We start from the raw sequence: 72,089 nt of genomic DNA, 5'->3' as shown, positions 1-72,089 counted from the left end.
TCCAAATAGTCGTCAATAGATAGCAGCAGTATAGTCAGTATTGTAGTCAGTAGTATAAGTCGTCCATTGTAGTAGTAGTAGTAGTAGTAGTAATAATAGTTGTCCGTTTAGGTAGTAGTTGTCTCTCAAAATGCCACGGTCTTCAGTGAGGCGCAAGCGGGCAGACAGTTCTCCCGTAGATCCACTCCCAGGATCCAGCTTCAGGGGTCTTGGTCCCCCCGTGATCGACCCCCTCCGTCGTCGTTCCGCCGTCGGTCCGAGGTCCAGATCCAGCCGTGGGCGCAGTCATCTTTGTCCCCCCGTGGACGATCCCCTCCCTGGATCCTGCCGTGGACGTCGTCGTTCCGCTGTCGGTCCAAGGTCCAGATCTAGCCGCGAGCGCAGTCGTGGTCCAACACCTGGACCAGGGCAACAACGACTAGACGACATGTTTCACGGTGTCGAGGCGCTCCGGCTGGAGACAGATTCTGATTTGTCCGACTCGGATGGTGAGGAGGACACGGCAGAGATCGATCCAGGACCACCAGGTCCTCGTCGCAGTACCAGAGCTGCAACCCGTCGGGAGGTCGTGGAGAGCCCGTACAACTCTGTCTCCGGTCTCAGTGGCTTGTCTTCGTCAGAGTGTGGTGGTCTCGACGATCAAGACTGGACCCCAATGAGGCCGGAAATCGACACCATTGGGCAGACATCCGGAGTTACTCCTGGTTAGTACATTTTATATATATACTGTAAGTCGCTCTGGATAAGTCGCTGCTAAAAATGCCTATATTGTAAATCAATTGTGCTCTTTTTTTTTTACATCTTTTTGATCTCGTGTGACTAAATCACATACTAGCCCTAAGTCATGGAGCAACTTGTTCCTTATTTTTTAATGGTCTCCATTTACAACCCCATACATCTACATAAACTTTCAGATTTCAAATATAAAGTGCTTACCCCACATCCACGGATGTAACAAGTTAAAACGCTCGGGTCTAAGTATCTGTATCTTCCGTATTGATCAATAAAAGCATTTTAATCCGATCGGTGGTCATTTTCTCCATATGCGTTCAACTATGCGATCCTACCGGTTGGGAGGTGTATTGTACTCTGATACATTATAACTCTGTGAGAAAATGGCCGCCGATCAGATTAAAAATGCTTTCTAATGAACAATACGGAAGATACGGATACTTAGACCCAGGCGTTCTAACTTGTTATATCTGTGGCCGTGGGGTCAGCACTTTATATTTGAAATTTAAACGTTTATGTAGATGTTTGGGTTGTAAATGGAGACCATTCAAAAAACAGGAAAAGGTTGCTTCATGACGCTTGAGCGTCAGGTGAACTCTGGCTACACATCACATACCAAACTTTATTTTTTTTTAGGCTTTTAGTCAGATGGTGAGCATGGTGAGCAACAGGCGATGTCTGGTGTCCCCATGTTACCAGATGAAGACAGTGAAGGTAAGCTTCTTATTTTTGTCTGTTTTGTTTTTTCATTTACAAAGCTAAACACAACTTTCTCACGTCTTCTCCAATTCAAGCTTGGTGTATAAAAATAATTGCTTTTGTTTACCATATTTACCATAAATATGGTATTTTTTATTACAACTCTGAGTGCACAAATGGACATTTGTGGACACATTTTGTCTGTGGCAAATTTTTGATTATTTACAATGACTATGTACATTTTAGGTTAGGTGTCACTTTTCATTACAAATGGAACCAATAATTGCTTTGCTTTTGTTTACCATATATATGGTATTTTTTTATTACAACTCTGAGAGTGCACAAATAAGACCCTATGGTCCATTTGTAGTCTGAACCTCTACTTTGTAGTCTGAACCTTTACTTTCTCCTCTTTCTTTTGAGCTATTGTGTGACATTGTAGTCATAGTACAACATATTCTGTGGATAATCAAAGATTGGCAACAATGGTCAAAATGTCTGCCAGTGGCTAAACGCAGCCACAGAAAATGCTGGCAGTGAATGAGTTAATGACTAAGTAAGGAAATCAGTATCAGTAAGGAAAATGAAACTCAAGGAAAAGAAAACTCCACTTGCTCTAAATACAGGCATCACTCAGTTCCACTGCACACCACTCTGCTCCACTGGACAACAAGGCACAGAATCTGAACTCACAATGGGGGTCCAGGGCTTGTCTACCTTCATCGAGAACAACAGTAAGATATTTAGAGATATTCGTTTCAGAAACAGTAAGCTTGTTATTGACGGCTGTAACTTGTATCATTTGCTCTATTTTAACGCTGGCTTGGAACAAAACCATGGTGGAGAGTATGATGCATTTGATGACCTTATTACAAAGTTTGTCAAGGCTCTGAGAGACTGTGGGATTGAACCTTATGTAGTACTGGATGGGGGGTCAGACCGCTCCGATAAAAAATATGACACCCTGATGAAACGAGCTGAAGACAGGATCAGGAGAGCCCAGATTGCAGCTATGGGTGGTAAGGGGAACATCCTGCCAACCCTGGTTAAGTTGGTGCTCAAACAGACACTGACCAACCTGAAGGTGCCTTTCGCACAGTGCTTTGGAGAGGCTGACAGCCAAATCGCCTCCTTGGCTAGCGAGTGGAGGTGCCCGGTATTGAGCAATGACAGTGACTTCTATGTCTTTGACCTCCCCGGGGGATTTCTGCCCATCTCGCACTTCAAGTGGGACGCGGTGTCACAGAGCGGGAGACAGAGCTATATTCCTTGCAAATACTACACCACATCCTGCTTCTGCGTCTATTTCAATATTAAACTCCAACTCCTGCCTCTCATGGGTGCACTGGCCGGCAACGACTATGTCAAGTTGCATGAAATGGGCCTGTCAATACGCTGGCCTGAATACATCCCACCGGGAAGGGAGACCACGAGCCGCTTTGATGGGATGGTGCGATGGCTGAAGGGCTTTCAGAATCCCGATGATGCTTTGAAGGCGGTGCTGGGGCTAATGGGTGGCTCGAGCAGACAAACAGATGCTGAGGTCCTGCAGGCCTTGACTCTGGGAATGAAGGAGTACCAGTTCCCTCCAACCTGCCTTCTCCAGTTCTTCAACGACGGCACAGCGCCGGATCTCGAACCAGAGGCGGTGGGCATAGTCCCAGACTGGGCTCGCCTTCCTTTGACCCAGGGCCGGTTGACCTCCGACATTCTGAACGTGCTGCTGCTCGGAAGACTGGTCCAGCCCTGCCAGGTGGACCACGCCCACCTGCCAAGCGCCAATATTACTTCTCGGCCTATCCGACAGGTTATGTACGGGCTGTTGTTGGGTAATAAGACAAGAACCGGAGTGGAGGAATGGGACAGAGAGGGCACACAGCTGTCCAAGATCATGGTCCAACCAATCGTCCATGGAGATGCTAAAAAAAATCAAATTGACTTACTGCATCAGGTAAGATATAATGTTAAATTCCAACAGTTCATGCTTTATTTAGGTATTTTTATGTTTCAATGCACGTATTATGAGCACAATGAATTGTGAGCTTTATCACAAGCTTTATTAGCGTTATAATGCAGTAGTAAGCCTAAATAAAACTAGTTTTAGTTAGGCTAAAACTAGACTAAAACTAATTTTAGTTAGGTTTGCTTGCTCAGGGGAAAAATAGAATTTTAACCATCAGTAGGCCTACCACTTGCCAACCACTCGTGTCAAACCAGACACAGGATCTACAGTAAATGTCTAAATAGAATATACAAATACAGTCATCCCAATTGTAGGCCTATAAGTTATATCGTATTAACATAGACTACCATACAGACAAAATATCATTGTAATCACACCAAAAATGATTCATATTTTATTAAATATTTTAGATGTGCCAATTGGGTGCCAGAGGTTTATTAGAATATTATGTGTTGAGTGCCAGGATTTTTAACAATTTTTGAACCTTTTTCAAGTAGTCACAAAATATTTTCAGTGATCACCGTCCTCACGGTGATCCCCTCATTACACACATAGAGGTCTCGTACAATCGGGGGAAAGAAATTAAAAACATTCGGTAATCCGTTCCATAGTTGCAGCCAGTTGAAAATAGTTAAAAATACATTGTAAAAAAAAAAAGTACACAGGAGCCGAGATACAGGTTTTTGAAGTCATAAGTTAACCAGGAAGTGGATTGGAGTCTAAATCTTCGAAAAATGATATCTCCTGGTGCTGTGAAGGAAAAAAAAAACATATTTTTAGAGGGTGTATTTGCAAAAACGTATATATACGTTTTTGGCACCCAATGCATAATAATAATTAAATATTAAAAATAGCAGATCCAAAAGCTCACAATACGCTGTGATGAGATGCGTTGTGAGCTTGTAGATCTGCTATTTTTTCTATTGTTCTGACCTTGGTAAATCTCGCCCTGACTAATCCATATACAACCTAAAACTAACACTAAAACTAATAAAAACTAAACTAAAACTAAGCCTTCAAAACTAAAAGAATAAACTAAACTAAACTAGCAAACTAGTAAAAAACTATTAAAATTAAACTGAAAAAAAAGAAGAAGAAAGAAAAACATTTAAAAAGAAGCCAAAACGGAATAAAAAAAACCCTGAATGAAAAACTACCTACTAATCTTGCTGTTTACTCCTACATTAACAGGCTGAGCAGTCCGTTCTTGAACAGGTATTTTTGGAGACGCTTGGGGTGAACCACAACACTTTGAGTGGAGTGCCACCCAACCTGCGCCTGCCAGTCGCTGTCACTTGCTACTGGTTGCAGCACAGCAGTCCTCCCCCTGATGAGAAGGTCATTCAGGCTCTGCTGCTTGGGATGGTGGCTGGAGAAATCAATAGACAACGAGGTAGGACTGTTAAGAACAGCAAGAGAACTACTGTAAATACAACTGTTGTAACTACTTGTACAAGGTAGCTTACATTTCTGTTAATCACATACAATAACTATTCCATGATAATGATATAGCACAATTTCCTTGACAAATGTTCATTAATCAGTATCATGTAAACGTTCTGTTTTTGTTGAATAACTGACTTGAAGCCCATCTTGCTTTGATTATTTCATATAATACAGCTAAAACAGCTAAGTTCAAAATGAGATGGTGGGAAAATGGTTGAATCTTTGATCTCCAAAACCTTTTGGATATCCTTTCCAAGCAGTACACCTTATATAGCATTGCCAATTCAAAATGGTTGTGTGTGTGTGTGTGTTGTAGATGTGACGGGAGAGATCAAAATGGACGTACATGAACAGCCCAAACAGGACTTTGATGTGACTCATGCCTACAACCAATGGCAGATCTGCTTTAAAGACAGCATTCACCTCAACCAGCTGCTATGTTTTCCTCTACAAGAGCCTCGAATTGCATGGTAAGGCATCCTTACAGGACTATTGTTACACTACAGTTAAATGAAAACTGAGGGGGGCGCCCGCTGGCCTAGCGGTCCAGGCCGCATATCACATACTCTGGTAATCCATCTTGATAGCGTGTCGCGGGTTCGACTTCCGATCCCGACGACCTTTGCTGTGTGTCATCTCTCTCCCCCCCATCTCTCTCCCTGTTTCCTGTCAAATAAAGGCATAAAAGCCCCAAGAATATCTTAAAAAAAAAAAAAAAAGAACACAGAGGATTTTGTTGTTAACTGTATCAACCAATGGGCCTTGTCAATCAAGTTTGAGAGGCTACCAGATTGAAGTCATGCAGTTTCATTCCTTTCCTTTATGGTGCAGAATGAGAGCATCAGTAAAATATGCTTCAGTTCATTGATTGCCAAAGTTACAAGTAACCAATAATAAGGAGTAGAGCCTAGAGCTGCATGATATTGACAAATATATGATATTGTGGGATTTTCTCTGAACATTGCAATAATATTTCAATCATATTTGGATGCCTTATTCTGTAGCACTTGAAAAGGCAGTTGTTAGTGATATTCAAACAAACATGGTGATCAACTTAATCTATTTTGCTTTTGCTGATGCTCTGATGTGTCTAACGCCTTTCATTTCTGGTGATGACCACCAGGTTGTACAAGGGAACACTGGTCCACTACCTGGTGCATAGGCTGAGGAAGGGGGTGGACCCTGAGCTGCTTTTGCAGAAGGAGACTAGCAGGCAACTCTACAAGGACTTCCTTACGGCTGTGCTCCAGTCTCAGGATGTTGTGACCACCTCGCCAACCAGGAGGAGAGGAGCAGCTCCAAAGCAGCACCAGTCAGTAAATTACCTGGCTACCCACCTGGATGCCCTACAGCTCCTGGAAGAAGACCTGGAAAAAGATGGAAGGAGGGGCGACACAGAGGAATACCCAAGCTGGGATTCAGTATCAGTGAAAACACGCTACAAGGCCAAAGACAGGGGCCAATGGTCCAAGAACCCAGAACTCACCCGAAAGCAGGGGCGTATTGATCGGGACTTCAGCAGTTAGGAATGTAGGATAGCTTCTGAAGCAACCGATTTGGACGGCCAAATCTTGGATGCTTATCATCAGCTATATTATCTATGTAAGCGGCAATCTGGGTCTTTGTAGACGTGAGCTGTGTGAAAAGAGATTATTAATACCCAGCACAGATCTAAAAAAATTATATAATATTTTCAGTATTTAGAAATATCATTGGGTATTGTTGTATAACTTGTATTTGTTTTTAAATGCATATTACTACTACTATTGATGATTCCTAGATTTCCTACCGTTGAAAATAAAGTTATTGATTTCTTTGTCTGTTTAATACTGTTTTCATAATAAAAAATAGAGCATGTTAAATGGGGTTTACAACAAGAGTAATAAACATACCAGGAGGGTAGGTGTAGAAATAAACCAAAACAGAGCCCTAACTAAAATCCTAACCAAACAAAAAAAGGGATGGGCTGGCCAGAATGCAAAAGTGGACAGTCTAGTGAGCCAAGCACTATGTGCCAGTTGTCTCACCAGACTCCCATAAACTACCAGGACAACAAAAACTAAACTAAACTAACAAGTAAAAGAAAAAAACCAAGCCCATCATAACTGAAATAGAGAAATACAAATGAGGAATCCCATAACTCAGGTGTTCTCTAAAAAAAAAGGTAAAAAAAAAAAAAAAAAAAATATATATATATATATATATATATATAGTACTCAGATCTTTGACTGAGCAAGCAGGCAGGCTCTATTAGTTCAAAAATGTAAGCACTTGCACAGTAAACCGGGTTCAAATCCGGGGTAGAAGAGGAAAGTTACATAGTGCTGCTTTAATGTCTCGGTCCAACAGAGGTGTCCAACACCACCTATGGGTTCTGTGATGCCACAAAGCGGCTGGTTGATGTTCAGGGGCTTCTGAAAGCAGCCAAGTCCCCTTCTCTGCCCGGCCTTGGGGTCTGCATGAGCAGAGATGAACTAATGCAGACCCTCAGAGCGACCAACACAGTCTCACGCCTTTTCATTACAATCCTAATTCATGTATGTTAAGTTATTACAGCCTGACATGATCATACCACAACAAAAACATTCATTTGAAAACACAGAGGTAGTGCCGCTCACTGCCAATAAGAGCTGTGTGCCAGATTTTAAAACTTGTTTAGTATTTAAGTGCATTTTAACAAATGTCTCTCAACTACTTACTTTCTCTTCACTGACAAAAGTATTTTCTTTGTCAACAGATGGGCTAGTTACTTTAATGTATTCTATATTGTTATGAAACAGAAGCATTGCTTTATTCATAAGAGAAGGTTGGAACAACAAGGCAGCCACTCTTTGTACAAACTCAAATTGTTCTTTATTGTTATTAATGCTTGAGTGTCCTTTGGATCAGAATCTGAATCAACTTTATAGTCTGGTTTACAGGTGTAAATAAGTGGTTGAATTTTTTTTTTGCGTAAGCTCCATCATTGTTGTTGTTTTCCAGAAAGGGAGAAGGAAAAAACAGTGAGGTAGAGAAGGTGTGCGTGCAAGTTCTATGGAGGGTGGTGAGGTCAGCTGAGTGCACCATAAGAGTTCTATGGCAGTGGTTCTCAAAGTGGGGTCCGTGGACCCCCAGGGGTCCTTGAGGGAGTTCCAGGGGGTCCCAGCTAAATGATGGATAGTTAGGAATGGACCCTTATGGGTCTGTAACTTAACATAGATTTTACAACATAAATTGGGGTCCCAGACATAGAAATGCCATAAAATGGGGGTCCGTAGCCTAATGCATGTCAAACTGGGGGTCCTTGAAATTAAAATGGTTGAGAATCACTGCTATGGCTCAAAAATCTTCTCTTATGGGGGTCCCTCGCATATCTTTTCAAATGGGGATCTGCGGGTTAATAAGTGTCAATTTGGGGGTCATTGACATGAAAAAGTTTGAGAACCACTATTCTATGGAGGGTATGAGGTCAGCTGAGTGCACCACAGAGTTCTATGGAGGGTATAGTGAGGTCAGCTGAGTGCACCACAGAGTTCTATGGAGGGTATAGTGAGGTCAGCTGAGTGCACCACAGAGTTCTATGGAGGGTATAGTGAGGTCAGCTGAGTGCACCACAGAGTTCTATGGAGGGTATAGTGAGGTCAGCTGAGTGCACCACAGAGAGCTCTCTCCTGTCCCTGCAGGACACGTGTGACAGCAGGTGTTTGAGTCCTTAACACCCCAGTAACGGACACTTTATGATGACACATAAACACGTGGAGGTGTCTCACAGTCCGGGAAAGTAAAGTCTCAGAAACAGAAAAGGTTGATAATCACTGGTGTAGGGTTTAATTATCTAGTAAACACAAAAACATTCATAGCGAGGGTGCAGGCCCCCTGCCCACAATAGATAAGTGTATTTGAACAGTATTTAGTTTTAACATGCACAAATGTACATAGATAAGAGGGTATATACCTTACATCATAATACATACGATACAATACAATACTATTATACTCCCCAAATTAAAAAGTAAGACTAAAATACACTTTTTGGCCAGAAAAGAAAATATTCCACTGGATGGATTTTTGTTTTAGTTACTCCACTGTGCCCCCTACAGATCTTGTCAATACAACATTACATTACATTACATTAGTAACAATACTGGCTGCATGGGGTAAGGATATACTGTAGGAGCAGAGATCAATCCTCATACTGAGACAACGAAACAAGTATTTGAAAGAGAACCTCCTATCCATAGTTATGGATTGCACAGTAAGCCACAGCATTATCAAACCCTGTATTATTATTTTCCCAGACTGTTTGTTTCAGAGTTTAATACCAGAGCTGCAAGAAATCAATAAAAAGCAAAATAGCATTTGAATTCCTGTGCCAATTTGCCATATTTCCACATACTATGGTTGTATGATGCAGTGTTGTGTAAATGAAAAAGGTCTTACCTTCAGCATTCACTAAGATCAGAGTATTTATCCATATGAAAAGAAGACAGCTTTGTTTAATCACATGCATTTTGATCTTCAATCAAAGGCACATTACCACTTTGAAAGGATTAACAAAAAGTGGATTTTACATGAAAAATTAATGATTAATGATTGACAAAAGTCTGTTCTAGTCCCTCTGCCACAGGGAATGAGGTGAAATGAGTGTGTAACCTCATTATATAATACTATGTTATACAGCCATAGCCAATTGGAATTGGATCAGAAAAAGCAGACTCATACACCTTGATCACATGAGCCCAGAGTTAATGTGTACAGATTTCTGTGAGTTTTGGACAACAACATCTGTAGGAGTAGTAGCAAAACGTGTGTTTTGAAGAAAATGCAAAATGGTGGAAAATGTAATCTGGCACAAATGGCCGGAGGGGGCCGATATGGAGAGTGAGGGATTCGAGCACTACGTTCATGATTTGAGGCATTTCGTGCAAAACGGGCCTCTCGCGCAAACTTTGGAAGCCAATTGTAGCCAATCGGAATGGCATATGAGAAATCTGAGAGATACTGTACATCTTGATCACATGACATAACTAGAGAGATATGATATACCAATTTGGGTGAGGTGTGATCGTGTGGACAACATCAATAGTATAAGCAAAAAGTGCGTTTTGCAATAAAAATATAATAACGCAACACGAAGGAAAAGCATTTTCAGGTGGAAATGGTCATGGCCTATTTGGGGATGATCCAAGGAATCCAGGGGGAAAATATGTTTTATCGTAAGACAGATGGTTCAAGAGTTATAGGCCAAAATGTGAATTGGCCTGTTATAGCACCATCATGAGACAAATGTATAGTGCCATTTCTTCCTTTGGAAGCCAATCGTATAGAGCGTCGCAGTTCCCGCCCACTTCCTGTTTTTTTTGGTGCCGGAAGAAAAAACTCAATGCATTTTTCCATTGACATTTCCAAAAATATTTATATCTATTAATTTAAGCCTCGAATCAAGCCATCACGAGATGACATGAATCATGACCATAAAACGTTTTTTTCTGTGATTTTTTTTTATTTTATATTTAATTATATGATATACTATATTTAATAAATACCCTTTGTTTTGCCGTTTTCAACAACAAAAAAATCACAGAATCAAACGTTTATGGTCATGATTCATGTCATGTCATGATGGCTTGATTCGAGGCTTAAATTAATAGATATAAATATTTTTGGAAATGTCAATGGAAAAATGCATTGAGTTTTTTCTTCCGGCACCAAAAAAAACAGGAAGTGGGCGGGAACTGCGACGCTCTATAGCCAATCAAGATGGAATCTGAAAAATCAGACAGATACGTCTTGATTACATGACTACAGAGATAATGTGTACTGATTTGCGTGAGGTTTGGACAAAATCTTTAGAAGTGAAAAATAGGCCTCCTGGTGGCGCTGTAACAGGCTAATGTGCCACTGTTCCTTGGCCTCCAGTGAGTGTGCTAGCAAAATTTCACGCCAATCGGTCCAACAGTGGCGGAGATTAGCTGCTCATAGACAAACACACGGACGGATGGCTGGACGGGGGCAAAAACATACTCTCAGGCCGTCCGGCCTGGCGGAGACAAAAAAGGAGAATAAAGGTGCATGGTGTCATTGTGAAAGGTGTGTACTGGTACACACATCCTCAACTCCCGTGGATCTGAATGAATGAATGAATGACGGAAGGACGGACGGACACAGACAGACAGAGGAGTTGACTTGAGGTAATGTATTTATCATTAATATTTCCATTTTTTCAGTTATGTAAAACATGATAGCATGTTTGTGTAAAAACTGTTGCAACATTGATTTGGATTTCCCAATCTCTTACATTGTTTATATTATTGCAGCTGACTGGTACATACACCTGCAAGTGAATGACAGCCCACAGGCCTGTGGTGCTGTTCAACAACATCCTAGATGCAAATGGTGCATTTCTATAGCGTCTTTCTCCAAATTGCTTTACAATGTGCATTACAGTACATTCACTCACACACACACACTCACCGATGATGGAGGAAACCATGCACCTGCTCATCCATAGTGGTTAGAGGTTCAGTGTCTTGCTCAAGGACACTTTTACACAGAGGAGGTGGGGATTGAACCTGTACCTAAACTTCCAGAGCCACTGTCACCTGAGCCACTGATGTGTACTGTACTCTTCCTGGCAGGGCCTGTGAAAGCTTTGGTGACTCCTCGAAGACAAGGGTTCCCAAACCTTTCAGGTTGAGAGATTTGTGGCCCCCCAAAATAATCATATTTGTACTGGGGACCCCCCACCCTGACAAGCACTTGGAATTGTAGGAGTTGAGGCATTACATTCTGTTTGACTCTGTTCCACAGATAAATATTATGCAAGGCGTTGTGAACTATTTTCACAATTTACCTCTTTATTAGGTAATAATTGTCAATCTGGCCAATGTTTGAATTTGCTTTATAGTATAGTTTGTTGGTTGCTTTTGACGTAGTAATGGTCTTAATATTCGTTTATTTTTTATTTTAGAGGTATTAAAAAAGTCTCTAAGTCCTTAAATTTTGAAATGTGCAGACACCCTGTATACACTTACTGTATACTGTACGGTTGGTTTGTTTACTGTTGAGTGAGTGAGAAAACAATGTTGCACATTAAGCTAATCATCTGGGGAACAATAGACAACTACTTTATTAGGAAAGAAAACAGGCTAAGAAGGAATAAAATAAATAAAAAATGTGAAAACATTTCACAACTCATACAGTCTTACTTCCTCCCGGTTGTGCTGATCCTTACAGATCTGACAGAGAAATGGTGTCATGTACAGTATCTGTATGACAGCACTACTTTATAAACGACTGGACATACAGTTGAGAAAGCATACTTCAAAGAGTCTAGAATGATCAGAGAAAATAACATCTGGGCACTTCAGGAGAGACTACCCAAATAAAATATACTGGAGCACTCGACTGGTCTGCACGTTTTATTGTTTTGCAGGGGTGAAATTTCTGTTCTGGTGTAGAATGATCTGCCTGCATGAGTACAATATCCATATGTGAGAAATAGTCTAATAGAAAGGTGTAGTGAGGAATGAGAGAAGAGTCTGGAACTTGTGGATGCGTTCAATGACAGCTCAGAAAGAGCCCTAACCAAATATAACCATACATATTGTTGCTGTCGGTCCTTAACCTTTACCAAATATAACCACCAATACATATTGTTGCTGTCGGGCACAAACCTTGTATCTCCAACCCATATTTCAATTTTTTTTTTTACTTTATTAAATGTTAAATGTAAATGAATGCCCTACTTTGTCGTAGAAGAGCAAAAATAGAAAATCTTCAAGCTCACATGTCTCGATGCGATGCGTTGAGAGCTTGTAGATCAGCTATATTTGTTATTTTAGACATTGAAGTGAAATTTTAAATGGTTAAGTGTGCCAGTGGGTTTTATAAATATTTAACGGATGAAAAGAGCTTGTGACTAAATAATAACTACATTGGAACAAAGGTTCTATGTGCCATTTCCTAATGAGTAAAGTTTTTGGACAAGGTTTCCGACCGAACAGCAACGATATGCATTACATACCTGCTGTAACCAACACGATATGTGTGTACATTATACAGTATAGATGGGTTCAGATCTGAGCCAAGTCTCCTGGGGAGGCGCGTCTGAAGCCTGTCCTGGACGGGAGTCTCCAGATGTAAAAACAGATTGTGATGATACAATATGCGTGTGTGTGTGTGTGTGTGTGTGTGACACACACACACACACGCATATGCACACACGCATATGCACACACGCATATACACGCAACAATGGAGGAGATAAGTGGAGCCCAGGAGCTGGTCACAGGCGATTTTCCTTTTCCTCCTCTGTAAATATAGCCATTTGTATTTGTTGATGACATGTGTTAATATTCTATGCTGTTGATTCATTGAATACATAGAACCACAATGAACGTCCCCAGGACTTTTTTTGTTTTATCCTTTAAGCCCAAGTAATGTTTTTGACTAATAAAGTATTCAATCCATTAACCGATGCAGGGTAGAACACACTTTGAAACTGAGCGTTCCTGAAAGCAACAAACAGTGTGAGTGATAGAAGAAGTACTCAAATTACTATTTGTTTTTTTCCTTCTTTTTTACTTTTACAAAAGCAGCAATGCCACAATATAAAAATACAGTAAAATAAACATTTTATATTTATTTTCAACTTTAACAACTTTTTTCAAAATAACAGATCTACAAGCTCACATCGTGGCGCGTTGAGCTTGTAGATCTGTTATGTAGAAATACTAACAATACAACGAGGGTTATTTAAAAAAAAATCATGTATTGCTTTCTATCGTTATAGTGATTTGTGATTTTTTAAATCAAATTAAATTAAAAAATTTAAATCACTGAAATCACTATAACGATAGAAAGCATTACATGATTTTTTATACACTCATCTTTTAATTGTTATCATTACAAACTAATAAAATAACCCTTGTTGTGAAAAACAAAGTTGTCCTTTAAGTTTTAAATAAAATAAAATATCTTTCATGTGGTCAAATGGCAGCTCCTCCTGGAAAAAAAAATACACAGGGAAAAGGAAAGGAATTATTCACTATTCATTATCCCAGCGTTTGGTGGATAACCTTGCAATATCCTTACAGTTGGCCGTGAAGATATTGCAAGTGAGCCCACACACAATTGGTAAAACACAAATATATCATAAAAAATTATAATAATAATAATAATGTAAAAATGTGTTTTCATGGTGATACCGATAAATAGGAACTTAAAGCATACTACGCTAGTTCCGTTGATCCAAGCCAGAACACACTTGAACATGCTTTGAAAATGCACGCGGCCCACCCACCTGACCACTTATCACAGCATGCGGCTGCCGTGTTAAGTGGTCAGATGGGTGGGCCGAGGTGTGGAAAATAATCCATTCTACAATGCATCATGATTTGGCAGTGCACAATTCTGCATCGATGCATAATGGATTATAGCCTGCACCAGTTTTTACTATACAATTGTCTTTGAATAATGTTAAGACATTCATGTCAATGAGAGTGAATAAACACACTGTAATCACAGCAGTTTCTAAATAAAAAAGTAGTTCAATGTTTCTGAATGCTTATATTAACTGATTTGACCATCTTGTGCTAATACAGATGAGATGCACAAGGTCGAATCGTTAACATCACAATGCTTTGTGAGCTTGTAGATCTGCTATTTTCACCATTTTTAAAATATGTTTTTAATGTTTGAAAATGATTAGGCTTATGTATGAAATATTACCAAAGACTAAAACTAAGGACATTTTTGCTATGATTTGAGTTAACTAATTAGTTAGTGTTTTATAAAGTATTGTTCGTTTTCTTTCAGTTAACTAAAATGTTTTGTCAATTGTATTGTCAATAGTAGTTTTCGTTATTTCATTAGTTTTAGTAAACTATAACAAACTTTATCTATTTATTGTGTTCAATACCATTCACATATTTGGCACAGTCAAAACAGAATGTATCAAATGACAATCGTTCACATGAATAAAGCTAAATTAAATCTCATGACTGAATTTTTGGGACTGAAAGTCCCAATCTGTGATTAGTTAACACATTGGGTGCCAAAACCGGTATTTACCGTGTTTTCAATGTTTAGCGCTTAGGTGCCAAAACCGGGATTTACCGTGTTATCAATGTTTTTATTTTTATAATTTTTTTTCCACAAGGGGGGGGGGGGGGGGCTAGCGCAGCTCTGGAATCACCCACGGTGACTCTGAGAAGGAAGGGACAGATGGATCACTGTGCCAAAAAAACTGGCTCCTGTCCACTCCCATTCCATCTCCTTGCAAAAAAACTCCATATTTCCTTAACTTTTTACAGTGGGGAAAACAAGTCATTTTCGATCCGCGATCACTCCGCCATGGTGACTCGTGTGAGAAATGTTATTGTTCCAGGCGTTAGCCAGGACCATCCACCATCGTGCACGCGTATATTGTTTACAATTGGGTGCTCGTCGTGGAGTCTACAGCTGTAAACAGCGTAGCGTTACAAACGGTGAAACTCTGGCACAGAAGGTGTTAAAGGACAAGGACTGACAGACACAAATATCTCCATATTCTGCCCATATCCGTCACATCGGCAGTGGCATGTAGGCGTCGAACTCTGGAGGTACGGGCCGCTGTTATCTTACATGTGTGGTGATGCACTCTCAGCAGGTGGTGGTCTCTCAGCAGGTGCTGCAGCAGGTGTTCACCCAAAACGCCAAAGATGATAGTGCAGTCATGCACCTGGACAAAGAGGAAAGGTAACAACGTGGGTTGAGAGAGAGAAATTAGACATGTTTTTGTCTTCCTAAATTCATCCTATATTAAAATTGGCTAATGGGAGGGCTGGCGGGTGGGCCTATGACTCGGACATATCTATATGGTCACTATGACCATATACAATCTTTGAACATTTGTTCAAAGATTGTTGGACAACCACACACAGAGGCTCTATACATCTACGTATAATGACAGTATGATAAGGTTGGCAAGGAATATCACTTCAAACACTAGCCATGCTTTGTATGGAGAATATAGGTTGCTGCCTTCAGGAAGGAGATACAGTGTTCCTACATACAATAAGGTCAAACTGAAGAGGTCCTTTGTCCATCAGATGACATTGAGGCTTAATCAGGAGTTATAGGCCAGGGGTAGGCTGAGAGGTGGACATTGCTCTTGTCTTTGTATGTCTTTATGTATGTATTTTGTTTGTTTTCTTGTGTCATGTCAAATGTGTGTACTAGGCCTGACCTCGACTAAGTCGACTAGTCGACTGGTTAGTCGCGGGGGGTCCGAGTCGACTGCGTGTTTCTTAGTCGACTCTAGTCGAATTATTTTTTTTTTAATAGTTTTTTGGCCAAGTCTACACCTGCAACCACACGTAACTTCCACTTTATTCTTCTTATTCCTCGTCTTTGTATTGGTATTGTTTGTGTTGGAGCGCCTCAGTGCGGCTGCAGAGTTCATGTGCAACCTCTTCCAGAGAGAGATAGAGACACTAGAAACTCTGCTGGAGACACAAAACAAACTGCGTAGACTTGGCCCTTTGAAATAAAATGTATTTTGGCCCTAAAAAAAACTATTAACAACAAATTCTTTGGATGTCATCTTTTCGTTTTTTTTTTTTAACTAGATTTTCAGGCCGCTACGCGTCCTTCAAACCTAGTCCTATGTTGCGCCGATAAGAGCAGTGGTCACCGAAGTATGGCCATTTTGAAGAGTTAAACACTGCCGCCGAGCAGCGATGCACTTGCAGCAACCAGGTCCACTGGTGCCTGTGCCTTGTGTTTGGGAGGTAGGGGTCTATGACCACCTCCTAGTAAAACCGGAACTGAACAGATCCACTTTCGGGTAGCACTCCACACCCCTCAGAGAGTGTGTGGGTGAAGTCTCAAGACAATCTCTGGTGCATGCAGTTACTTTCTTTCACACCTTCTTTAAGACCATTCATGTTTATGGAAGATGCTTCTAAACATGTATTGTAACGTTAGCTTAACCACTTCAAATACTCTTTAATCTTAAATGACATGTCCAAAATACCAGATCTACATGTACAAGCTCGCTACACGTGGCAGCTAGAGCAACATGTTGTGAGGTTGCAGATCTGCTATTTTCAAATAGTCAATGTATAGATTTTAAGTTGTAAACGGATTTTGATGCAGGGTGATCTCCCGACTTCATTCAACTGCCAGTCTGTAGTAATCCGTACCTTTACAGGTAAGATAAACGAGGAGCATGGATGTGTTCAGAGTGCTGTTATGATTCCTCTCAACCAGTTTACAATACAAGGTCAGAACTAATGGTAGTGTGGTATAATCATTAGTATTATTATATGGTTTTATTATGCAGCCATATACATACCCATATGCAATACCCCTGGTATTGGTTCTTCTCCAGGTCAAGTCTTATCGCTTTAACGCTTCCGTCAAAGCAACCGGTGTAGATCTGTGTGGGAGACAAGGTATGAGCCAAAGCTCAATTCATAATATTTTGTTGGAAATCAGGAAAATTAAGACTATACGAATCACACAAAGGTTAATACCAGTTAGGGTATACAGTAAAAAACCTTAGTGTTAACTCATTAACTGCCACGGGCGACTTTGACGACTTTTTGTTTTCTAGTGGGTTTATAAGAGATTGCGCTGTTCTCTATCACCCGAGTGATCACTTTCACTTCAGACTCACAATAGGGCATTCACCGAATAGTCGAATATTCGAATATCAAAGCCACTATTCGACGTTGTAAACCGACGTCGAATATTCGGTATTTTTTTTAATAATTTTTGGGTGGATTTTTTAATGGTTTACAGCTTGGATAGATAGGCAGTCAGAAGAATGAGTTGTCACTGCCCTCTAGTGGATGAATTTGTTAATGCTCTATACTGACGTCATGTGTCACCTGACTCACCTAACCATTGGGACAAACGCTTGACAAACAAACAGCGACAAAGAAAAACATGGAGCAGGAAAAAGAGCCGGAGAAAGAGGCAGAGAAAAATGCGACTGACACTGCTAAAAATTTAACATCAAAAGCGTGGAAATACTTTACAAGAGAAGGTAACACTGTGACCTGCAAAATATGTAAGGCCAAGCTAAAATATCACAGCAGTACCACCTGTATGCTCAACCACTTGACCACGCACCCGTCGGTGCCAAGCACAAGCAGCCGTAGCTCAGCCGACCGCAGCGGCAATGCGAGCCGAAAAGAAAAGTGTCAACAAAGGCAGACCACAATCGGAGAATTCTCCAAACATCCCATCACCGACAGCAGAAAAAAGAAAATAACAAGTCTGTTAGTCAACTTCATTGTTAAGGATACAAGACCACTGGCTGCAGTGTCTGGAAGGGGCTTTAAGGACATCATCAAATTCTTTGAACCAGGCTACGTTATCCCCTCACATGCTACAATATGGAAAACCATCAACCTCCACTATGATGAACTGCGAGCGCAATTAGAAGTTGATTTGAAAGATCCGACTGTTTCACTCACGAAAGACCTCTGGACGTCTCCCACCATGGAGCCATATATCACTGTGACAGCGCATTATCTCACCGACGACTGGGAGATGCATGCAAAGGTCCTCACTACCTGCTTAATGCCAGAGAGGCATACGGCTGTCAACATAGCCAAAAGGCTGACGGCTACAATCAAAGAGTGGGGCCTGAAGGTCTTCTGCGTTGTACACGATAATGCCAGCAGCATGAACCTAGCGATGAGTTTGTGTGCATGGAGATCCCGGAAGATCTTGGCTGCACTGGCCATACATTACAGTTGGCAGTTAAGGCAGAGTTGGATTTACCCGAAGTAGCCAGAACCATCGATGGGGCCAGGCGAGTGGTTAGTCATTTCCGCCACTCTGCTAAAGCAACATGTGCACTGAAGAAACGACAAACCCAGTTCGACGTAAAAAAGGACAGGCTCCAAAATGACTGTGCCACACGTTGGAATTCAACCTTCACAATGCTGGAGCGACTTAACGAGCAGCGCATCCCTGTCCAAGCCGTACTGGAAGACGACAGTCACCAAACCCACCGTGAGAAGAAACCTCCAAATTAGAGCCTCACAATGGGAGCTGATCCAGCAGCTACTGCCCGTGCTTAGCCCCCTTGCAAAGGCAACTACCATCATGTGTGGGGAATTGCATGTTGGACTCTAAGGATAAAGGATAAGGATAAGGATAATTCCTTTTAACAGGTCGTTCATGAAAGTCCTTGCGGTCTTGTTTCCAATGAGAACCTGTGAGCAATTGGGGTTAAGAGTCTTGCTCAGGGACAAATTTCATATCATCGGCACATATGCTGGGATAGCCTGGAATCGAACCTGGGGCAACCAGGGCCTCTGGTTCCCTAGGCGGGCTCACTAACCACTCAGCTATGGCCGCCCCTCTCATTTACTCTCATTACTCTCATTTATTTATCCTGTTATCCTCAACCTACTGGCTGATGGTCCCGATGGGGTGTTAAGAGTTGATGAGTCTGATTTAGCAGCAGCCCGCAACTTTAAGAAAACTGTGCAAACACAGCTGAGAACCAGATTCAAGTTGGACACAGAAGACTACGACTTGGTGGGCTCGATTCCTATCATCGCCTGTATACTGGATCCGAGGTTCAAAGATCTCTGCTTCCTCCCAGAGAACACCAGACTGCGGGTTAAACGCAGCCTGATTCAACTACTGCAAGATGAGGAGTCGGACCAGACTGCAGATACAGCAGGTAAATGTATTTTATTGTATTTATTATGAATGCAAAATTGGATGTATAAACTTTCATTCACTGAAACGTGGAACATACACTCAATCGGTATTCTGACTTATTTATTCTACAGACGCCCCTGAAGATACCGCCGTGGACAGCGAGACAGAGGAGACGGAGGAGACGGGGGAGCCAGAGGGGCAAAAAACGCGACTCGAAAGTGATTATGAGGAGCTGTTTGGGCCTCACTATGCCAGCAAAAAAGCACAGAGTGTAAACAACACTTGCACAGAGGAGGTACAGGATTATCTCCAGATCACCCGAATTCCCACAACGAGCAGCCCTCTGAAGTGGTGGGCGCGCTATGAGAAGGAGTTCCCTCGTTTGGCCAAGCTGGCCAAAACCTACCTGGCTGTCCCAGCCACCAGTACCCCGAGTGAAAGGGTGTTTTCACTCGCTGGGAACACGATTACCAGGCAGCGATCAAGCTTACACCCAGCTCACGTGGATATCCTTATCTTCTTGAATGCCAACAGTCGGGAGCACAAGTCTACGACCATAATAAACGAGGAGGACTTTGTCGACAGCGAGTAGTCTAGAAGACGATGTTACAGTAAATATGCGTATCTTTTTATTACCATATCGGCTCGACCGACCACCTACTGTGGAATAATTAGCCTATGTTCTGGACTATAGGTGGCCCGTTTCTTAGCGGTGGTGAGTAGCAGGCCTGGCCTACGTTTTGTTTACAACTGTCTTATTTGCAAAGTTAAAAAGTGTAAAAGTTAAAGTGATCATTTATATTTTTATTGTATTATTTATTTTACGTTTGTTTGCAAAAGAATGCCAGCACTCCTGTTTCTTTTCTTTGTCATACAATTGATTGATTGATGTTTTATTAGACAGAAATGTAAAACAGCACGAGTACAATAAACAAATACATTGGTAAACGTTAAGCAACCTGTGGAAATTCATATTTATTGCTGAGATTACGTTTAATAATAAGTTGATCTTGTATTTAAAACTGTCGTATCGCACGTATCACAATGCATCATAGCCTAATGACCGAAGTTGGACATAACTGCTTGTTGCTGATTATATTTGTTTGAACAGTCATTTTCTATATTATTTCATGCTAAAGTAACAATTTAAGTTCGGCCTATTTAGATTTTAGAAAAGGAAAGAGAAACACTCCCGCAAGTAACTGTTGCTTTGTTAGTGCAGTCAAACTATATACAGCTGCCAAACCATGGCGTACCAGGGGAAATCCCAATGACGCAGTTAGCACACACAAACTTGCTGTTGGCTTAGTCCAATCAGGTCGCGGCTCATTGGTAAATAGCCACTGGTATTTCACTAACCCTCGGGTTTGTCCCGCCTCCTAATTAGTTAACCGTTTACTGGCTTGTTATGTTTAGCCTCGCAACACAGCATTTCAACGAGAGGCCGAGGATTGCTCGTTTTTTATTGGATAAAAAAAAAAGATGCGTCTGCCGAATAATCGACTATTCGAATACTTTTGGGTCGAATAACTCGAATACCATAAATCACTATTCGTTAATGCCCTAACACACACACACACACACATACACACACACACACACGGCACCAAGTACTGGTTGAGGATCTCGTCCTCCGGCGGGTGGAGTTTCTGCAGCTCCATGAGGGTGGAGAACATCATGTCAAACTGGTTCCTCTCTGTGAACAGGTCCCACAGCGCCAGCAGCTACACCACATGAGGAAGGAGCAGGACCAAGAGAGATCAGTGAAGGATAGAGGAGACTGATGTGATTTAACAATTTGTTATAAGAAAGCATCAGATCTTTTTCTTAGCTCACCGATCGGACCACCTCACTGATGAACACCACGGGGGTCCTCCTATTACTGGGGGTACCAGGGATCAACCACTGGCTGTAGAGCTCCAGAAGGAACTGGGAACATGAGTGGATGTCCACACCAACACAGTGCTTCCTGTTACCATGTACAAGAAAGGACATGTTACATTACAGTCATTTAGCAGATGCTTTTATCCAAAGCGACTTACAATAAGTGCATTCAACATAGGTAGGCAAGAGAAGTACTAATCAACCGAAGTCTTAAGTGCATTCTCTTCTAAAACAAGCAACTAAGAGTATACCTAGCGCTAAGGTAAAAGTGCAATATATCAGCTACCTACTTTCTTAAACAGATGAGACGAATAGGAAAATCAAATAACAAATAAGTGTACCAAATAAACAAGAACCAATAAAACAAGAGCTTGTTAAAATAATTGACAACTAAGCTAAGAGGAAGGGTCAGGGTAGTGTTTCCTGAAGAGGTGGGTTTTCAGCCTGCGGCGAAAGATGGGCAGTGACTCTGCTGTCCTGACATCAGTGGGGAGTTCATTCCACCACTGTGGGGCCAGAACAGAAAAAAGCTGTGACTGTGTAGATCGGCCAGAAGGACAACTGAGCAACCAGTCGCCCCGAGGCGGCAGACCGAAGTGGTCGGTCATAGGTGTAAGGCGGAGCTGTTCCTTTCACTGCCCAGGGTCTTAAACTGGATGTGAGCCGCTACGGGGAGCCAGTGTAGAGAACGGAAAAGGGTAGTTGTGTGGGAGAACTTGGGGCGGTTGAACACCAGACTAGCTGCAGCTTTCTGAACAAGCTCCAGAGCTCTGATGGCAGACGCCGGGGCACCAGCAAGGAGGGAGTTGCAGTAGTCCAATGTGAGGATGGAAGTAGGTGTGTGTGTATTAATGCTAGGTAGTTGGGCCTAAAGGAATGTATGGCTGGTGTGTGTGTCTGTCTGAGACCTGGAATTGATAGGGGAGGTGGGAGAGGAGTGATGTTGTTGCCTAGCCACACTGAGTGAATGGATACCTGCAGATAGACAGAACATTTAGCCTTCTCCAATTCAAAGTCTATTGCCAGCATAATAACCTCTAACCTCCTTTAACCTGCAATTTCCATTTCAGTTTGATCAAGGATTATGTAAAGAAAGATAGGACAGTTCTACGCCATAGGCAAACAGGTACCGGAATAACTGGTGTCTGAACTGGTGGCCGTCCTCTAGTTTTTATATAGCTCTATAGTTCTACCCGTCTCCCTCCATATCCCACCTGTCCCAGTTTGTAGTCCATGTTGCCCATCTCTCGCTGTGTTGATTTGAAGTAGCAGCTTCTCATGACTTAGAGTATCAGAGTACCAGCTGAAACAGAAAGACACAGTATTAACCACTTAGGCCATATTTCAAACATTCAAATTTTGAACGTTTTCCAAGCATCTGGAAGCTGCACACACTAAAATGGGATTTGTTACCCTGTGTGTGTGTGTGTGTGTGTGCGTGTGTGCGTGCGTGCGTGCGTGCGTGCCAACTGTGTCTCCAGGGCCTTCAGGCTCTTGTTGCGGGGCTGCTGTTCCCGACAGCTGACAGCAGGGTTTCCAGCAGTGGGCAGGGTCATGGCACTCAGCACCAGGCTTAGTCCTCCTGGGGAAACACAAGCATTAAGCAGAAAAAGGTTAAGTAGAATGAGTGAAGGACAGAAATGCAGGGCTTAATCCACACACGGGCAACAATAGCACACACCTGCCAGCAGGTGTGTGCTGGCAGGTTACTCAAAATCAATCACAGATGTGTGACTGGCGCCTGAGCATGGCTTCTGCAACTTTGTTGAATTTGTGTATGGTCCAAGCAGTGACACTGCCCCCATGGAAAGATGTCACGTAACGTTTGTCCCTTCAGGATAAGGCAAGTGGAAGCTGGTGTTCTGTTATGCATAGTGGCAGCATTATTTGGTGTCAGCCCTGGTACCATTTATAACTTATGACCAAGTTCTGTGAGACTGGTGAAGTCAACAGGGATGACAACAACCCAAGAAGACCGGTTCCTGACCCTTGCTTCATTGAGGAACCATTTCTTCCAGAGATTTACAGGCAAGATTCGCACAACGGTACCAAAGACAGATGTCAAAGTTGCAGGACCCATGCTTAGGTGCCAGTCACACACCTGTGACTGGCACACACCTGCTTGCAAATGGTACCAGGGCTTACACCAAATAATGCGTAATCTGCGTAACGGAACACCAGCTTCACTTGCCCTATTGCACGGGCCTTATCCTGAAGGGACAAACGTGGCATCTTACTATGGGGGCAGTGTTGCTGCTTGGAGCATCCACAAACTCAACACAGTTGCAAGACCCATGTTCAGGTGCCAGTCACACACCATTGACTGGCACAAAACTCTCAGCAGGTGTGCTGGCAGGTCGCTCAAAACAAGAGCGATTACCAACAGAAGCGTATTGGGGGATTTTGGCAATTTTTTGGGAGGCGCTACCCACACGTTTAGCTGTGTTGCTCATTCTACGAATGCCCGATCCATTCCTTACAAGCTGTACCTCATTGTAAAGGTGACTAATCAACGATTACAATTATATAAAACACCAATTGGTATTATTAAAGGGGAGATTTAACCGACCGAAGTTAAGTTTCCAAACTTTTTGGTGCAGTTTATATTTGAACACGTTCTTTTTTTCCATTTCCTGAAAAGTTACGTTTTTGGACATGCAAAGTTTCCACCCGACAGCGACCATGTACAGTATATATGCATGCGCACACACCGACCAGTGGAGGTACTCGTGTATAGCTGTTGACCAGGGGCAGTCGGGATAGACTGATGACAATGTTGGTGTGAGGAAGGCAGGGATTGCACTGTTCCTATGGTGACCCAGCATCAGGACACTCTGCAGGGGATCCACCAGCTCTGCCATGATTTCACACACAGGCTGGACACACACACACACACACACACACACACACACACACACACACACACACACACACACACACACACACACACACACACACACACACACACACACACACACACACACACACACACACACACACACACACACACACACACACACACACACACACACACATCACCAAACTTTAAAATGCTGGGGGGAAAAACAGGACACAACATTCTCTCAGTAGAAATTAATGAGTCTGTTTGAGGAAGAGAAAAAAAGAAAGAAAATAAACCAGACACAGTCTCATTCATTTCTAGTGAGAGATTAATGTGTCCTGCCAACAATGAAAACACCTGACACAGCACATTTCACTGTAGTCTGTACTGTAGAAGGTGGTTCTCAAACATGCCACGGACAAATTGATATGTATTTGGCCGTGGACCCCCATCTGAAAATAATTTGTGCCAGGGACCCCCATAAGAGAAGATTTATATTGTTAAAATGTTTAGTTTTCAAAATCTTTCACAATTGTTCAAGATTTTTCAAAAATAACCAAAGTATAAAATAGGGTTACAGTTGTTACATTAGTTTTGCTGGGGATGTCCTACTCCTGAAACTCTCTCTAATACCCCTGGTCCCTGGACCCTACTTTGAGAACCACTGGTCTACAACAATGATACTGTAGAGGTACTTTCTTCTGCACTCACTGTAGAATAAATTGCTTTCTTTTGAGTTAAGTGCTTACTGTCAGCGTGTGGCGAGTCCACCTGGTCCACATCAGAGTCTCTCTCCACCTCCATCATCTTCTTCTTCTTCTTCTCGGGATGCAGCAGCTGGTCTACAGGACTCTCAGCCACTGGGGCACACAAAGTCACGCACAGAGGATTGAAGTTAAACACAGCAGTGGAGGATTACTAATGCAGCATTCCTAGTCGACCTAGTCGACTAACCACAATACATCAATACTGTATGTGTGTGTACACGCACAAATACAGTAGGGCAGTAGTTCAAGGGCTGCAAACATTGATGTAAATGGCAGCCCACTGACCTGCAGTAATGATGAGGCGCAGACAGCAGATGAGGGAGCAGGTGTGTGTGGTGTACTGCGGCATGGAGAGCTTGTTCCAGACACAGGGCCAGGCAGAGAGGGCCCACTGGATGTCCACACTGAGGGGCAACGAGTCCTGGACGCCACACCACCACCTGGGCAAGCACACAGGAGAAAACCTATGGCCAAAAAACAGATCATTTTGATTTCATTCCAGCATTTCAAGTATGTTTTAGCTTTTAGTTTTCTTGGTCCATACCGTTGTTGTACATATAATAGTGTTTCGCAACGGTAGTGAATCACTGATCTACAAGCTCAGAACGCATTACGGAGCAAATTGCGAGTGTAGTGGCGATATCCTATGTAGAGGAGAAACCTATGCAAGGGTGAAATCCTATGTAAAACTAGAGGCCTTCTCTAATGCAGGAAGCAGGATATTGAGTAAAAGTACTTATATATGAAGAGTAGATGGTGAAACAGCTACTCTGAGTTCAGCAAATATTCAGCGTCACTAGGGCAAGGGTCTGAAGTCCATTTCTGGGACAAACGCGGGACGGGAGCCATAGAAGGTCCCATAAGAGTGATAGCAAGTATACAAATCAAATGTTGTCATGAACAAGAATGTTATCAGACCAATTAACTCTTATTTCACAGAATCAATATCATGTCAGAGCGAACTCTTAAATTCTGCCCGTTTTCGGATTGGTCAAGCTTCACGTGACATCACAATATGTAATATAAATAGGTAAGACAGAATTAATCAGGAACAGTACTTTCTAGTGCGATACTATCAACATTCTTAGCGATCCCACACTGTTTCTTCAGGAACAGTACTTTCTAGTTATTATTATTATTAGCTACACAAACACATTGAGCTGACTTCAACTTTTTGCAATGACAAATGGTGAAGTGTCAATTAATCATTTGATTTTGTTTTACCATTTCTACTTTTCTTCCCTCTCCCAAAAATGTCTGCTTTCAATGGGGGAAAAACGAATACTTGCCGTCAACCTGTTCTTTTTAACCCAAGCCTTTATATTGCCCTTTATATTTTTCTCGCTTGTTGCTCCCACAGATGAACTCATGCTCGATCACGTCAAAGGCCACGTTGAGCAACACTTCAAAAGTGAAGTGAAGATCCAGCATTTACGATATAAAACAGTTCCGAAAAATGCATGGAAATTGTGGTTCATCTTCAAGAATGGTAAGTAACATAGGTTCTTAGTTGGTAAAGTGATTACTCACCACTCTTGAAGATGTGTATGAGACAATGTCTCCTCAGGCGGGGCATGTGGCGTCTCACCATTGGTCTCCTGGTTGCCGAGGGTAGCCGGGGGAGGTTCCAGGGAGGGAGGGGTTCTGCTGACGCAGGCCGTGGATGGTGTGGCAGGAGAGGAGGTGAGGGGAGAGACAGCTTGTGGACCCGGGACAGGACGATGTCCTCGTGGACTGGGAAATAGGAACCCTGAGCACGGCCAGGATGCCCGACACCCACAGCGGGACAGTCGCCACAGATAACTGGTGAAGAAGAGGTTGTTTTTTTTCTTTGTGCCAACAGACTTTTCAGCTTTTTGGCAAAATGTTCACATGTTTACCCTAACCCATGTAATAGAGACCCAAAGTTTTTTTGTAGAAACGGACCAAGTGTGTGTGTGTGTGTGTGTGTGTGTGTGTGTGTGTCTCACCATGGTGGCCGGAGGTAGTGAACATACTCTTGTGAGCAGCATGTCAACAGGCCTGAGAGAGGAGGGGGCCACGGTCTCGAACAGAGTGTTTAAAACTCCCAATGCTTCAGGAGATTCTAGGTGCATCTGTGGAGATGGAACACACATTTTCTTACAGGAAGCCGTCAAGAACAGGAACAACATTAATTCTACACAATATCTTAATGCTGCAATGAGAAATACAGAAACCGCATTGGGAACCATCATTTTAAATTAGAAATGAATGGGTATCGCATGACATAAAACCATGAAAACTCCATGCCATGCAAGAATCACAGTCTCGCATCATTAAAATATCATATACATGCCATCACCTGCTGCTTGGCAATCATGGGCAGTATAACATCAGCTATCTGTCTGGATAGTCTCTTCCACTTGTCCTCATTCTCTTTGTGACACTGCTGCAGGACTAGGGTGAAAACAATTCCCAGTATGACTATGGAGATGATGACGAGGTAGAAAGTGTGTGTGTGTTTACCTGGTGGTACTGTCTCAGTAGCATAGAGACCACCACCTCTTTCTGTGTGTCCACCTCCTTCCCTGCGTCTGCCTTGTTGCAGCCCCTCAACACAAACAGGTAGTGGACGATTGACTGCAGGGCTGGGATGGTATACAGAGGGAGACAGCAAACCATTAGGGCTGTAACTATTATTTTCTTAGGTGTTATTCTATCGATTACTTGTTTGATTAACCAAGAAGCATGTTCATATATACAGTATTTATTTAACCAGGGAAATAATTTCACATTGGCCATGGCCATCGCTGTCCCTTAGTTTGGCCGTGTGCCCCTCAAAAAGTTACATGCTCTTCACTGTGGCCACATTAGCCTTGATGACCCGCCTGCACTGTCCCAATTAATTTCACCATTTCTCCTATGCCGAGATTACACACATATAAATAACATAGGAACAACAAGAAAAACAAAATGTTGACAAACAGTTAAAAGAGTTGCATGTTGACAGCAATCAGTTAAAACAGCTGCATACAGGTAATGCACAGGGTTATTATATAAATTCCTAAAATGGCTAATAGATGCTAGGGTATTCAGTTTAAGCTCTTGTTGCAAGAGGTTCCAAGAAAAAAAGTGCCTTCCTCACAGAGGAAGGCATTTACATCTTTAAGGTCATCATCTTTCAACACCAATGATGGGCAACCCTTTGATGAATGGACATGAAGCTAGTGCTCCACCACTCCTGTCAATGCATACAGGAAAACACAAATGCATACATTTATATTTATATCTATTTGTGGAAAACGTGTGCCACTGATTCAAGCGTTACTCAAGGTAAATGTACTTATATAGTTACTATCCACTACTGCTAACCATGTAATATACAAACATATCATTCATATGACAGCTCTAAGACAGGTAGATTTACAAACAAACAGCTACGCGTTTTACTGTGTACTGTACACAGTAAAACATGATCATTTTCTCAGAGTGTGTACAAATATAAATGCATGCAACAGTGCCTCTCATCTTATTCATCCTGGCGCTGTGTATAAATTGGTCAAATATTATATGTCTTATGACGGTGTCCTGAAATTAGGCAGCTACTACTGCACAAAACCACAGCATCACATTCCACCAATGTTGAATGACTGTATGTAGCAGTAGTAGGAATGACTAGCTAATACTTTGTGATTTTGCTTAGCCACCACAAAGGCATCTTGAAACAACATCACCTTTAAAGAGCCTGCATACACTGCTGCAAACAATAATTCAACAGTACAGACATAGTACGGTTCTAAGTTTGTGTTCTCCTGTTGTGTCTGGGTGTGTTTGTAACATATAAACAGCAAGGCTATTGAATAATAACAATAATAATATGATAATACTATTAACAATAATAATAATAAACATGTCCGTGATGACGCATTCACAGGAATTCAGTCAGTTAATCCACAGATATTACATGCCACATGTTCATAAAACTATTCTAATAAGAGTATGATTTGATTGTGAATCTGATTCCATTACTGACTTTGATTCCATCTATCCTTCACCTGGCAAATACAAACACATTGTTCAGCCACTCATTTTACAAACCACACTGTCCAGCAAACAAAAGTTAATCTGATGACACACACTAACACACACACAACTAAACCTTACAACTTGTAAAATGCATGTGATGAAAACCCTAACCCTGTGCCAGGCCTGCTTATCATAATATCCCCCCAAGATTATAATTAGAAATAGCAGATCTACAAGCTCACATCATCACGCATTGTGAGAGCTGGTCAATCTGCTTTTTCAAATAGCTGATTTAAAGTGCTCATGTGGCCCATAGTCGGTTCTTTTGGGCTTGTTTTCCTATACCTGGTTGCTTGTTCCTCTCACAGAATCTGGCAACACTTGCCAAGTCTGCTAATTATAACTTCCCCCACAATATTTTATTTGACAATAGCAGATCTACAAGCTCACAACGAGCTTGTAGCTGATGTATATGTTTAAAGTGCTCATGTGGCTCATAGTCACTTCTTTTGGGCTTTTTTCCTATAGACCAGGTTGCTTGTTTCTCTCACAGAATCTGGCAACGGCGCTCGCAAGCTAATGTTATTGTTCCGAGTGTTAACACAATTACAAACACAATTACACACCCAACTACACACACACACACACACACACAAATGTCAACGAAACCTATTGACTACTTAGAACTGCATTTGGACCGAGTGTTTGAGGGGGAAGAAGGCTTTGTGGCGAATTTAACGTTAGCAGGGAGCTAATATATGCTATAGCCTATGCTCCAATTCATTTACGTAATTATTTAACATTAACACAAACTTACCACAAACGTCTTCACGGATAACAAATGTGGTTCCACTTCCAGTACAAAACACGAAAGAAGCCAGCAAAATATCTGGAGATGTTTTACTAACTATAACTATATGTTAGAACAGCTGTGTGGTGTAGCCGTAATGGCGGATCTCAGACTTCTGCTCAAAGAAAGAACTACTACCCCACAATGCATTGCGCAAAGGAAAACATACCTTCAAAATAAATGACTAAGAAATTCCTTCACAGTTTGGCTGTAGGCTATATTCTAACTTCATTTTACGATTTTTTTCTATCAAATGGTAGATAATATGATTAACTCTTGTTTCCCTAACTCCCTAATTATTTTAGTTATGTCACAAATACATTTTGTAGGTCATAATAATTATATTATTATTATTATTATTTTCCTAATATGCCTCAAGTTATTAGGCATTTTGGATTATTTTTAAAAACATTTTAAAACAGTGAAAATGGCCGATCTACATCAACAGGTTGTGAGCTTGTAAATCGGCTAGCTTCACTATTTTAAAATGTTTTTCAAAATAAAATAAAAATTGCCTAGACCTAATCAGACCTAGACCTAATTAACATTGTGGTGAAACATTTTTGAGTCATTATACAAACTACTGCTGATGGAGTTGAATTAACCTTATGACCCACACAAAGTACATCATACTTGTATAGAGCGTCGCAGTTCCCGCCCACTTCCTGTTTTTTTTGGTGCCGGAAGAAAAAACTCAATGCATTTTTCCATTGACATTTCCAAAAATATTTATATCTATTAATTTAAGCCTCGAATCAAGCCATCATGACATGACATGAATCATGACCATAAACGTTTGATTCTGTGATTATTTTTTTTTGTTGAAAACGGCAAAACAAATGGTATTTATTAAATATAGTATATCATATAATTAAATATAAAATAAAAAAAAATCACAGAAAAAAACGTTTTATGGTCATGATTCATGTCATATCGTGATGGCTTGATTCGAGGCTTAAATTAATAGATATAAATATTTTTGGAAATGTCAATGGAAAAATGCATTGAGTTTTTTCTTCCGGCACCAAAAAAAACAGGAAGTGGGCGGGAACTGCGACGCTCTATAACGGAGGCAATAAGGAAAAACCAAACTCAGAAGACACAGCCAAGGGTATAACGAAACATGTTTGTATTCAGATCAGAGAGAAAGTAGAAGGTTACAGTATATCACAGGTATGGTTCCGCATCATCGGTCGCGTCTCTCTGTAGTGTAACAGAGAAAGCAGTAGCTTTTAACAGAGTCCAGTAACATAAACATATGACATCATAGGATGTGACATCGATGAGGTTCCGGGTGAAGGTGGACTTCTCGGATTGGATGAGAGCGATGGTTACGTCGTCGTCTGATGATGGTAGATGATGGTAGATGATGATTGTGTGACAGTTTATCTCTGGACAACAGCGTCCCCATGTCTGGGTCAACAGGTTTGACATCTGACTGCTCTGACCTGTCACTGGTCAGAGGAGATTTGGTGACACTAAGGGAGACAGCTGTAGAGAAGAGCATTCTAGATACAGTGTTCTTAAAACAAAAGATTGCCGCAGAGAAAGCCTGCATGCGTTTGACCTTGGCTGGCAGACAGAGGGACTGGTAGTACAGAGTACTTTTAACATGACAGTATTACAGGCCCATGAGACCATAATTAATAGGACATTTTTAACCAGGTTAAGGACCCTAGACACATTATGATAATTAAGATAAGATAAGAGATCAAATGACTCTATCAACTGCACTCTGTTACACTAGCCTGATACTAACCTTATAAAAGGCTAATGCCAATTAAGGACAATTGTTTTCAGTTAATCTAACATGGTTAACTTCAAATGGAGTTTGAAGTTATACAATCATGGGCTTATATCATAGGCTGTATGGCTTATATACTACAGTCTGATATGATTATGAATACATTTCAAATATCTAAATATTTTAAAGAGCAACATAGAAACTGTCTGGGGTGAAATATAAAAGCCTGAGTAGAAGTTAAAATGACCCCAGAAGTGCTTAGTTTAGATCATTCATAAAGCAGACCGTGTACTGTATGTGACAATAAACATATTTAACAGATTGTCAGTCCTTGTATCGTACAATAAACCAAGCTTTCCACAGTAGCTACAGTCTGCACGTCTGCTTGTCTGCTACCTAAACTATGATTCCTGTATTCAGCTCTCAGCAGTAGCTCCCTATACAAGTTGTATCAAGTTGATTGATTGATTGATTGATTGATTGATTGATTGATTGATTGATTCATGTACTTTATTTAGTAAGACATGAGAAACAGTACATGGAAGTACAATTCAAATCATCAACACGTATCTATGTCTCTATGACCAGATAACAACACACACCAAGACATTAGGAAAAGGAAAAAGGAGAACAAAACAGAACCAGAGGACAAACTCAACAATGTGTTAATATAAATATAATATAATATAATAAATATAATATAATATAATAAATAATACATATAAATATAATGTTCATATATGTTCATGCAACAAAAAGTCACGACAAACTAGGCCTGCTGAATAAGATGGTTCAACTGAACTAGTAGGATCTAGTACACTCACTTGACTACACTAATAATGTTCTCAGAAGTAGGCCTACATAATGCAGAAATGAACAGTATTATTATACAGATCCAAGTAGTTTGAGAAAACAAATTCATTTTCATATTTCCAACCAATTTAATGTCTTTATATAACAGCTTCTCGGTGTGATACAAATACGTTAACCTCCTCGGGAAGTAGACTGGGATCAATTCACTTTGCAGGTTGCTGATCTGGTCTGGGTCTGGAAAGGATACGGAAACGGTGCGTCAATGTATTATTTGGTTGAAAGTTACCAGATACAGTAGGCGGGCTTTAGACCGGATGTGAGTACTGATCAGCAAATAGAAAACAGCTTTCACACAGAGCCATGTGTATCTCTGCAGTATATCCACTAGATGGAACCATTACTACATAAAACATTTTTGTGTGTGGAAACACATTTGTGCATTAATTGTTCCAGAAATGGATCTCATCTTCATATTGGACATACTAAATAATCACAATACACCTGAATATTAAGATTAACTTGCATCCATTATAATATAAAGTATAGCTCACCACTGATTTGCAGCTAAAACGATTTATTTGCACGTTTTAAATCTAATATTATCTGTGAAATATGTAGCTACCAGAAACCTTTAGGAAAGAAAGTAGGCTATTACAATAAAATAGTGTCCATCCAGTGTCATCCACAGGTTACAAACATGTAGAGCTCTATATCACATTAAAGAGCTATTTAACACTTTTACTGAACAAACACTTCATAGCAATGATTACTATCACACTCTAGAACTATTTAACACTGTTACTGAACAAACACTCTATAGCAATGATTACTATCACATTATAGAGCTATGTAACACTGTTACTGAACACTTTATAGCAATGATTACTTTAAAAAAAAAAACTTTTGAGTATTTACTTGAGTATTTTGTTCAGTGGTGGACATGCAGTCAAGTACTGTACTTAAGTACAATTTTGAAGTACTTTTACTTTACTGGAGTATATCTAATTTTCAATACTTTTACTTCTACTCCACTACATCTTCAGAGGCAAATATTGTACTTTTACTCCACTGCAATTATATGACAACTTTAATTACTAGTTACTTTGTAGATTTTGATTATTAGTATAAAACATACACTTCAGCCCTATAGCCTATACATTTCGGCCATCATTTGAAAATAGCCGATCTACAAGCTCACTATGCGTAGATCGGCTATTTTCAAAAGATTTTGATACATTTTATACATTTGAAAACATGTAAAATGGGAAATTCAGCAAGTACTTTGTACTTTTGGTACTTTAAGTCCATGTTGATAACAATACTTTTGTACTTTTACTTAAGTATCCTACATTTTGAATTCCGGACTTCTACTTGTAACAGAGTATTTCTACATTGCAGTATTGATACTTTTACTTAAGTAAAAAAAAAATAGTACTTTTACCCACCACTGCTTATGGGCGTGGTTACGTCATAATCTTCCCTCTTCAGCTGAGTTCAATCAGAGGTTATTCGTGTCTGCGCAGCTTTCTGTGTTTTCATACTTAATCACTTTCTTCTAATCACTTTCGTTTCGATTATAAACCATGGTGAGTGACACACTGTAACACTTTTACACTGATCACTGCATGCACGTCACGTTGGATTGATTGATTGAATACTTTATTAACAGTTTGCAAAAACAATGCAATGGTGGCACAGATTTATAGGCCTACAAAATAATGCTTAAAGGATAACCCAGATAAGCCCTCAGGGCTTGTTCCCATTAAGGTCCTATGTATTCAATTTTCTTGATTACTTGTTTTGTGTGTGGAGTTGAAAAAAAAAAGCTTGTGTAGAGACTCGATCTCTTTTGATCGTTAGGCCTACTTTACATTGATGCCAGAGAGTTATAATAAAACATCCTTTTGGCCATCATACTGTATTAAGGGGGATTTATCCTGCCTTATCATGGTTTCTGTTGTTCGCTCAGATTTGATTTAGCTCCCTGTTCAAATCGAAGGGCTAATTAAAAAAGCCAGAATTATAGGCCTACTTCGTTCGTTTGGGGGTGTGGCTCGCCGAAAAATAGCAGATCTACAAGCTCACAACGCGTTGTGTGTTTCGGTGTGGCTCGCCGAAAAACAGCAGATCTACAAGGGCATTGTGAGCTTGTAGATCTGCTGTTTTTCGGCGAGCCACACCCTACAATGGATGGATTATAAATCAGGGTATAATGGTGCTGTTTCGCAGTGATGATGTTTTTAAATGCAACTAGACAGCTGGTGGAAGAAGTACTCACATCATGTTTTACTTTAAGTAAAGGTATCAATACTGCAGTGCATAAATACTCTGTTACAAGTAAAAGTTTAGTATTGAGAATGTACTTGAGTAAAAAGTACAAAAGTATTGGCATCAAAATGTACTTAAAGTACCAAAAGTAAAAGTATCTCATTATACAGAAATCTTCAATTTCATGTTTTTTTTTTAAAACTGTTTTTCCATCACATAATTATGTGATGGATTTTATTTTATCTTTTATGTATATTTCATAGTATTTAGTTGCATTGTTAATGTGTTTATTATTATTATTATTATTATTATTATTATTATTATTATTATTATTATTATCATTATTATTGTGGTCGTCATTGTAGATATTATTCGCAGGCAGTAAGCAGTAGAATACTAGGCCAACTATCTGTATGTGAGGACGTAAGTGAACACCAGTGGTGGAAGTAAGTAACTAAGACAAGTACTACTCAAGTACTGTACTTAAATAACATTTTCAGGTACTTTTACTTTACTGGAGTATTTCCGACGTCTAAAATACACTTTTTTGCAGTGGTGTAATGGTGATGTTTTCCCCCAGTTGAAGGTATTTTAATGACGTCACATGCACGCACGAGCACGTAGCTTAATGCGCGCACGCGTGAGCACAACCGCATACGCACAGAACAGCTGATTTGAGTCAACTCATAGAAGAGTAGACCAGCATTAGACAATATCTTCTAATGACCTTAATGTAGATTGATTAATGTGATTAATATTATATTTATGTTAAGTTTTAATATTTAGGTTTATGAAATAGTTATGTTTACGGGTGTATAAATAGTAGAAACATGGTTGTATAGGAAATGACTAGTTTTTAGCATAGTGTTAGCCTTTGTAAATCCATAGTGAAGCCATAATGCTGTGTTGCGTTTGATTTATACCGTGTATGAGGACGCTCACCGCCACCGGTAAACCTGTTCTGCATAGCAGCCATTTGTCTGGTGATGGTGAACGAATCGAGGGGGAGGGGAGGGGAGGGCCGCGTTTGTGTATTTTAGACATGAGGTGGGGGGCTCCGAGTGTCCCCACTAAGAAAAGCAGGCTTTAAACATCTTAAACCGTCTTTGTTTTGGTGAGTAGTGAAAGTGAATTTGTTATTTTTGACTAAAGACAAGAGGCTGCACAGCCTGCGCTGTTCGAGCAACGGCTCTAAAGTAACATAGCGTCAAGGAGAACTTCTTCTAACGCTATGGACCAGAGCTTTCAGACATTTAATTCAACCTCTTAAAAATGGTCAATACTTAGTAAACCTGACCTTTCACTCTGTGCTTTGTCTTTTTTTTCTCTACAAATCAAAAACCGCTTTGCCAAAAATAGCCGATCTACAAGCTCACAACGCTTCGCGATGCGTTGTGAGCTTGTAGATCGGCTAAAGTTCTCAGAATAGGGATGCTGCTGGGGTCCAAGTGGTTCATGTTAAAACAAATATCCTATCACACAAATATTTGGCGGCCCCCCTGTAGTAACTCTGAGGACCCCTAGGGGTCCCGGACCCCCTGTAGCTACTATAGACGTCCTCTTCTCATCCTTTAGTCCTGCTTGCATGCATAGCTATTTGTGGAGTGGTGATTCTCAAATGTATATTTGGAGAACTCATCTGAAAATAGTCTGTGACAGGGACCCCCAGAGAAACATTTGTGTTGGTAAATGTTTCAAAAGAATATTTTAAATGTTTCACTTCACATTTTTTAAAGATCTATGTTTTTTAACTAGACGATTTACAAGCTGTATATTGGCTATTTTCAAATAGCCGATGTATTTAGGGTTAAAGTGGTTCAAATTGATGTCTATGCTATATTAACTAATTTGCTGGGGACCCCTGGCCAGTATTATTCCCCGTACATGTAATACTTGTGAACTTGCATGGCTGACAAGCAGTATACAGCCCTTGAACGTCATTTTGCTAATGGCTGTATGCTTCTAGAATTAGAATATATTCTGCAGCCTGTCCAAATATCACAAAGGATTTAAGCACCGCTCTTTGTTATTGCCAACAGTCGTCTTGACTCACTTCATTGTTCCTATTGTTCCAGACACGTTACATGGCAAATGGCTTCCCTCTGCCTGAGGGCCAGGACATCCCAAACACCCTGTTTGTAGGAGGGCTTGACTATGTGAGTTGGATCTGATGTCTGGATGGTGTTTACATTCTGAGTTATGTACTGTAGCTAAGCTTAGAGCTGAACATTTGATCTGGAACAACATAACAGAAGGGGGGGTTCAGTGCCTTGCTCAAGGGCACTTCAAAAGGACAAATGTAAGGATTATTGATCGACGATTTGATTGATTGATTGAATACTTAACAAGTTAACAGTACATGTATTACAGTCATAGGTTGTGATAAAAGGATAACGCATAAAGCCCCAGGGGGCTTGTTTCCATTGTGGTCCATTGTACTAAAAAACATCTGGCTGTTCTCTAAACCAGTGGTTCTTCAAAGTGGGTTCCAGGGACCCTCAGGGCTCCTTGAAAGGGATCCAAATGGACCCTTTCGGGTCTGTAACTCAGAGAGAGTACAAATGAAACCTTGCGGGTCCATTTGGTTCCTTTAGTATGTTCTCAGAGTCATGGGGGTCCTTGAAATTAAGAAGATTGAGAACCACTGTTCTAAACACGAGGCCTGCCGGGTTATGATATGATCATTGTACTGCACTGTGTACACATGTAGATGCAACAGTAAATATGGGAGCTTAAAACCCTATAAATGTAGTTGTTCAGACCCCCCCCCCCTTTTCCCCTCTGTAGTAAATCTCTTTGCCCGATCTACAAGCTCACAGCACGTCACAAGCTTCAAGAGCAGCTAATTTTGCCAAAAGCTGGCCCCCAGAATAGGGCTGCTAGGGTTCATGGGGTTTAGAAAGACCAGTATGACAGTTAACCTGCTTAGGGCGCGCTCCCACCGCACTTTTATTTTACCTCTGGGGCAGAATCTGCCAATGCATTGTCAATGTAAATGCGTGGATTCACGCAAGAGCAGATTTTTCCGCTTGTCGCGCAGACCTTGCGTTTATCTGCTCTCCGCGACTAAGCATAAAACTGCTTAGTCAAATTATTCATACAGCAGGCGGTGCGGGCTACGGGGACGGTCTTGAATGTGAGTGACAGGTGCGTCACAGCGTTTTTTTGAATCCGCTGGCTGCAAAAAACTGTGGCCGCGCACAACCTGCGTTTAACAGCGGCCAGCCAACTCTTGGTGGGAGCGCGCCCTTATAATGTATTTTTATTTTGTTCATTCATGGTTGTCATCAGCCGGATAAAAGTGAAATCCGCGAAATATTTGAGGAGTTCGGCCTCATAAGGAGGGTGAAGCTTATCTACCACGGAGGGAGCTTCTTAGGGTGAGCATTAAAGAATACATGGCAATCAGAATGCTGTCAGATACTGACTGTTTTGGACATGCATGCAACAGAAATAAGTAAGGAGAAAGACATATTTTTTTCAATGAACGTTACATTGAAACCATAAAATCAATTTATTTGATTTGATCAGTACTGATGTCAAATTGTTGGTATTTTGAGAACTAAGTTTTCGTCTCTTTTTCAAGATATGGCTTCATCAGCTTCGACGAAGAAGTTAACATTCAGAAGATTACTGAAGTAAGTATTACTTACCTAGCAGTGGCTCACAAACGTTTTCTCATCAAGGACCCCCAAATAGTCAATATATGTAGGGTTAAAGTGGTTAAGCTGATTTTGATTCTGTATTAACTAATTTAGCTGGGGACCCCCTGGAACTGCCCCAAGGACCCCTGGGGGGCCCAAAACCCACTTTAAGAACTACTGACTTACAGTTATCACTCTGCAGTTATTGTTTGGTTTGTTTATACATAATTATAACACCTTCTCTGTACTATCTTTACCACAGCAACATATTTATTTCAACGGGAGTAAAGTGAAGCTGGGCCCTGCCATCAGGGGAAAGAAGGCTTCCCCTCGTATGTACACTACTGATCAGCCATTTTATTTGATCCTTCCTAAACTATTTGGAGCAAAGGGAGAATTGAACACTTAAATTATGCTTTATGTTGTCATTCTATGTTTTAAATCCAGCTTTTGTCACTTGATTTTATGTTTAAGACAACAACAACATCTGTAGATTTGAACACTGGGTGTATTGTCTGTTTTCCACACTCTGTAGAAGTCTTAGGGCGTTTTAAGATGGGGAGCGATCAGCAGTCAACCAAATAAACAAACTTTTGTTTGTTTGTCCAAACGCAGGCCTACATGTGATTCGGCAGGAAGGCCATCCTCAGCATTACTGCTGAATAACGCAAATGCGTGTATATAGGCCTGTTACAATGAATAAATAATCGCCTAATCACAATTATTTTAGATAATCACAATTATGCTTCATATAGACATCAATTCCATGTTGAAAAGGTTAATACATTTTCTATATTTTCAAAACTAGTGGAAATAGATCTGCAAGCTCGCAACGCTTCCTGATTCTTTCTTTTTATTAAAAAATGATTAAATATGTCAGTCATTTCTGTATATATTTTAATTATTTTTCATATTTGCTCTGTGAAATCTTTATTTACGAAGCCTAAAAACACAAATTATATGTTCCAATGTTCAATGCTAAAAACAATTAAATCGTTAATCGCAATTATTTGTATGACAATTAAGCATCAAGTAAAATGTCATGATCATGACTTAACTACAGTATGTACTATTTGTCCTGTTTTGTCACCACCCAGGTCTGATTGGCCAGGCTCCTGCGATACGCCCATCCCAGTACATCTGCTGCCATTGCGGTTCTGTGGTCAGTAGCCATTATGGTCCGCCACCTGCCATGCACCCTGCACGCTACGCAGTAAGTAACATATTTAGTTGTTAAGCTTATGAATAATATTTGGAGAGATGAGAGGGGTGAATCTGGGCATGGCATTGTGGATGACACACTGGCAATAACTGATTGTTACAGTGGGCTAAAGGTAGCTGTAGAACAGCCGATGTGAATTTGCTATGTTACAGCTATAAGAGAATCTATCCCCACCTAAAGAATGCTTTTATCCATGTTGAGAGTCGGCATGTCCTGCGGTAAGTAAGTACTGGAAGCTGACGGTAGATCTAGCGCTCTGTGAAACGGTGATAGACTCCCGCGCTCTGGGTGATGCCGACAATAAGCCTCTCCGACCTATTGTTAGCGGCTGTTCTACCTTGCATTCCCCAGTCAAGTCCACAGATGTGTATCGGTAGGCAGAGATCTCCGATTCGCAGTGCGAGACTAGAGGACCGTTGACTGATTTCTATTGGCAGTTCAATGTTAAATGAACAATGAATTATTCCCCTCATCCTAAACCTAAATTCCTTGACAAGTTAAGACCTGCAAAATGTTCTCACTTCACAGGATTTTCCTCGTTTCTATACTTGATGAGTGGACATTTGGTCACACACACACACACACACACACACACACACACACACACACACACACACACACACACACACACACACACACACACACACACACACACTCATAGATCCTAGCCAAAGATTGTTAATATAGCATAGCCACTAGAGGTGAAATAGTACACAAATCTTACAAATGGTCTCCTAAGTAGGTTTGGTTTGCTTCTCCCCCGACCATCCCACCACCCTCCGCCTCCCCCTCCCCCTCTACTCCCCTCTCCCTGGCTGACAACGTCATGTGGATGTGCATTTGTGTATTTTCTTCATTAAAGAAAATAAATGCTTTACATGTTTGAAAGTGCACTGTTATTGGCAAAGATGCTTTTAAGAAACCCATACAATTCCCCCCAGAAACACACACGTATTATTCAGTCTTATGCTAGATGTGCTCCTGTTTCCGCTCAACATTGTAACAGGGCCTTTTATTTATAAGGTATATATTTTACCACTATAGACTATAGTGTTTAGCATGAATGTTTAGCAAAATGTCATGATTCCCAAATCAAACCCCATCAACCAAGACATTTAATAATGGAAAATGATATTGAGCATTGGAACACACATTGTATTTATTTTTTAATATGTCCATATGATTTCACATACTATATTCAGAATCTCAGTTTAGAGCATAGAGTTAAAGTCTAATATAATAATAAAATCTAATATAAGGGACAGAGCCCTCTATGTCTCGTCCGTCAGACTGCAGATGGACCGAGATGGACCCTTAAGTTCAGATATCTTCCCAAATATCGCGAGAGTCTTGCTGGGATAGAGAAAAGTTGATAACAAAGTTGATTTTCTCCTCATTTGTATCACAAATGTTAGTATTTTAGTATGAAAATCTTGTACATATTGTGTGTCTTGTGACGATCGGGTCCAATATTTATTTCAGTAACCATGGAGCTAAAGAATGGTTCAGAAGCTGTGTTCACGTTCACTCTTCCATTGGAATCAATAGACTCCAAGCTGCTTCCTGTCTCCTAAAAAGGTGTCCACCTACGTCACGCAGAAACGGGAAGTAAACCGCAGAATGCGACTCTTGCTATTTCCCTCTTGGTCCCAGCTGCTCTCCTGTGGTGGAGCACATAATGGTCTTGCACGTGAGAAAAAGGCCCTAGACCACTGGTTCTCAAAGTAGGGTCCATGGACCCACAGGGGTCATTGAGAGGGTTTCAGGGGGTCCAAAGCTAAATGATTGATAGTTAGTAACCAAATAGACCCTTCTCTTTCTTTGCTATCTTTTAGTTTTTGATACTTTAACAGTTTGCAAACAGTACAGCAAGTACAATTACACAAGCAATGATAACACAGAAAAGTCTTGTTTCCATTGTGGTTCTGTCATAATCAATTCTAATACTGAGAGAGAGATATTTGGTTCCATTTGTGCACTCTCTGAGTCATGGCGGGTCCTTGAAATTAAAACAGCACTGCCCTGGAATAGCTACATACACCTGTTCTTCCTCCCACTGCCCCCTCCCTGTGCACATATAAGCATGTATTTAATCTGTTTGACCTTTGACCCCTTCTCTCTCCCTCACAGGGCGCTGCACCTCTCTGGCCAGGAGAACCAAGGACACAACAGGTCAGTCAGGTGACTCTTCACAGTCTGTGTGTTATACTCAGTGACAGAACTTTGCACCATGGGTCATTGGGGGTGTGTCCATGCCAATTTGACTCTCTACAGGGCGCATTATGTGGGTGAAATGTGTTAGCGCCTGGTGCAACACGGCCTGAATTAGTCATGGGTAGGGATGGAGCTCGAAAACTGGGTCCGGGTCCAACCCGGTTTTATCGAGACCTGGGTATCAATAAGCTTTGGGCTTGTCGAGCCTGTTATCGGGTATAGCGGCTAGGGAAACGAGGAATAGGAATTCGATTGGCTCACTATTGGATACATCGCCATTTTTAAGGGGGCCGTAAGGGTCCATTTGGTTCCATTTGTACACTCGGGTGTTTGGGTCGTTGTTGTGGTTACATGTGTGGTGGAACAATGGTGTTACGAGTGAAAAGTTTCGCTCGTCCTCTTCTACCCAATGTATGTACGTATCTGGTGCATGCAGCCCAGCCTGGTAGCAAGTCTGCGTTGACAATATTAATAATCCAATTGATAATAATCAGTTTGGGAAACTCTCCCTGCGAGTGGCTTGTGTCGCCTAGCGTGACATATTCAATGTGCAACGTCTTCTCAGTCTATCGTTGCTGAAAATTGCAGATCTACAAGCTCACAACGTGGTGCGATCAGATGCGGTGTGAGCTTGTAGATTGGCTATGTTTGTCCGTCGTACGATGAAGTATAAATTACGCTTTTAAAGTGACGGGACACATTAACCAGTTAACAGTTTCTTCAATATTATTTTCCAAAAGTAAAAAGGTCACTTGCCTTCTGTCTGTTGAAAAGTACTGTATTTGAAGGCCCTAGTAAAATGTAATGCAAGTCATATTCTTTGGTTAAAACAAAGAAAAAATAATAAAAGAGTAAATATGCATTTTCTGTTTATAAAGAGCTGAAGAGACATGGAGATTTTATAGTAATTATTATTATTACAGTGCTATTCATAATATAAAGCCATTTAACACTTACACATTAATGACTGGTTGTTTTAACTCTTTGACTGCCAGAGTATTTTCATAATATACTCACAGTGCCAGCGAATTTCGTGTTTTATAACCTTTTCAAGCGGTCACAGAAGTTTTATGTCCATTATAATCCATCGTATGGCTGTGTGTAGAAACAAACACGATAGATGTACCAGCTCCCAAAGGGTTACGTTTTCAGAGTCGATCTATGTGAAGTAGTTTTCACCAGCTCAACCAGGCTGCAGCCACCATATCCGGGGAAAATGCTCGTATTTCAGCTCAGAAACGAGAGATGTCCAAATGCAGTGCATGGCCGTTGCTGCAGTCAGAATAACTGTAATGTCTCATGTCCAACAGACATCTGTGATATCTTGACATATCAACTTAATATTCACTTGCTGATTCTCAGTTAGGTTATTATTTATTAAAGCATGGCAATGCCAGTGCGTTCTGTCCATGCATCCTCGGAACTCCAAATGGATATAAATGTGTCTAACTACAGACATATATAAAGAATGGTACAATAAGGCTATGGATTCACCACATTCTTACGTTATGAGAGGTAGGGTATTTGAGAATATCAACTGCATGAAGAGTTAAGAGTAAGAGGAAGCTCTTTCTCTTAACTCACAGCTCTCCAAAATGTGTAGAAGTGGAGAGGCATTCTTAGGCTTCATTTATACTTGGCTGCTAGAGCTGCACCGAAAATATCAGATCTACAAGCTCACAACGCATGTGACCTGTGACGTGTTGTGAGCTTGTAGATCCCCACCAAAATCTGACTTTCAATAGAGTGAAGCCAGCTTTTTGTATGAGTCATGTATTGTTAGGTTAAAGGGATACTTCACTTTCGGGCCGGGGACACATTTAAAAAAAATGTTAAAAATAAATGAAAAAAGTTATGGAAAATTCATGGCCCCCTCACTAATGTGTGAGGGGGCCATGAATTTTCCATAACTTTTTTCATTTATTTTTAATATTTTTTTTAAATGTGTCCCCGGCCCGAAAGTGAAGTATCCCTTTAAATTAGAGTAGATAATAAGTAGGGTTTTGTTATAATTTTGTTGTTGTTTTTTTGTTTAAAAGGTACTATATAAAAAAATATATAAAGTACTATATTCTGATAGTAATCATTGCTACAGAGCGTTTGTTCTGTCACAGGGGTCCCTCCAGCTCTTTAGTAAACAGATTAATATAGTACATTTTCAGGTAGATGAAAAAATGTAAGCCAATCAGGATAGAGCACTGAAAATGCATTTTCTGTTTAATAAAGCAGTTAACTATAGCAATGAGTACTATCAGAATATAGAGCTATTTAACACTTATTTTAACAGAAGAAAACGGGTTCCACTTTATGTTGCATCCCTTTTCCCCCTAAATGGGGACGTAACAGCATGTATGTCACATATGAATTTTTGCTCTGGATATCATCAGCTGGCTTTAGTCTGCATTACTCAGGATATGGCCACTAGATGGCACTGGTTGACCATCTGCACTGTCCTTTGTGCCGCATGGAGCAGAGCATCTCAAATGGTTTGACACCAGGACCTGCATCTTGCATTAACCATGCACTCTCAGCCAGGGATTTGAAATATCACATGACACAATATTTGAGGTTATTCTTTCTCTATGACCCTGTCAGATAATTTTGCAACTCACTTTTGAGTCCCAACCCCAACAGTTGAAAAAGACTCAGCTAGAGGCAAAATATTTGAATTGCCATTGGGCTTGTTTGATTTTTATTGTTGAGCATAGTTATGAGTTTGTATGATCAACTGACTATATATTTTTTAAATCACAGTTTCTATATGTTGACACCCTCATTTTATGTTTTCTTCCAGGACTATGCAGACTATGGAGCCCAGAGTGTCCAGAGTCCATAAACCACTGACTCCTCTGCCAGGTAGAGCACCAACCCAGTCCACCATAACCATAGCACTCTGACTAAATACTGTATAAATGGGCAATTAACCGAAAATATATCAAGACTCATAATAATAATAATAATAAAACATAATAATAACAATAATAATAGAGAAGCGAGGCTTATATATATCAACGAATCGACACCACTACATTGTAATAGATTGTTTCTATTCCGACTACGATTAGCCTAATTATAATTAACCACTAAACCTTTTTACTTTGTTGTTCAATGGTGGCAAAACTAGTACAAAACTAGTGAAAATAGGCGATCTAAAAGCTCACAGCTTCACAATGTGTCGCTATTTTCGCAATTAAAAAGATTATAATCGTTATCGAGGCAAAAGTTTGAAATAATCGTGATCTTGATTTGGAGACATATTGCCCAGCCCTAATAATGATGATGTTGGTCCAATTACTGTAAGAGGCATGTGCGCCTCTATGTTGCAGGCACACACACATACACACACACACACAATGTATGCTTCATCACACGATTGTGTCGCTCGCTGAATACAAATAAATACATGTAAATACATTGCCGGGGCCGGGAATGGAACCTTTGACATCTTTTTAACTTTCTGGAAAATATTGAATTTGTTTGTAAAATGTGTACATTTTAAATACATTGATATTCAAAAGAAAATGTACTTTGTAATTTGTAAAATAAAAATAAATAAAAAAATAAGCACCTTTGAATACCTAGTGTTTTTAAAAGCAAGTACTCCAATACTTTTAACTCAAGTTCAAATTGAAGAGAGAAACTTTCACTAATCGTAGAGTAATACTGTATTTGACCAAGCGTATCTATACTTTGACTCAAGTACCGTATGTGTTCTCTCTGTCCTCGCTTGCTCCTCCAACAGGGACGGTCGTTGGCGTTCTTCGATTTCCAGAGAACCCTCTTCTCTCTTCTTTTCTCCACCTCCCAGCTGGCTTATGAGGTCGCTGATTTAATCCCGTTTGACAAGAAACATTTTACTTATTACAAAAGTTTGACATATTGTTCTTAATATTTGCAATTCTTTTTATGTTTTTTTTTTTTACTAATAGTTGTAGTTGAGATGTTCCTATGACTGTTCTTCAGAGAGCTTTGGTGTGTTGACCTCTCACTGTTAAAGTTTGTTGCACTGTTGCCAATGGAAGTTAAAATAAATAAATATTGAAGGATTCTCCCCCCCCCCCTTTTTTTTAATGAGGAATTTTCCTGTGGCTTATCTCTTGGGATTTCCAGAGACATGCTTTCTCTAACTTACTAGTCCATACCCGGGGATGTGTGTCAAAAGTATTTGCAGACTTTGATTTATACACAGTAGCCTATATGCTTAGTTAAACTATGCACACCTGGCATAGCCACACCGGTGACTAAGGACCCATGAGGGAGGGAGGGTATGGGGAGAATTAAGTGTTGTTTAAAACTGAACCAGCCTTGTACCTTGTGTGTTAAACGTTATGTTGGGTGTGAATTGCTTCGTATTGTACTGTTTGTCCCTGTATGTAAGAAAAAGAAAAAAGGCATGAGTCTTACTGTATCTGTTAAAACTACCCTACTGCTACCTATGCTGAATAAAAACCATAAACATCATTAGCTAGCTACCTCACTCATCAACAAAACAGGAGTGCCTACAGCCTTGGAAACTCAAAATCACAACAAATGTTTCTCTGGGACGTTTACCAATGGAGGTTTTGATATTTCAGAAAATATGTCATTGCAAAATAGTAGCTAGTCATTTTAACACTTCACAAAAAAAGTCTGGAGTACCTTGGATGGACATTTTTGATAGAAACATTTCTTTGGCCGATGTATTTTTTCTTATGTAATAAATATTTTTTATAATGAATGACTGTTGTCCAAAACATTGTACTTCAAATTGTGAGATGATTGCTTTTCTTTTTACTTTACATATTTTTAGTTGGCTGTCACTTTCTTATTCCTGAGGAAATGCCATATTATATATTACAGTATGCTAATCTCTTATCACAGGCTATTGTCAATGTCAACTTGACTTCAACTAAGCATAGTTACCAAGAACAGTTGCCAAGTCTATATGCAATACCTGCTAACAGTACACCGGTCTTCTCTCCTGAGAAGTTTCCAAGGGCATAGTATTGGACTGATAATCCAATACTATCTGATAATCTTAGATTAATATGGCAAAGGGATCTAGAATGTGAAATAAGCAAAGAGAAATGGTTGAATATAGTTTCCAAGGTTGGTTGGGCCACTAGGGATATCCGAAGCAAATGTACTCATTACAAGATCATACATATATTTTACTATACTCCTGTGAAGCTTTTTAGGATGGGTTTAGTAGAAGACAAAAGGTGTTGGAAGTGTAAAGGAGAAACTGGAACATTTTTACACGCCTTCTGGGAATGCCCTGTGGTATTACCTTTTTGGAAAGAAGTTCTGAGGAAACTGGGGGAGGGACTGGTTGGGACAAACACTGCCCGAATCTCCACTGTTCTGTCTCCTAGGAGACACACTTTTGCCACAAGGAGTCAGCAAAGGTCAACGTGCACTGATAACTGCAGGGCTCATTACTGCAGCTAGGCTGATATTAAGGAATTGGAAGAGCTCGTGTACACCAGGGCTGGCAGATTGGACCCAACCCGACTGAGACTGCATCTTATGAATATCTGATTGCCAGGATAAACAATGTAAAAGGGAAGTTCCATCTTTTTGTATATAAAGGGTTTGCTGCATTGATCATATATTTAAACAAATCACAATTGATATGTAATCACAACTGATAATAAAGAGGTGTAGGGGGTGTTGTCCGCTTAGCTTAGGTATGCCTGCCTGTTTTTGCTGTGTTTAAGTTTTTTGTTTTTTGTTTCTTAATTTAGTTGTACTGTTGTGTTGTTGGTTTGTGTCTGTTATGTCATGTTTATATGTTGAAAAATAAATAAATACTTTAATGACAAGTGGCTAGCAGACAAAATAAGAAATAAGAAATAAGCAGCGTTAAACAGGTTTGCATTTCCCTACTGTAACTTTGCACTTTGTGTATTTTTGTAATTTGTAATGTTGTTGTAACTTAATAATAATCTGTTATTATTATTGTGCAAGTGTGAGCCCTCTGCCACCTACAGAAGTACTTTTTTGTAAACTTTTCTTGCACAAAAGTAGTGAAAATAGCAGATCTACAAGCCGACAACGCGTCAACGTGATGTCAGCATGTAGATAGGCTATTTTCACTATTTTAGCAGATCTACAAGCCCACAACGTGTCGACGTGTTGCCAGGTTGTAGATCGGCTATTTTCACTATTTTAGATATTTTTAAATGGGCTTAGTAAAAAGGAAACGATTTTGGACATACAAGGTTTCCACCCAACAGTGACGATGTATGTTTGTTGTCACAATGTTGTACTGTATATGTAAATGCTCCCGAGTTATTTGCTGTAAATTATCCTCTGGAACAGTGTTCTCAGACTTGAGATAAATCTTGTTTGATCACTATAGGAAAGATAAGTTCAGGTGTCATAATATTCAAGATGTCTATTTATTACATCTCATACAGAGTAAGATAAAAAAATAAAGAAAAGTAGTAAAAAGTGTGTGGATTTATCATAATTGCAGCAGCATTAGTTAGAATGAAATACAAGGTACATTTTTTTCCAATCCAAGATGAAATAATAGATTAGATAGACGTATCTAGATATATAGATATATCTAATAGATAATAGATAGACTGATCTGCATTTGCGGTGGATCTCTGAAAAAGTGAAAATAATTATGTACAGTCTAACAATACATATACAATGTACAGTGAATATATACATCTATCACCAGTGAATATATGAATAGATCTACAAACAAATATAAGTCTATGAATGAAGTACAGTCTCTGAATTATGCTTAGGCATCTCTCAAAGTTTGCCAATGGCCTACATATCCTACTACTTTAATTGAAATGACCTCCAAAATGTGTCAGGGGTTGGTCACGGTGACACGAACACTCCACTTGCCCTGAAACTTGCCCCAGACTGTTGATCAGAGCTCTGGCTATAATATAGGCTTCTTTCCCCGCCTTCAATGTACTTACATATTGTACAATTAATATGAAACTACATTTCCTACTACATCTTAATATTTTAGCCACAGCAGCTTTCCTTCTTTTTGGCCACAGCATCTCTTTTATTTTGATCAGGCCTAGATGTGAGGGCCGTGAAGCAGCCCAAACCTGTCTAATGTCTAATGATAGTAAGAGCAGCAACAGCAGTATCTGCCCCCCAAAAAAGAAAGAAACAAACAAACAAACAAACAAACAAACAAAAAAAAACTTACACTGGAGCAGTGGATATTTCAGTCAAACTGGTAGCCTATTAAAACACAGCAATACAATTACTGAAACAATCACCCATTGAGCAGTACTAGAGTAACCCCTGCTAAATGTGTTTTCACTCTCTTTTCATTGAGTCTCAGCTATAATGTGTATTCCCTGTTCTGTGTCTTCTTTGAGAAGGCCTGTTGCATAGGGACAAAATGAACCCATGTCAGAGCGGACACCGGTCACCACCAGTCTCCTTCTACTATGCCTCCCCCCACAAACACATTATTTTAAGTGTTAACTGGAGAAAATCATATTTATTATTGTAGATAAGTAGTAGTAATACCATGAGGAAGAGCCAATGCTGAAACATTTTGAGGAAGAGCCAATGCTGAAACATTTTGTCCTGAAAATACCAGTATTCAAATCAACCAAACAACACAAGTCATTGTAAACTATGTTACATCAATATGTGTCAATGAATATAACCTATTGTTTATTCCATGACAGCACGATGGAAAGCAGTGGCAATTGAACCATTTGGGGAACATTATGAGTGCAGAGAATGAGTGAGAATGTTTTCTCATGCCAATAAAGCCCTTTGAATTGAATTGAATTGAGTGCATGTTTTATTTATAGGAAACCTACTGGACCCTTAAATGAACTACATGTTCATACATACCCACATTTACAGTATGTAACAGTGTTTTCCTCAGGGTGGGGGACAATTATGTTAGCGCATAGTACACACACTATGCAGCCTTCAAATCTAGTCCAATATTGCGCTGATCAGAGAAATGGTCACGTGTTATGGCCATTTAAAGTTTTAAACGCTGCTGTAACGCCCCATACGGGTGCAATGTACGGCCCCTGGCAGCAGCTGGGTTGTACAACGTGGTCCCTGGTGTGACTATTGTCCTGGCAGACCCCTGAACAGTGCTTGTGCCAAGTTTGGCACGGATCAGAGCAATTGTGTGTCTCGCAAGTCCGGATGTTACATTTCTGACGTCCACCGTCGACCCAATAGGGATTATGCCATTTTAACCCATTAAGACCGGGAACGCATCTGTGTCATTTTTAGATTTCTTTGGCTATTCAAAAATAGCAGATATACAAGCTCATAGTGCGGCACAGAGCTATGCGGCGCTATGAGCTTGTAGATCTGCTATTTTCAAAAAATAAATACAAAATAAAACGTGAAAATGTGTGCAAATCTTTGAATATGTAATATACATTTTTAACTCAAATCTTTGCTTCTGGGTGGTCCCTGGGACACAATATTTTGAGATGGGGGGGGTGGGGGGGTCCGCGGACAAATACATACACATGGGGATCCTTGACATGACAAAAGTTTGAGAACCACTGATATTATAGCAGTGATATTATATATTTATAGGATTTAGAAGACATTTGTAGAATCCCCCAGAAGCAAAGATTTGAGTTACAAATGTTTGCTTTAAAAAAAATTATATTATATAAGATTTGCACACATTTTCAAAAATAGCAGATCTACAACCTCATAGCTCTGTGCCGCGCTATGAGCTTGTAGATCTGCTATTTTTGAATAGCCAAAGAAATCTTAAAATGACAGAGATGCTTCCCCGGTCTTTAATTAATATAGGATAGTGATTGTAGGCCCTACATAGAAAATGATATTAAAATATTTCATGTATTTATTTATTTACAGGGTTCCCACACATTTTTAACAACGAATTTTAAAAACGTTTCCATAACTTTTCTAAAGTATTTTACCCCATTTCCAGGACTATAGAAATCATACAGTGCAATAGAGACTCTTAAACCAGTGTGCCATCAATGCCCCAAGACAGACTCGAGCGAAGGTGTCACGTGACAAAAAGAACAGATCTACAAGCTAACAACGTATCGAGTAACACTGCATTTTACCCATCTTTCATGTAATGTTAGACAAAAACAATGTATTTTGTTGCTGTCGGGCAGAAACCTCTTATCTCCGTAGTTTACCTTTTAGTGTTTTTTCGTAAATCATACAGCATCACACAAAAGCATCAAAAGTAGCAGATCTACAAGCTCGAAACGCGGCGCGAAGCGACGCGTTTCGAGCTTGTAGATCTGCTACTTTTGCCATTTTAGAATTTGAATCCTGGACATTTCCACCCGACAGACACGATAGCCAAAGATTTTCCAAAACATTTGATTAATTTCCAACCTTTTCCAGGCCTGGAAAACTGTTTTTATAATTTCAAAATATTTCCAGGAATTTCATGACGTGGGAACCCTGTATTTAATTTAAATGTCGAGAGACTACGCGATTATTTTTGGGCCAAAAATAGCAGATCTAAAACGTTGTAAGCTTGTAGATCGGCTATTTTTTAGATAGATATTTTGTGTAGATGGGAGAAAGAGGTCCAATTACAATTGTTAACTCAGGTCCGGTTTACTATGAGTAGGGGGTTTTATTGGATGGTAACAGGATAAGTGGGCACCAAGGAAGAGTGGGCACCTCAATGTTAAATTGGCATTTTTTTTTCAAAATGCTAAAAAAAAAAAAATTAGCAAAAATGTTTTAAAGTAAAGTAAAGTATACATGATAAGAACATGCTTAAACATTCGACAATTAAGGTCTAATATTTCTACAATTGCTACAAATTACAACAAAACCCGTATATCCAGTCATTTTGGGGCATACACAAGAAGTTGAAGGATACAATTAAGTCTGATATTGATATGCCATGCATGTTCACATAATGTATACTTTACCTTACTTAAGACCATTTTTCAAACATTTTTTTCTTTTTTACATTTTGGACAAAATAGTCCATTTTAGAGGTGGCTAGAGGTGGCCAGATGTCCATTGTCCATAGTGTCCATAGTGCCCACCTATCCTGCATTCTAGTGGTTAATAAATCAACAATGACACAGGAATTGTATTTTATTTTGATTTAAGTTCACCATTATTTCAGGGGGAGTGGTGATTTATTTTATTTTAAAATAAATAAATAAAAAGTAGGAGTAGACCTGCTGAGATTCAGAGCATGAAGTAGTTTCATCAAGTATTTTCATCGTAGCATCAAGTATTCTCTGTGGGGTCACAGTCAGGCTAGTCTAGGAGAAGAAGCTATTTTTTACAATGAATGCACTGTCCCATTGTTTGTGTGTGTGTGTGTGTGTGTGTGTGTGTGTGTGTGTGTGTGTGTGTGTGTGTGTGTGTGTGTGTGTGTGTGTGTGTGTGTGTGTGTGTGTGTGTGTGTGTGTGTGTGTGTGTTTTGGCGCGGGGGGGGGGGGGGGCTTTGTGGGTCGTCCAGCTGTTAGGCCTCTTCTCCTCCAAGAGTTGCCTTCTTCTGCCACAGCTGTAGGTGTTCCTTCACAAGGTCCTCATAGCTCAGCCCCTCTGTCTGGCTTCCTGGAATCAACAGGACAAAATAGGTTAATCACTGCCAATCAAAAACAATTAATAAGCAAATCACAGCTCAATAAAAAAGCAAGGCTTAGGCTGCCTGGAAACAAAATATTCACCATATGAACTGAAAGGACTCAGTTGCCAAAACATAATTCCTATAATTTACAGCTGATTTTAGAGCAATGAGGTAAATCTTAAAGAGAGAGGATAGTGAGAGAGGGATATAATAGAAACAGTCATTATTCAATTCAATTCAATTGCCAAAAATAGAGGATCTACAACTATTTTATGTGAATGTTTGCTCCAGAATAGAGAAGCTAGGATTAAAATAGTTTAAAAAAAAGTTACATCCTGTGATACATTGTTGTTGTCAGGCAGCAATGTATATACTGCATATGTATATGCACATATATATATATATATATATATATATATATATATATATATATATTTTTTTTTTTCCTCTAAGCACCTTAACGTCCATATGTATATCATGCACAGTATAAGTATAACATGCACAGTATACATACATTGCTGCTATGCTCAGGCACCTTAGTTTTTTATTATCTCAGGTACTTTGTAAATATGTAGATAACTTGTCTGGCCTTCTGTTGCTCTCTTGTTTTGATCTCCTTCCCACTTGCCCCCCCCTCTTCTTCTCCCCCCCCCCCCCCCCCCCCTCTTCTTTCTATGGAAATTAACGTTGCGATGGGAACGATGTACAAAAACAAATTTCACCCACTTCTTTACCTTGTAAACCTGTGATGTGACAATAAAACTGATTCTGATTCTGATTCTGATTCTGTATAGATGTTTTAAATACATGAATGCCCTACTACAGTGTCATGCAGAAGTAGCAAAAATAGCTGACCTACAAGCTTGTAGATCAGCCATTTTTGCTACTTTTGAAAACGTTGAACGTGACAGTCAGTCAGTGACAAGTCAGTCTGTGGGTTTGTATTAAGATTTAGCCAATGAAAAGTATTAAGAAGAGCCTGTGACTAAATAATAACTGTTGCGTCTACATTCTTTCAGAGACGTGGTAAACGGATAAAATAGTAGACTCTGGAGTAGAGCTAGCAGGGCTAACACTCCATAGGGCTGACAGAGTGACATGATCATCTGGTAAACTTAGTAGAGGAGGCCTGGCTGTCTATACAAACAATTCATGGTGTTCAGACGCTAGAATGATTTCCAAATCCTGTTCTCCTGATGTAGAGCAAATGGTCGTCCAATGTAGACCTTTTTACTTACCACGTGAGCTGACAGCTATCATCATTACTGCAGTGTAAGTACTGTATGTTCCCCAGTGCAGATGTTAAAAAGGCAATGGGAGAAATGTATAACATTCTTAGTCAGATACAAACGGCCCACCCTGAGGCTTTTTTATATTACTGCAGAGGACTTCAACCAGGCCAACCTGGATATTTCCATCAGCATGTCCATCAAATGTCCTACAAGAGGGGAACATACACTGGACCATCTTTATACAGGCACCAAAAAATGCATACACTGCAGCCCCCCATCCCATATTGGCAGCTCTGAGAACTTAGCTATCTGGTTGAAGTCTGCATACAGGCCCAGGGTGAGACAAGAGCCATCGGTAGTGGAGGAAATGAGAGTGTGGCCACAGGAGGCTATGACAGCTCTACAACGCACAGAGAGGAGCAACTTTAAGGATGCTGCAACAACTGGGGACTGTATACTGTACATCTAGAGGAATATGCAGAGGCTGTGTTGGGATTAAAATGTAGTAAGTGCATTGAGGATGGGACCACCAAAAAAACTGTCGAGGTGCATTCCATCAACAAGCCGTGGCTAACGGGGGAGGTTTGCTCCCTGCTGAGGCTTTGTGACGCTGCAGGCCTGCAGGCAGCACAGGTTATGAGCAATAACCCCTCCCTCACAAATAACCTGTATACAGTTGTTTCTCGTTTTTAGGTTGTGGAGATAAGAGAGCACCACACATGTCGGCACAGCCTTTTAACAACCAGACGCTGCAAGTGACTGCAGACAATGTGTAGAGAGGGTGTTCACAGATAACAACCCACAGAAAGCTGCTGGTCCAGATCATATCCCAGGCTGTGTGCTGAAGTAACCTCACTCCGTCAAATGGAAGAAGCTTGCGACACACATTTTGTTTCACAGCGTACTTGCATCTGAGACTCCGGGCGCAGAATCGATGACAGACGGAGTTTCATTTTTTCAAGCTACTAGGCAGGTGATTGGATGATCCCGCCCCTAGCAGCCGCTGATTGGTTCGTATGCACAGTGGTTCGGGCAGCTTTACTCTGTGAGCAATCCCAGACCCTCCTTCCTGAAACCAAATGCAAATGAGATTTCCGGAGGGAGGGGGTTTACCAGGCTAGTGCTGAAGTGCTGTGCTGAGCAATTGAAAGATGTCTTCACAGACATATTTAACATCTCTCTTTGCCAAGCCAGAGTGCCCACCTGTCTAAAAAGTGCCATGTAGTATGTACACCACCCCCTACCACTATTCTCAGTATCATCTTTGAACTGTGTTCAACTTGTCTTTCATCTTGCTGACATAAATGTAGTTGAGATTTGTAACACCAACAAGCAAACCAAATATCTCTCTTACTTCAGGCTAACAGTGTTTACGCATGTTGCTCAATGCTGATTAATTTCAACATTGAAATTCAATTCTACAACTGCTAGTTCAAAACGTTATCAATGTCCGGTAGGCTACTTTCCATAGAGTTATTGAAGACAGCTGACTTTATCTTGGCTGCAGCTGACAAAAAGCTGATAAAAGGTTAAACTATTCTTAACTTGTGATACAATAAGAGAGGTATTGTCCATAATGTGCTTCCTTGCCTCCTCCTCCTTCCTGTTGGCTGGACGGACGCTGTGTCTCTCTGGAAGCACTCCATCTTCACCAGGGCCTGGGATTGGACAGAATATACTTCATTGTATGATGAATAGTGAAAATAGCAGATCTACAAGCTCACAATGCATCGCGATGCGGCGCGTTATGAGCTTGTAGATCTGCTATTTTCAAATAGCCTATGTATAAAATAGGGCTTAAGTGCTTAATGCTGGTTTTATAATATAATAATTGTAATAATATTATATAATAATCTATAATAATCTGCAAAGTAATTAGTAACAAAGGTTTTCAAATAATTGTAGTGGAGTAAAAGTACAATATTTATTTCTGAGATGTAGTGGAGTAGAAGTAAGTAGTGTAAATAGTAAAAAAATACCTCAAAATGGTACTTACTTGTACTTACACTACACTTATATATCTCAGCTGTCCAGCAGCAACCAGCTAACTCCAAAATGTTCATTTTTCAGGAAATGAAAAAAACAAAACAAAAATGGAGTCAGGAGGTTTTGTTCATCATTGATTATAACAGTTAAATGGACCTCCAAGCTCACAATGAGGTTGCAGGTCAAAAGGGGGTGGAGCCTGGAGTCAGCAAAACCAGCTAACTCCACCTCCCTTTGGTGGAGTTAGCTGGTTTAGCAGAAAGTTTGAGGATCCAATGGAGTTAGCAGAAGTGCTTTTTAATGCTTTTCATTGGTTCAATATTTTTTTTACCAACACACAGACGTAAAGAGTGTTCAATGGCCCTGATTTATGGGAAGAAATGCAAAAGTGTCAAAATGGAGTTGGCTGGTTTCTGCCGGACAGCAACGATACTTTACACCACTGTTTACAGTTAGCTAGCTGTTGAGTCTTTACCAAAAAAAGCAATAAATAACAGAAACATATTTTGTGTATTTACCAAACTAACTAACTAAAACCATAGAGAAACTGTCCTTAGTTTTAGTCCTTGTCAAGAATCAATCGATGCGATGTTTTGTGAGCTTGAAGATCTGCTTTCTGACCATGTTGAATCTCACCCCTGACTAATCCATATTACACACACAAACAAAAAAACGAAAACATTAAAACTCAAGGTTCAAGTTTCAAGGTTGTACTTTATTGTTACATCTTGTGTACAGGTACATAAGAGTAAAACTTATTTTGGTTCGGCTTCCTTCAGACAATGCAGCAGCATAAGTAATAACAATAGAATAAAGAAAAACGTAAAAAGATTTAAAGAAAGAGTGCAACAAGAATGAAAAGAGCATCATCAAATCAAATGTGCATAAAAATAAAGAAAAAACACTTGGTATGTTGTATACACAGCATTCTTCTTCAGTGGCTGTCACCTAACTTTGTGTAAACAACTTCACATATTCTATATACATGCAGATAAATACAGCAGGTGCAGTTCAGGCATACTAGTGCAAAAAAAAGGATGGATGGTTGGGCAGGGGGGGGGGGGCAGGGGGGGGAGCTGAACAAAGCCACGCAGTCGTACGTGTACAGGGAGTAGAGAAGGGGGCTCAAAATGCATCCCTGAGGGGCTCCTGTGCTGAGGGTCAGGGGGGCAGAAGTCATAGTTCCCATCCTCACCAACTGACGTTGCTCAGGAAGTCGAGAATCCAGCTGCAAAGGCTTGGGTTTAGACCTAGACTCCGTAGCTTGGTGTCTAGTGTGAGGGGGATTATGGTATTGAACGCTGAGCTGTAGTTTATGCACTAATGAAAACTCAACTAAAACAAAGCCTTTAAAACATTATGGAACTAGCAAACCTGCTTTAAAAAGTTATCAAAACTAAACTGAAATTGAAAACAAAAAATCGAGGTGAAATAAAAGTAAATTACATTACATTACATTACAGTCATTTAGCAGACGCTTTTATCCAAAGCGACTTACAATAAGTGTATTCAACATAGGTAGGGAATGAAAACTACTAATCACCAGAAGTCTTTAGTGCATTTTCTGCAAAAACAAGCAACCAAGAGTATACCTAGCGCTAAGGTAAAAGTGCAATATATCAGCTACCTATTTCCTTAAACAGATGAGACAAAATAGCTAAATCAAATGAGCATGAGCTAAAACAAATAAGTGTATCGACTAAACAAGATCCAATAAACAATCCAATAATCCAATAAACAATACAGCAATAGAAAACAAGCGTTCGTACAACTAGTTAACAACAAGTAGGTCAGGCAGAGAGGAAGGGTAGTGTTTCCTGAAGAGGTGGGTTTTCAGTCTGCGGCGAAATATGGGCAGTGACTCTGCTGTCCTAACATCAGTGGGAAGTTCATTCCACCACTGTGGGGCCAGAACAGAAAAGAGTCGTGACCGTGTGGATCGGCCAGAAGGACCCTTGAGTGACGAGGCAATCAGTCGCCCCGAGGTGGCAGACCGAAGTGGTCGGGCAGGGGTGTAGGCATCGACCATAGCCCGGAGGTAGGAAGGAGCTGTTCCTTTCACTGCCCTATAGGCTAGCACCAGGGTTTTGAACTGGATGCGAGCCGCTACGGGGAGCCAGTGTAGAGAGCGGAGAAGGATGGTTGTGTGGGAGAACTTGGGGCGGTTGAACACCAGACGAGCCGCAGCTTTCTGAACAAGCTCCAGGGGTTTGATGGCGGATGCCGGAGCACCAGCAAGGAGGGAGTTGCAGTAGTCCAGGCGGGAGATGACGAGAGCCTGGATGAGCACCTGGGCTGCCTTCTCCGTGAGGAAGGGGCGAATCCTCCTGATGTTGTAGAGCAGGAATCTGCAGGACCTCGTCACTGATGCGATGTTTGCCGAGAACGTCAGTTGATCGTCCAGGGTCACACCCAGATTCTTCGCAGTCCGAGTTGAGGTCACCACAGCATTATCAATGGTGATGGCCATGTCTCGATGCGGACAGCCCTTCCCCGGGAGGAACATCAGCTCGGTCTTGTCCAGGTTGAGCTTCAGGTGGTTTGTCGACATCCACTCCGAGATGTCAGCCAGACAAGCAGCAATGGGTGTCTCCACCTGGGTATCAGAGGGGGGGAATGAGAGGATTAGTTGGGTGTCATCGGCATAGCAGTGGTAGGAAAAGCCATGGGAGTGGATGACAGCACCCAGAGATGTAGTGTAGAGAGAGAAAAGAAGAGGACCCAGAACCGAGCCTTGGGGAACCCCAGTTGTGAGCCTGTGTGGTTCTGACACAGACCCTCTCAGCATCACCTGGTATGAGCGACCCGTCAGGTAGGATGCAAACAGGGAGAGTGCAGAGCCTGAGACACCCATCCCCTCGAGGGTGGAGAGGAGGATCTGATGGTTCACCGTGTCGAACGCTGCAGACAGGTCCAGGAGTATCAGAACGGAGGAGAGAGAGTTCGCTCTAGCGGCATGGAGCGACTCCGTCACTGCCAGGAGGGCAGTCTCTGTCGAGTGACCCACTTTGAACCCAGACTGGTTGGAGTCCAGGAGGTTGTTCTGGTGGAGATAGGAGGACAGTTGTTTAAAGACAGCACGTTCGAGAGTTTTAGATAGGAAGGATAGAAGGGAAACCGGTCTGTAGTTCTTGATCTCAGAGGGGTCAAGTGTCGGTTTCTTCAGGAGGGGGGTGACTCTGGCAGTCTTGAAAGTAGAGGGAAAGTAGCCAGATGTCAGAGAGGTGTTAATAAGGTGGGTTAAGAAGGGAAGAAGTTCAGGTGCAATAGACTGCAACAGAGTGGATGGGACCGGGTCCAGAGAGCATGAGGTGGGGCGACTAGAGGTAATAAGGAGAAGGACCTCGTTAGGGGAGAGGGGAGAGAAGTGGGATAGAGAGGGGATGGGGGGGGGGAGAGGAGTAGATGAGGGTAGAGAGGGGGGGGTGGCAGGCAGACGGGTGTGAGTAGTGCGCAGGGCACCAGCCGGGGGAGGAGGGAAGGAGGATCGGATATCGTTCACCTTCTTGTCAAAGAAGTTGGCGAAATCGTCGGGGAGGAGGGACGAGGAGGGAGGAGGGGGTGGTGGTTGCAGGAGAGAGGAGAAAGTTTCAAAGAGTTTTTTAGGGTTGGAAGCAGAAGCCTGAATTTTAGTGCAGAAAAAAGCAGCTTTAGCAGCTGATAGAGAGGAGGAAAAAGTAGAAATGAGAGATTGGAAGGTGAGAAGGTCCTCCAGGAGGTTGCCATTTCTCCATTTGCGCTCAGCCGCTCTCAGGCTCCGTCTCTCAGTCCGCACTGAGTCCGACAACCAGGGGGCAGGTGGAGTTTGGCGTGCAGGCCTGGTGGTGAGGGGACAGAGATGGTCGAGAGAAGAGGATAGAGTAGAGAAAAGAAGATCTGTGGCGGTATCAGGGGATAGAAGAGCAAAGGATTCAGGGGCAGGGAGAGCAGAGAGAACAGAGGAGGAAAGAACAGTGGAGGAAAGTGAGCGAAGATTGTGACGTGAGGCAATCATGTGGGTAGGGAGGGGCTGTGAGGGGGGAGAGGAGAGAGAGAGAGAGTAGGACATGAAGTAGTGATCAGATAGTTTCTTACCCTTTTCACTGGAAAGAGGAGTGACAGACAGGTTAGCAATAGAGCAGCCTCTGGTGAAAATCAGGTCCAGTTGGTTGCCCGCCTCATGGGTAGGAGGAGATGGGCAAATAACTAGGTCAAAGGCGGCGAGAAACGAAAGTAGTGGGTCTAGCTGCTTCTCAGTCGGGAGGTTGAAGTCACCCAGAAGGATGAATCCAGAGCCATCGACAGGGAAGTGGGAGACTAGATGGTCCAGCTCCTCCAGGAAGCCACCAGCAGGGCCCGGTGGGCGATAAACAACTGCAATGGTGAGCTTGACTGGATGAGAGACAGTGACCACATGAAATTCAAATGAGGTAGGAGAGAATTGTGACAGTGAAACAGGAGAGTATTTCCATTTTCTGGAAATTAGCAGACCAGCCCCACCTCCTGTCCGCACGGCTCTGGGAGTGTGAGAGAAAGAGTACACATCTGACAGAGCCGCGGGCGTAGCAGTGTTTTCTGGTCTGATCCAGGTCTCAGTCAGAGCAAGAAAGTTAAGGGAGAGCAAGGATGCGTAGGCTGAGATGAAAGCAGATTTGCCTTCCACCACAGCCGAGTGGCAATTCCAAAGCCCTCCCGTTACCACTTGCTCGACGTGAGTGGAAAGAGTAGGATATATTAGATTAGTTGTATCGCGACATCTGGGTGTAACCCAGTGTTTTTGCGACCACCAGGAAGAGGAGAGGACAGGAATAGGAAGAAAACACATCGTAGATCACTAAACATATACACACTACTATAAATACTACTACTATCACACTACTATATATCACTAAACACTGAAGAAGCACTCAAAGTGGAAGGTCGTAAATTGACTAAGTCGGGTTTTGACAAAGTCGCCTCTTGCCTTTGTCTGCCTAGCCTTCGTTTGCTAGCCGCTTTGAAAGCTACCGCTTTCAGAGCAGGTGGTTTAAAACAACTTCAACTGATTGCTAATTGTCTTGAGACAAATCAGGAGACTCCTCCCCTAGTATGAACAAGGCAATAGGCCTGGTTCAGGTCAAACTCCCTCTGATAGGGCAATCAGGTCACACCTCACAATATACCTCTAATGCTTTAAAACAAATTACTTTTAAACACACACTAACTATATACAGCACTGATACTCTGAAGCAAGCAAAGTACAACTAAGCAACCTGAGAATACAAGAAAAGATATACTCAGACTACAGGTGAGTCAGGCAGTTACAGAGTTCCTCCAGGAGATTGAATAACACACTGGAGAGACTATGGCTGAACAGACTTTAAATACACCTTGAGAATCTGAAGACTCCTCCCCTAGTATCAACAAGGCAATAGGCCTGGTTCAGGTCAAACTCCCTCTGATAGGGCAATCAGGTCACACCTCACAATATACCTCTAATGCTTTAAAACAAATTACTTTTAAACACACACTAACTATATACAGCACTGATACTCTGAAGCAAGCAAAGTACAACTAAGCAACCTGAGAATACAAGAAAAGATATACTCAGACTACAGGTGAGTCAGGCAGTTACAGAGTTCCTCCAGGAGATTGAATAACACACTGCTATAAAATGCTATAATACACTAAAAATACTATAATAACCTCGGTGTAATGTATAATGCACAAGCACATATTTACACATTTTGTACTATGTGTGCGTGTGTGTGTGCGTGCGTGCGTGCGTGCGTGCGTGCGTGCGTGCGTGCGTGCGTGCGTTGACCTTACTGACCTGAACACTGTGGGTTGGGCCAACAGTGTTGAGGCCTTCCTCTCTCGCACACGCAGATCTCACAGTCCACCTTCACCTGCTGGTCCGGCCAGTAACGCACCCCGGCCACCTCACACACATAATCCTCTGGCAACACACACTGCTGGGTGTGGCTCATCACACAGCCCTCTGGACACCAGCACCCTGGAAACAGGAAAACAGGTGGAAACCCATTAATCATTTCAATCCGGGAACGCATCTGTGTCATTTTTAGATTTTTTTGGCTATTTTCTTTTTTTTTTATATTCCAAAAAATATGGATTGGAAAAATCGTGAAAATGTGTGCAAATCATTGAGTATTATGTATATAAAAAACATTTAAGCTACAATTTTTTACTCAAATCTTTGCTGCTGGGGGGTCCATGGAATAACATATTTTGAGATGGGTGTCCGCGGCCAAATACATATCATTTTGTGGTCCTTGACATGAAAACCAGTGATATTATAGCAACATACGTTTTCATAGGATTTTTGTTAGGATTTAGAAGACATTACTAGAATCCCCCAGAAATATTTGAGTTACAAATGTTCGTTTTAAAATATATATATTCAAAGATTTGCACAAATTGTCATGATTCTTTCCAAAAAATATCGAATTGAATATTTGAATAGCCAAAGAAATCTAAAAATGACACAGTCAGATGCGTTCAGATGACATTCCCTGGATTAAAGATCCATCATACTGTAGATTGATATACAAACATGAAAGTGATCGCTTGGCATTTATTTCCCTTTAAATCACGTTCCAAGAGGTTCAAGATGTCTTTATTGTTACATGTTTTGAAATGGTACATAGGAGTAAGGTTGTATTTGGTTATGCAAACTCCATTGTATCTGATCTCATTCAGTGTTTAAAAACAATTGCTAATTATTATTTAGTCACAAGCTCTTGTGACTAGAGACCATACATATGACTCTCTCTCTCTCTCTCTCTCTCTCTCTCTCTCTCTCTCTCTCTCTCTCTCTCTCTCTCTCTCTCTCTCTCTCTCTCTCGGTTGGTGTTTATCCAACAACCTCTCCCCTGTGTGAATGCTCATTAACTTTCGATGTGCAATTGAGTAATCTTTTCTTTTGTTTAGGGGATCCATCCGACCAGTCTTTGCCACAAACTGCACAAAAAAAAGGGCTGTATGCGTTGTCATGTCTTTTTAGATTACGAGTTGCATCAAAGCCTTTGCCACAAAATCTACAAGTAAAGGCTTTGTTATCATGTATGAGCCCTCACATGTCTTTTTATAGTCATTTGACTACAGCCTTTACCACAAACTGAAACTGTATTTTCCCCCTGTATGACTACTCAGGTGATTAGGTGAAACTTATTGTTGTAAAAAGTTAGATATAAAATGTTCTAAAATTAGATGAAAATAGAAACGTAAGGAACATTATTTTAGCCATGTGAAAACCTAAATGGTTTTAGATGAGTCATTTGACAACAGCCTTTATCACAAACTGGAACCCCCCCCTGGAACCCCCCCCCCCCCCACTGTCTGTCTGCCTGTCTCTCAATGTCTGTCTGTTTGTCTGTCTCTCTCACACTGTGTCTGTCTGTCTGTCTGTCTGTCTGTCTGTCTGTCTGTCTGTCTGTCTCTCTCACACTGTCTGTCTGTCTGTCTCTCACTGTATGTCTGTCTCTCTCACACAATCTAGGTTTACCAAAGCCTTTACCACAAAATGTACAAGTAAAGGGCTTTCCCCCTTTATGAATCACTGTGTCTCTTCAGATGTCCCTTTGAATTAAACTTTTGCCACACTCTGTACAACTAAACATTTTCTTCCATCTGTGGCTCTTTGTGGAGTGAGTTTGTTTTGATGATTTCAGAAGTCTAGGCAAAATAAAAAACAATTAAAATTCTGTATACCTGAGCGAGTCTTCTATGTTATAATGTCAGGGGTGACACAACAGGTTTCTCTTTCTGTTCCTCTTTCGTCTGTGGAGGTTGTGGTTCCTCCTGGATCAGACTGGGGCTCCTCTCCTCATGTTCAGGTGAAACCTCTTTACACACAGACAGGAGGAGGAGAGAAGAGGTAGCATCAGCACAACAACTCAAAGTGCTTTTCTCATTGGATGACATTTCTTCTCCAACTTGGCAGACAAGAGGAAGAACTAGAAAAAGTGCTCCTTGGAGCACAGATCTCGGCCAGGTCAGGTAGGTTATTGTGGGCCAGCAATGTTCGGAATCGCCAATCAGGATGGAATATGAATAATCGGATGGATCCATGTTAATCACTTGACTATAGAGATAATGTGTACCTATTTGCGTGATCGATTTGCGTGATGTTTGGACAAAGGAGTAATATAAAAAAGTAATTGTAAAAGTCAGCCTCCTGGTGGCGCTATAAGAGGGCAATGTTAAAAGGGTGGCATTTGTTCCTCGACGTAGTGTGAATGTGCGTGCAAAGTTTCACCGCAAACGGACGCTGCGTTCATGATTTGCGGTATTTTGTTCAAAACAGGCCACTCATGCAAACTTTAGATGTCAATCTTAGCCAATCAGGAAGGAATATGAAACATCAAACAGATCCGTCTTGATCACGTGACTATAGAGATCATGTGTACCGATTTGCGTGAAGTTTTGATAAAATCTGAAGTAATATAAAAAAATATGTTTTACATAAGTCGTCCTCCTGGTGGCTCTATAAAAGGCAGATGAAAAATGCAGGGCAAAGGTTTTTCCTTGGCCTCTAGGGAGTGTGCATATACGTTTTACACAGATCAGTGCAGTTACAGGTAAAAAAACACAAATCGCCCTGTTATAGCACCACCAATTTCTAATGCCATTTCTTTCTCGGCCTAGTGGGAATGTGTGTGCAAAATGTCACGGAAATGGCACGCTGTGTTCATGATTTGAGGCATTTTGTTCAAAAAATAATAATTAAATAAAAAAAAATGGCTTCCTGGAATCAACAGGACAAAATAGGTTAATCACTGCCAATCAAAAACAATTAATAAGCAAATCACAGCTCAATAAAAAAGCAAGGCTTAGGCTGCCTGGAAACAAAATATTCACCATATGAACTGAAAGGACTCAGTTGCCAAAACATAATTCCTATAATTTACAGCTGATTTTAGAGCAATGAGGTAAATCTTAAAGAGAGAGGATAGTGAGAGAGGGATATAATAGAAACAGTCATTATTCAATTCAATTCAATTGCCAAAAATAGAGGATCTACAACTATTTTATGTGAATGTTTGCTCCAGAATAGAGAAGCTAGGATTAAAATAGTTTAAAAAAAAGTTACATCCTGTGATACATTGTTGTTGTCAGGCAGCAATGTATATACTGCATATGTATATGCACATATATATATATATATATATATATATATATATATATATATATATATATATATATATTTTTTTTTTTTTTTTTTTTTTTCCTCTAAGCACCTTAACGTCCATATGTATATCATGCACAGTATAAGTATAACATGCACAGTATACATACATTGCTGCTATGCTCAGGCACCTTAGTTTTTTATTATCTCAGGTACTTTGTAAATATGTAGATAACTTGTCTGGCCTTCTGTTGCTCTCTTGTTTTGATCTCCTTCCCACTTGCCCCCCCCTCTTCTTCTCCCCCCCCCCCCCCCCCTCTTCTTTCTATGGAAATTAACGTTGCGATGGGAACGATGTACAAAAACAAATTTCACCCACTTCTTTACCTTGTAAACCTGTGATGTGACAATAAAACTGATTCTGATTCTGATTCTGATTCTGTATAGATGTTTTAAATACATGAATGCCCTACTACAGTGTCATGCAGAAGTAGCAAAAATAGCTGACCTACAAGCTTGTAGATCAGCCATTTTTGCTACTTTTGAAAACGTTGAACGTGACAGTCAGTCAGTGACAAGTCAGTCTGTGGGTTTGTATTAAGATTTAGCCAATGAAAAGTATTAAGAAGAGCCTGTGACTAAATAATAACTGTTGCGTCTACATTCTTTCAGAGACGTGGTAAACGGATAAAATAGTAGACTCTGGAGTAGAGCTAGCAGGGCTAACACTCCATAGGGCTGACAGAGTGACATGATCATCTGGTAAACTTAGTAGAGGAGGCCTGGCTGTCTATACAAACAATTCATGGTGTTCAGACGCTAGAATGATTTCCAAATCCTGTTCTCCTGATGTAGAGCAAATGGTCGTCCAATGTAGACCTTTTTACTTACCACGTGAGCTGACAGCTATCATCATTACTGCAGTGTAAGTACTGTATGTTCCCCAGTGCAGATGTTAAAAAGGCAATGGGAGAAATGTATAACATTCTTAGTCAGATACAAACGGCCCACCCTGAGGCTTTTTTATATTACTGCAGAGGACTTCAACCAGGCCAACCTGGATATTTCCATCAGCATGTCCATCAAATGTCCTACAAGAGGGGAACATACACTGGACCATCTTTATACAGGCACCAAAAAATGCATACACTGCAGCCCCCCATCCCATATTGGCAGCTCTGAGAACTTAGCTATCTGGTTGAAGTCTGCATACAGGCCCAGGGTGAGACAAGAGCCATCGGTAGTGGAGGAAATGAGAGTGTGGCCACAGGAGGCTATGACAGCTCTACAACGCACAGAGAGGAGCAACTTTAAGGATGCTGCAACAACTGGGGACTGTATACTGTACATCTAGAGGAATATGCAGAGGCTGTGTTGGGATTATAATGTAGTAAGTGCATTGAGGATGGGACCACCAAAAAAACTGTCGAGGTGCATTCCATCAACAAGCCGTGGCTAACGGGGGAGGTTTGCTCCCTGCTGAGGCTTTGTGACGCTGCAGGCCTGCAGGCAGCACAGGTTATGAGCAATAACCCCTCCCTCACAAATAACCTGTATACAGTTGTTTCTCGTTTTTAGGTTGTGGAGATAAGAGAGCACCACACATGTCGGCACAGCCTTTTAACAACCAGACGCTGCAAGTGACTGCAGACAATGTGTAGAGAGGGTGTTCACAGATAACAACCCACAGAAAGCTGCTGGTCCAGATCATATCCCAGGCTGTGTGCTGAAGTGCTGTGCTGAGCAATTGAAAGATGTCTTCACAGACATATTTAACATCTCTCTTTGCCAAGCCAGAGTGCCCACCTGTCTAAAAAGTGCCATGTAGTATGTACACCACCCCCTACCACTATTCTCAGTATCATCTTTGAACTGTGTTCAACTTCATCTTGCTGACATAAATGTAGTTGAGATTTGTAACACCAACAAGCAAACCAAATATCTCTCTTACTTCAGGCTAACAGTGTTTACGCATGTTGCTCAATGCTGATTAATTTCAACATTGAAATTCAATTCTACAACTGCTAGTTCAAAACGTTATCAATGTCCGGTAGGCTACTTTCCATAGAGTTATTGAAGACAGCTGACTTTATCTTGGCTGCAGCTGACAAAAAGCTGATAAAAGGTTAAACTATTCTTAACTTGTGATACAATAAGAGAGGTATTGTCCATAATGTGCTTCCTTGCCTCCTCCTCCTTCCTGTTGGCTGGACGGACGCTGTGTCTCTCTGGAAGCACTCCATCTTCACCAGGGCCTGGGATTGGACAGAATATACTTCATTGTATGATGAATAGTGAAAATAGCAGATCTACAAGCTCACAATGCATCGCGATGCGGCGCGTTATGAGCTTGTAGATCTGCTATTTTCAAATAGCCTATGTATAAAATAGGGCTTAAGTGCTTAATGCTGGTTTTATAATATAATAATTGTAATAATATTATATAATAATCTATAATAATCTGCAAAGTAATTAGTAACAAAGGTTTTCAAATAATTGTAGTGGAGTAAAAGTACAATATTTATTTCTGAGATGTAGTGGAGTAGAAGTAAGTAGTGTAAATAGTAAAAAATACCTCAAAATGGTACTTACTTGTACTTACACTACACTTATATATCTCAGCTGTCCAGCAGCAACCAGCTAACTCCAAAATGTTCATTTTTCAGGAAATGAAAAAAACAAAACAAAAATGGAGTCAGGAGGTTTTGTTCATCATTGATTATAACAGTTAAATGGACCTCCAAGCTCACAATGAGGTTGCAGGTCAAAAGGGGGTGGAGCCTGGAGTCAGCAAAACCAGCTAACTCCACCTCCCTTTGGTGGAGTTAGCTGGTTTAGCAGAAAGTTTGAGGATCCAATGGAGTTAGCAGAAGTGCTTTTTAATGCTTTTCATTGGTTCAATATTTTTTTTACCAACACACAGACGTAAAGAGTGTTCAATGGCCCTGATTTATGGGAAGAAATGCAAAAGTGTCAAAATGGAGTTGGCTGGTTTCTGCCGGACAGCAACGATACTTTACACCACTGTTTACAGTTAGCTAGCTGTTGAGTCTTTACCAAAAAAAGCAATAAATAACAGAAACATATTTTGTGTATTTACCAAACTAACTAACTAAAACCATAGAGAAACTGTCCTTAGTTTTAGTCCTTGTCAAGAATCAATCGATGCGATGTTTTGTGAGCTTGAAGATCTGCTTTCTGACCATGTTGAATCTCACCCCTGACTAATCCATATTACACACACAAACAAAAAAACGAAAACATTAAAACTCAAGGTTCAATTTTCAAGGTTGTACTTTATTGTTACATCTTGTGTACAGGTACATAAGAGTAAAACTTATTTTGGTTCGGCTTCCTTCAGACAATGCAGCAGCATAAGTAATAACAATAGAATAAAGAAAAACGTAAAAAGATTTAAAGAAAGAGTGCAACAAGAATGAAAAGAGCATCATCAAATCAAATGTGCATAAAAATAAAGAAAAAACACTTGGTATGTTGTATACACAGCATTCTTCTTCAGTGGCTGTCACCTAACTTTGTGTAAACAACTTCACATATTCTATATACATGCAGATAAATACAGCAGGTGCAGTTCAGGCATACTAGTGCAAAAAAAAGGATGGATGGTTGGGCGGGGGGGGGGCAGGGGGGGGAGCTGAACAAAGCCACGCAGTCGTACGTGTACAGGGAGTAGAGAAGGGGGCTCAAAATGCATCCCTGAGGGGCTCCTGTGCTGAGGGTCAGGGGGGCAGAAGTCATAGTTCCCATCCTCACCAACTGACGTTGCTCAGGAAGTCGAGAATCCAGCTGCAAAGGCTTGGGTTTAGACCTAGACTCCGTAGCTTGGTGTCTAGTGTGAGGGGGATTATGGTATTGAACGCTGAGCTGTAGTTTATGCACTAATGAAAACTCAACTAAAACAAAGCCTTTAAAACATTATGGAACTAGCAAACCTGCTTTAAAAAGTTATCAAAACTAAACTGAAATTGAAAACAAAAAATCGAGGTGAAATAAAAGTAAATGCTATAATACACTAAAAATACTATAATAACCTCGGTGTAATGTATAATGCACAAGCACATATTTACACATTTTGTACTATGTGTGCGTGTGTGTGTGTGTGTGTGCGTGCGTGCGTGCGTGCGTGCGTGCGTGCGTGCGTGCGTGCGTGCGTGCGTGCGTGCGTGCGTGCGTGCGTGCGTGCGTGCGTTGACCTTACTGACCTGAACACTGTGGGTTGGGCCAACAGTGTTGAGGCCTTCCTCTCTCGCACACGCAGATCTCACAGTCCACCTTCACCTGCTGGTCCGGCCAGTAACGCACCCCGGCCACCTCACACACATAATCCTCTGGCAACACACACTGCTGGGTGTGGCTCATCACACAGCCCTCTGGACACCAGCACCCTGGAAACAGGAAAACAGGTGGAAACCCATTAATCATTTCAATCCGGGAACGCATCTGTGTCATTTTTAGATTTTTTTGGCTATTTTCTTTTTTTTTTATATTCCAAAAAATATGGATTGGAAAAATCGTGAAAATGTGTGCAAATCTTTGAGTATTATGTATATAAAAAACATTTAAGCTACAATTTTTTACTCAAATCTTTGCTGCTGGGGGGTCCCTGGAATAACATATTTTGAGATGGGTGTCCGCGGCCAAATACATATCATTTTGTGGTCCTTGACATGAAAACCAGTGATATTATAGCAACATACGTTTTCATAGGATTTTTGTTAGGATTTAGAAGACATTACTAGAATCCCCCAGAAATATTTGAGTTACAAATGTTCGTTTTAAAATATATATATTCAAAGATTTGCACAAATTGTCATGATTCTTTCCAAAAAATATCGAATTGAATATTTGAATAGCCAAAGAAATCTAAAAATGACACAGTCAGATGCGTTCAGATGACATTCCCTGGATTAAAGATCCATCATACTGTAGATTGATATACAAACATGAAAGTGATCGCTTGGCATTTATTTCCCTTTAAATCACGTTCCAAGAGGTTCAAGATGTCTTTATTGTTACATGTTTTGAAATGGTACATAGGAGTAAGGTTGTATTTGGTTATGCAAACTCCATTGTATCTGATCTCATTCAGTGTTTAAAAACAATTGCTAATTATTATTTAGTCACAAGCTCTTGTGACTCTCTCTCTCTCTCTCTCTCTCTCTCTCTCGGTTGGTGTTTATCCAACAACCTCTCCCCTGTGTGAATGCTCATTAACTTTCGATGTGCAATTGAGTAATCTTTTCTTTTGTTTAGGGGATCCATCCGACCAGTCTTTGCCACAAACTGCACAAAAAAAAGGGCTGTATGCGTTGTCATGTCTTTTTAGATTACGAGTTGCATCAAAGCCTTTGCCACAAAATCTACAAGTAAAGGCTTTGTTATCATGTATGAGCCCTCACATGTCTTTTTATAGTCATTTGACTACAGCCTTTACCACAAACTGAAACTGTATTTTCCCCCTGTATGACTACTCAGGTGATTAGGTGAAACTTATTGTTGTAAAAAGTTAGATATAAAATGTTCTAAAATTAGATGAAAATAGAAACGTAAGGAACATTATTTTAGCCATGTGAAAACCTAAATGGTTTTAGATGAGTCATTTGACAACAGCCTTTATCACAAACTGGAACCCCCCCCTGGAACCCCCCCCCCCCCCCCACTGTCTGTCTGCCTGTCTCTCAATGTCTGTCTGTTTGTCTGTCTCTCTCACACTGTGTCTGTCTGTCTGTCTGTCTGTCTGTCTGTCTGTCTCTCTCACACTGTCTGTCTGTCTGTCTCTCACTGTATGTCTGTCTCTCTCACACAATCTAGGTTTACCAAAGCCTTTACCACAAAATGTACAAGTAAAGGGCTTTCCCCCTTTATGAATCACTGTGTCTCTTCAGATGTCCCTTTGAATTAAACTTTTGCCACATTCTGTACAACTAAACATTTTCTTCCATCTGTGGCTCTTTGTGGAGTGAGTTTGTTTTGATGATTTCAGAAGTCTAGGCAAAATAAAAAACAATTAAAATTCTGTATACCTGAGCGAGTCTTCTATGTTATAATGTCAGGGGTGACACAACAGGTTTCTCTTTCTGTTCCTCTTTCGTCTGTGGAGGTTGTGGTTCCTCCTGGATCAGACTGGGGCTCCTCTCCTCATGTTCAGGTGAAACCTCTTTACACACAGACAGGAGGAGGAGAGAAGAGGTAGCATCAGCACAACAACTCAAAGTGCTTTTCTCATTGGATGACATTTCTTCTCCAACTTGGCAGACAAGAGGAAGAACTAGAAAAAGTGCTCCTTGGAGCACAGATCTCGGCCAGGTCAGGTAGGTTATTGTGGGCCAGCAATGTTCGGAATCGCCAATCAGGATGGAATATGAATAATCGGATGGATCCATGTTAATCACTTGACTATAGAGATAATGTGTACCTATTTGCGTGATCGATTTGCGTGATGTTTGGACAAAGGAGTAATATAAAAAAGTAATTGTAAAAGTCAGCCTCCTGGTGGCGCTATAAGAGGGCAATGTTAAAAGGGTGGCATTTGTTCCTCGACGTAGTGTGAATGTGCGTGCAAAGTTTCACCGCAAAAGGACGCTGCGTTCATGATTTGCGGTATTTTGTTCAAAACAGGCCACTCATGCAAACTTTAGATGTCAATCTTAGCCAATCAGGAAGGAATATGAAACATCAAACAGATCCGTCTTGATCACGTGACTATAGAGATCATGTGTACCGATTTGCGTGAAGTTTTGATAAAATCTGAAGTAATATAAAAAAATATGTTTTACATAAGTCGTCCTCCTGGTGGCTCTATAAAAGGCAGATGAAAAATGCAGGGCAAAGGTTTTTCCTTGGCCTCTAGGGAGTGTGCATATACGTTTTACACAGATCAGTGCAGTTATAGGTAAAAAAACACAAATCGCCCTGTTATAGCACCACCAATTTCTAATGCCATTTCTTTCTCGGCCTAGTGGGAATGTGTGTGCAAAATGTCACGGAAATGGCACGCTGTGTTCATGATTTGAGGCATTTTGTTCAAAAAATAATAATAAAATAAAATAATAAATAATACATAATAATAAACTAAATCAATAATTACCACACTGTATACATAACTCTGATCAGAATTACAATTTAGTAATCTAATTTTCAAACTAGAGAGTGGAGGGCAAGAGAGAGAGAGAGAGAGAGAGAGAGATGAGAGAGAGAGAGAGAGAGAGAGAGAGAGAGAAAACAACAGCAAGAGAATGAACAGAAGACAGACTTGAATGTTTAGCATGGACAATACTGTGAACTCAAATATTGTATTTTCAATACCAAGAACTCAATGATTAAGGGTGAGAACAAGTTGGTATAATCCATCACAGTGTAACTATGCATAAGTTGCATGTTTTCTTCGGTTCCATGCTTTATGGATAAAATTTGAAATTGCGAATGTATGGTTATGTGTATGTAACAGACATACCTGCAGTGTGTAGTTTGA

General features: G+C 40.8%; 2 protein-coding genes across 2 annotated transcripts; one reads left to right on the top strand and one right to left on the bottom strand.

Moving 5' to 3' along the window:
* Positions 1–2,125: 2,125 nt before the first annotated feature.
* LOC308082041 (single-strand DNA endonuclease ASTE1-like) lies at positions 2,126–5,114 on the top strand (the record flags this gene model as incomplete). Its single annotated transcript, XM_080423652.1, has 3 exons — positions 2,126–3,382; positions 4,586–4,787; positions 5,101–5,114. 3 exons carry the CDS (start codon positions 2,126–2,128, stop codon positions 5,112–5,114), a joined length of 1,473 nt encoding a protein of 490 aa, XP_080279778.1.
* A 16,689-nt stretch (positions 5,115–21,803) lies between these two features.
* Positions 21,804–58,048, bottom strand: LOC308082247 (uncharacterized protein). Its single transcript, XM_080423928.1, has 2 exons — positions 57,423–58,048; positions 21,804–21,912 (listed from the first exon to the last, which is right to left on the bottom strand). The coding sequence occupies exons 1-2, from the start codon at positions 58,040–58,042 to the stop codon at positions 21,816–21,818; spliced, it is 717 nt and encodes a 238-aa protein (XP_080280054.1). The 5' UTR covers positions 58,043–58,048; the 3' UTR covers positions 21,804–21,815.
* Positions 58,049–72,089: the final 14,041 nt, after the last annotated feature.

The sequence above is a fragment of the Gymnoscopelus braueri genome (assembly GCF_963280865.1).
Source record: "Gymnoscopelus braueri genome assembly, chromosome: 3".
In the NCBI taxonomy this organism is placed as follows: Eukaryota; Metazoa; Chordata; class Actinopteri; order Myctophiformes; family Myctophidae; genus Gymnoscopelus; species Gymnoscopelus braueri.
Note: the sequence above shows the minus strand (reverse complement) of the source record. Positions and strands in the feature narration are given on the sequence as shown.

Coding starts and splice junctions, on each gene's coding strand:
- LOC308082247 (XM_080423928.1), bottom strand. CDS start 58,042: ATGTCGACAAACCACCTGAAGCTCAACCTGGACAAGACCGAGCTGATG. Junction 21,913..57,422: donor CCTTCTGGCCGATCCACACG/GTCACGACTCTT, acceptor CGATCTACACAG/TCACAGCTTTTTTCTGTTCT.